The sequence below is a fragment of the Eleutherodactylus coqui genome, chromosome 5 (genome assembly GCF_035609145.1).
Source record: "Eleutherodactylus coqui strain aEleCoq1 chromosome 5, aEleCoq1.hap1, whole genome shotgun sequence".
In the NCBI taxonomy this organism is placed as follows: Eukaryota; Metazoa; Chordata; class Amphibia; order Anura; family Eleutherodactylidae; genus Eleutherodactylus; species Eleutherodactylus coqui.
The window spans coordinates 164,499,313-164,566,414 of NC_089841.1; the positions used below are offsets into that span (position 1 = coordinate 164,499,313).

The following is a 67,102-nucleotide window of genomic DNA, read 5'->3' on the forward strand; positions in this document are numbered from 1 at the left end:
ACCATAAGACTTTATATAATTTTTGAGTTTTTATGTGGCTGAAAGATTTGTTCCAATTTGGCCATTATACCACTGAAGCCCCTCCCACATGCCACAGATTGGAGTTAGGTGCTTGAAAAGGCAACTCTTTCAACTTCCTCTATTTGCATAACTTTACCGCTTTTCTTTCTTGTATATCGTTTTAGACCTAAAGCATCTGTTTTCTTAGTCTTGGACACATTAATAATGGCTTTAGTAACTGAGCACCCCCTGCTTTAAAGGGATTGTCCATCAATAGCAAATCAGGAGGGGGGGGGGGGGGGGGGGGCTGCTGCCCAGAGTCCCTACTAGTTAGCAGTCTTCCTTATTGGTGCACTTGTGTATTATGCTGATTTCAGCAGGAAGCAGACGGCTCTGTTCCTAGTGCAGTGTCCAGGTTTGGTAGCGCAGGTCAAGTTAGCATTCAAGTACATAGGAACTTTTGTCTGTAATACCGAGCTAGGCCACTGCTGTGAGAACATTGGTGTATGCTTCCTGCAGAAATCAGCTCAGTGTTGAAGCAGAGTGGTCCAGAATACACAGTGGAGCCCCACCAAACTACTATTGATGGCCTTTCCTGCAGTTAAGCTGATGAATAGTCTACAGCTGGACAGGCCAGAATCTATGAATCATTTGGACTCCCATTAACACACACATTCAGCTTAACACGGTGCCAAATTTATCTATAGGGAACATGGACTTAAATCGTTTATTTCAAAAAGGAATAAAATATTTATTAAACTTTAATAAAACTATAACAAAACAGAAGATGACCCTTTCTATACTGAAGATACAGCACTTATGCATCTTAAGAGGTTACAACATACATCATAAGATCTCACAGTATCACCATAGGACCTAACTTTTTGTCCCTTTTTTGAATTTTCTGCCATCATAGCCGTGTTTTGTTTTTTTTAGAGTTTTAGAGTTGAAGACCAGAACTTCTCATTGGTCAGCATCCTGATGGACTTAAAAGTTTTCTCCATATATTTTAAAGTAGAGAATACTTAATTTATTCTCATCTTCCATAGAAGAGGGCCAGTCTCCGATGTTAGGACCCACCAGGTTCGAATCTGTGCAATGTCTGCAGTCTAACAAGCAAGGGAAACACTTCTTTACCAGAATGATCAGTGGGTGTCGCATATGGCAATGCTAAGACCTTATGTCCACGGGGAAAATCATCGTAGCGGGTCCCTCCTGCCCCGCGGACATGAGGGCTGAAAATAAGAATAAACTCACCTGCTGCGGGCAGTGCAGGTCTTCCCTTCTTCGCGTCTAGATCTTCTTTCTTCGGCCCGCCGGCTGCGTGCCACGCGCATGCGCTGGGCACATCCACCGGGCCGAAGAAAGAAGTTTCCGGCCGCGAAGAAGGGAAGACCTGCATCGCCCGGAGCAGGTGAGATTAATTCAGGTGCGATTCTCCCTCGGATCCCGAAGGCTTCCATAGAAGCCTACGGTAGACCTGCACCTAAATGGAGCATGTCCAGATTTTTTTCCCTGCAGGGGAAAAATGACATCCGCAGGTATTTAACTACCTGCGGGTGTCTAATACATCCCTATGGGGCGCAGATCCACCTGCAGTAACAACGCTGCGGATTTTTTAATTTGCCCATGGACATGAGGCCTTTGTCTCTCCTGATAGAAGAGAGACTAAGGCTAGCTGTACACAACTGATACGGATTCCACATGCAGGAATCCATCCGGTGACTCCACATACCTACAAAATCTGTATTGCGTACACTTGCCGTTGGTCATGGACAGTACAGATTTAAAAAAAAAAAAAAGTATTTTGCATTCCATCGCTAGGCAATGACTGGAGCACCCCAGCCCATCCACAATGTCAATTGTCGTGCAGGATGAGCTTGCATCGCATGCCATGCAATGTGTGTCCCTGTCCCACTGAAAATAATAGGCGATGTATTCTGGGTCATGGTTTTTTACCTCCTGAAACTCTCTTGCCAGAACCAGGTGAAAACATCTAAGATGATAATTTGAAGTTTGTAGCAAGAAGAAATATACATAACTAGCTACATATGGGTGCAAACACCCTCAGAGTACTCCAGGATAAATAAGTATACAGCCAAGTGGAGGCAGCACTATGCCAAGCATCAAGCTTCAAGTGCTTGTCGGAACTTTTTATTTATTTTTTCTATTGATTACTGATCCCTCCCTGCGGAAAAGCAGATTCTATAGTGACATGTAAAGAGGAGGAAGCACATCGTGCTGACCATAGTACAGCGGCCTGAGTTGGTATTGTAAGAGCAGCTCCCACAATGTAATGGGAGCTGTGCCTGCAATACCAACCTTAGCCACTGCCCTATGTTCAGCACAATGTGCTTCCTGCTTTTTTCATAGTGACAGCAGCACAAGTAGTCAATTGCTCCGTGGGATTCCAAGTGGCAGATAGAATAGATCTAAATCTAAAAATTCCTGGACAAGCTCTTTAAATGGTGTGGACGGGACTCCCGAGAGAGGTTAAGTCAGTCTCGCCTGCAGCACACTCACTCACAGGGAAATTTGTACTTTAGACTGTCCTCTAAAATGCTAGGCTAAGGGCTTATTCCCACAAGCACAACCCCGCGTCTAGTGATGCATTCATTGCAACCCCTATGCTCTGTAGGCAGCGACTGCTTACCAGCTGTGATTGGCACTGAGCATGCCCGCGTATCTGACATCATGGGCGTGCACAGTGTGACTTGTCTGTTTTTCAAATTCCCTGCTCTGTGCAGAGTGGAGCAGTGTACTAAACGCGGTCCCTTCACAGACATTGCAAGGGGCAGCGTTTCAATGCGCAGAGAAATAAAGCATACTGCGATACAGTGTTCACTCGCAGTCCCAACGCAGGTGTGGAGAAATGGAAGTCTATAGAGTTTCATGGTCTCCATTCACCGCCTGTTACGCACAGAAAATCCCTGTGACAATACACCCATGTGAGCGAGCCCCAGGACAGATCTGGAGTGAAGTGTACTGCAGACATAGCAGTCTGACACCAACAGGTCCTAGCCCACACAGGACAGGCAAAAACCACAAGCTGCGCTGAAGGGGGTGTGGTTATTTATTTATTTTTTTAAAGTCTTGCGAGGTGCTGGTGGTCCACGAGTAACGTAATTTGTGGATCGTATTATATACAGTTCTCTTATCTTGACAGGGTTTGGTTTTCTTATAGCCTGTAAGTCAGGGTATGTTCACATGATGGAATTCGACAGCGCCAATTCTGCCTAAAAAACCACAACAAAATCTGTACCTTTCTGCCGCAGTTTTCAGCGTGGATCTGCACATGGAGATTACCTAGTAGACAGGCAAAATTCATATGCAGAATTCTGCCATGGAAACCAACACTTCCCCCGCAAGTAGTGAATGTCCTTGATGTGGAAACTGTTTTCTGAGTCAGAATTCCACGCATGGATTTTTCCAATCGCCACGGCAAATTTCATGCGGAACGCACAAAACCAGCATGGTTTCTAGTGGTGGAAGTTAGTGAAAAATTCTGCAGCGAGAACATACCCTTAAATTAGCACCCGTAATCTATATATTAGTCTGTGGAACAGTTTTAATGTTTCATGGGAACCAGTCAACAGGTTTTTACTGCCCCGGCCACAGGCAGCATGAACCTGGCACAGATATGCCCATTCAGCCAGTGTAGGTTTCCAGTTTCAGAAAACACCTAGAAGTTTGACCCCACTTGCGAGTCAAAGAGGCGGGTCATGCCAGGCTCTCCCTGCCCACAGCACCAAAAGAGACAGCTCAAATGCCTGCTAGCGTACAAGGGGTTCTCAGTCTTGATGACGCAGGCGGGCAGAGTCCAGAGCAGTTGCCACTTTGACTCAGAAGTGTGTCCTGGACTGACCATAAGTCTCATTCTGACATGTCTGGATGATGCTCCCAAGTTTGGGTCCTGATACCCAGTTTTAAAGTCTGTATATAAAAACGGATGGAGCAAAAGACAATGTGGTTAGCCCCTTATACACACACTTGTCTCCCAACAGTACGGCTCCAACACTGTGTTCATATTATATAGACAATCTCTTATAAGTCTGCTATGTGTGAACATACCCTTAAAAAGGCAACACCTGTATATATAGAGAAGATCCGCCATTCACAATAGATGGGCACAGCTCATTTACTCTGCACAAGTCTAGACCATGCCTAGACCAGGCTTCCACAGACCTCTGGCCAGTGTCTAGTACCAGTACGTTCTGCTGTATGGCTGGTTTCACATGGGCGATAAAAACTGCACAAGTTCCACACATAAAAATGCATAATTATGAAACTCATGCTTTCCAATGGTTTAACTCATGTGATGTTACGTGAAAGAAAAAAATGGCAGCATGTCCTATCCTTTTGGCTTTTTAAAAAAAAACAAAAACCTTAAAAACCCTTAAAAAAACAAAACCCAGGTTTCTCAATGAAGCTTTCGTTTTAGAACATTGCACAAACTTTCATGCGATGCATTTTTAACATTAGAAAATCCTAGTTTTTCTTGCGAGGAAAAAAAAACACACACAAGGAGCCAGCAATGTTTTGCGAGAAAAAAAAAGTGCAAAAAAAAAAAAAAAAGGGGTACAATTATTGAACATGCTTCTCCATCTGGTATTAGTAATTAAAGAAAAAAAGTCTAATACACCTACCCTTCAGGCCTGTCATGACTCATGAAAAACATTGGCTCCGCAAAGAAATGCAAGCATCAATTGTGCGCTTAAAGGGATTTTCTGGGACATTTAGAGGTTTGCATGTGGCAGATTTGCAGCATATTTCACTCCTTCAATTCATTTGCAGAGGTGAACTCTGCTGAGGATCCAAACTGCATTTTTCCGCTGAAGCAGAACTGCTCAACATAAATGAAGCGCACCTTCAGGAGATGCAGATCTGCTGCAACAGATACACTCTAATGGTGCAGCTTTGGTCAAGTCTTTAATTGCTGAAATGCTGCTGATTAAGCCTTTCAGCGGTTGAATCCACAGACAGTGTTTTATTGCAGCCTGTAAGACTTTAGGCCTCATGTCCCACAGGGAAATTATATTTAGCAAATCTGTAAGTGAAGAAAAAACCCACAAATCGCATCCCATAGGAAAGCATTGTCCATCCACAGTTAATTAAATAGGTGCAGATAGTATTTAAGTGATTTGCAGATGTTACACGCAGGAAACCGCGAGATGCTCCATTTTAGAGCGGATCACGGATGCGGGAGCTCCCACCTCTATTGATCTCCCACAAAAAAAAAAAAAAAATAATAAATTATAGTGCATCCGCAGCAGAAATTCACGTGGGCCTGATTTTCCGTGGACATGAGGCCTTAGAAATTTCCTCCACATGCCTTGTACAGTAACTGATGCAGAATGTCCACTGCAATTCCAATTCTGTGGCATTACTTCTGTGTTAAAACAGCCTTAGGTGCATTCAGACCGTATATCGGCTCGGTTTTTACACTCAGCCGATATACGGCGTCTCTCTGCAGGGGGAGGAGGCTGGAAGAGCTGGGAGCAGTGCACTGAGCTCCCACCCCCTCTCCACTACTTTCAATTAGGAGAGGCGGGACAGGGTGGAGCTAGTTCCTGGAACTTAGCCCCACCCCTGTCCCACCTCCTCTCATTGCAAATAGTACAGAGGGGCAGAGCTCAGCTCCTGGCTCTTCCAGCCTCCTCCCCCTGCAGAGAGACGCCGTATATCGGCTGGGCGTGAAAACCCAGCACATATATACGGTCGTCTGAATGCACCCTTAGGGTAATCAATAACAGATTGGTGGGAGAAAGGGTTAGTACCAATGAGCTGCCTGTAACTGATCACATCCATTGGTCACATAGCCTTTATGCAGCTCCATCCCACTCACATGAATAGTATGGAGCTACATCAGGCACAGCCACTATACCATCTTCTGCACTGTGGCTGGAACACAATTAAGAGGCCATAACACTCACCTGAACAGCTGATCAATAGGGATGATAAGAGTCAGCCTCCGCTGATCTATAGGATCATGCCAAGATGTTCATGGCAGCAGAAGTCTCCTAACTGGTCCCCTTTAACAAGGTTTGGCATTTACTTACAGAATATCGCACTACATACAGGCCAAGTATACATCCACCTATCACGCAGGCTATATGTCAGTCACTCCCAAGGGGCGGGGTGTTATTTTAGAATTAATGCAATATACTGCCATGTAGGACGTTTGGTATAAGGATTCATGAGCCGTCTTAAGACAAGACACGCTTTGTTAACAGATCAGGTTTTGCATCTATCAGATTCAATGTAGAACAATTGGGGTTAACAGAAGACATTACCAAGCATCAGTCATCAATTCAGCATAAGCTTTGTAAGGATTTGAGGGGGAAAAAAAAAAAAGGAAGAAGCTTTTACAAAATAAATACAGTTTTATTTCTTTTTCCCAAGAGCGCTTTATCACCAGTATGAAAACAGGGCAGTACAAGTAACATTTGAGTCCCAAATGTAAGACAAGGAACACTTAGTTGGGTGGAGAGGGATTGTTCCTTCAAACCTGACTTTACTCCAACAGTCCATTGCTTCATCCGCATACATCTAGCCCGATTTAAACAGAAGGATGGCAACTTGACCCAAATAGAAGTAAATGAAGTGTTTGGTCTCGTGTGTCACATAGCTGCCAAAATTCCTGCCCACAATGCAGTGCCATGTAGGGTTGTACTTCTTGTCAAACTCCTGGAGGAAAAAAAAAATGACATTGAAGAGTCGTGATAACACACATCATACAATACAAACAGTCATCAGCAAGGAAAGTTGTGGAACCTTCTAGAAGCAGGGCACACAAGCTGGTCACCATGCCAGCCGTTATAAGGCAAGGATGGTAAGCTGGGACTATGTGATCAGAGGCACCAGCCTCTACATACAGACGCCCATCGGAGATCCCACTCACCTTCTTGATACACGCTGCTATATCCTTCTCGATGTTGAATTTCTCCAGGGCTTGGGTGGTGATCTCCACGGCGTCCTGCTGCATCTCTTCGGACATGTCAGCATTCTTGATGACCGCTTTCCTCTCAGACATGCTGGCCTAGTAATAATACAGGGGCGGATCAGTAAGGGTGTATAAAGCTCACTCCCATCCCATCCATAAGTCGGTGAACCGAGCCAAATGATTCAGCCCACCAAAGCAAAAACCACTTACTGTGTCAGGTAGTCTCCTCGGCTTCTAATAGCAGCGCTGTCTCACAGGAGAAGAGGCGTGTTTCAGCAGCAGGGTTAGCTCCCACACTGGTGCGCGCCGCACTGCAGCCTCTATTACTTACCACCTTGCTTCCCACGCTGCTTCTGATTGGTCTGATTTTCACCCACTCGTATTTTCATTGGTTGGGTAGTAAATCAGTCCCCGGCTTTTTCTTCGGCGCTGTGTTTCATCCCATAATGCCCCGCGGACTGGCGTCCATCACCATGGAGACACATACAGCAACTGGCGGGACTGTGCTTCAGGCGGCGTCTCCAAGGTAACGCACGCACGGAGGGAATGTGGCTGTACATCTCTGCTGACAGTTGGGATGATTGATGCTTTGGGTGTTACGTCTTCAGCAGTGAGGCTTATGTAATAACAACACTGTAGAATATGGAGTAGACGGAAACGTTCCGAGCAGTGGGACCCATAATTCACAGCATGGAGTATGCGACCTAAGAGCAGGATGAGTGTTATACAGCAGGGAGGCAGAGAGAGGAGCCCACAGCTGCTGGATCTACCTCCCGCCTGTATATGGCCTCCCACGCACTGGCAGGTTTTTCATCCGCGTGTTGTATGTTAAAACAATGGGTGACATGTGGACCCATATGATGCAGCGATGCGGCACACACTATACAGTTTTTTCACGCAGACACAGAATTCATGAAAAAACTCTGGTCTGTATCACAATGAGGATAAGGCCTCATGTCCACTGGATAAATGGGATTTTAAATGCGCAGCGTTTTTCCTGCACGCAGATCCGCGCCCCATAGGGATGCATTGGACACCCGCAGGTAGTTAAATACCTGCGGATGTCATTTTCCCTTCAGGCGCGGATTGCGTGTGCGGGAAAACCCCCACGACATGCTGCTTCTCTATTGAAGCCTATGGAAGCCGTCTGGATCCACAGAACACCCGTACCTGAATTTCTGCTCTCCAGCGCGGGAGAGCAGGAGTTTAAAAAAATGGAGTGCCCGGCGCATGCGCACGACACGCTGCCGGCGTGCCGAGCACATCCACTGGGCCGAAGAAAGAAGATCCGGCCGTGACGGAGGGAAAATCCGCAGTGTCCGGACAGGTAAGTTTAATCTTCTTTTTAGCCTCATGTCCGCGGGGCAGGAGGGACCCGCTGTGGGATTCTGCATGGAGAATCCGCGGCGGGCCTGATTTTCCCTGTTGACATGAGGCCTCAGGCCTCATGTACACGGTAAAAAGATTATTTAAAATCCGCATCGTTTTTCCCACACGCGGATCCGTGCCCCATAGGGATGCATTGGACACCCAAAGGTAGTTAAAAACCTGTGGATATCATTTTTCCCTGAGGCGCGGATTGCGTGTGCGGGAAAAAAATCGCGGCATGCTGCTTCTCTATTGAAGCCTATGGAAGCCGTCCAGATCCACGGTACACCCGCGCCTGAATTTCTGCTCTCCGCACACAGAGAGCAGGAGTTAAAAAAAAGTGGAGTGCCCAGCGCATGCGCGCGGCTCGCTGCCGGCGTGCCGAGCACATCCGCCGGGCCGAAGAAAGAAGATCCGGCCGCGACGGAGGGCAGGTCTGCAGCGTTCGGATAGGTGAGTAAATTCTTCTTTTTAGCCTCAAGTCCCCGGGAAAGGAGAGACCCACTGCGGGATTCTGCATGGAGAATCCGCGGCAGGCCTAATTTTCCGCGTGGACATGAGAAGGTGCCGGCAGCCTGTATCGGACAGCACACGGGTTACACCGAACCTCTCGTGCCGCATGACACTCCATTAAAAGAATAAACAATTGTTTTTTTATCCTCATCTGGGTGGAGCGTGGAATTCATCATGGACCATTTCCGCAGAGCGCCAGGGAACCGCACCCCGCGTGTGGAAGATAGATAAAGGGGAAGGTTCCGTCAATAGTCCCGCTTTGAGTGTATTTACACGTTGCCGATTTGCTGCACGTTTTGTCGCGAATGTTGGTTCAGATACGCAGCTGATTTCACCCCTTCAAATTGAAAGAGTGAAATCTGCTGCAGATCCGCACCAGAATCTGCGACAAAATCCACAGCAACAACTGAACGCACCATAGCTTTTGGTGGAACGCAACATTTTTGCATTACCTTTTATTTATTGGCCCTTGAAAATCAATAGCAGAGCATTTATGTTTTTTTTTCCATTCCAGCATGCCCCGTATTTCTGTATCGGCCATGCAAGGCCGTGGGTCGTTAGTGGATCGCCGTACACATTCGTTGGCTGACTCTTCAGAAATCAGAAGGTTCAGATGTATTTTTCCAGGCTATTTCTTTTTCAGATCCGCAGGCACTTCTATGGATCAGGTGTTCCCCAAGCTCTGTACAGCAGCCTGGAATGGTATTGCAGGCTTCCAATTCTGGCAGTGAGCCTGCTGATTACTGCACCGTGTACTGCAGTGTACTGTGCTAGCTCCAATGTGCAACAGCTCTGAGAAACAGCTGATTGGTGAGGGTGCTGAGTACTGGAACTCCACTGATCTGTGATTTGATATTGATGACCTATCATGAGAGACCCATCATTGGCTGAAAAAATATTCTGACAGTTGTTACCGTACTCATTCCAATGTAGGTGATTATCAACCTGATGCGCCTAATTGTAAATATGATGCATCGGAGAAGAGCACAGTGGGAAACAGTCAAGTGATGTTACTAGGCTCTTCTGAAGCGTGTTTATTATTTGCATAGTTTATATAGAGGATAACTGTGATAACAGTCATACAGTTATAAGTAGCTTAGGTCTCTCTCACACATAGACGCAACTTTGCCGCAATTTTACTTTCGTTTTCGCCCGCAGCTCCCTGTGTTTGACAGCGTGTTGTAGTGCAAGCCATCATTGTGAAGGGCGATGAGGTGCACTTCACGGCCAAAGATAAAGCAGGCCGCTCTCGAAAATCGCGGCACTGGATAGCACCGTCCAGCGCCGTGATGGAACGCATGTCTGCAAGGCCTCATTGATCTCAATGGGAGCGTAATACCCTGATCACCGCTGCGTTCAAAACTTCGCCTTAATTGCTGTAAAAAGCGCCCGTGTGAGAGGCCTTAAGCATTTTGTGTCAAATCACAGTCAAGGTTTTCTATGACATTTGAATACATGACTTCATTTTACACTCCCTAACAAGCTGGTTTTAGCCACCTTGTTCTGCTTTTGAACACTTTTATGAGTCTTTAAGTGAGCTATATTGACCCTGGGGGATCGTGTACAAAAACAATTGATAGGCTAATCTCCATGTACATGAGCACGAAACTCGTGCGACTTTGAACTCCATTCTTTTGAATGTCCTACTTTTTGACATTCTCTCGGAAAATCTCACCCATTAATTTCAATGGGACCTTTAAAGACATCACATGCCGTGCAATGTGGTGTTTCCCATTAAAAACAATGGGAAACATGATCCTCTAATGCTCATGAAACATGTGCCTGAGAATTGCAATTTCACAGAAATGAAAAACTCCTTGCATCCACGTGAGAAACGTACATTGGCAAGCGCAATATTGCACTCACACGTGTGAATGTAGCCTCACTCTTACACTTTAAATATTGCAGGAAGTTGTTATTTGAACTGCAGTGTAAAGTATGGGGAAGGAACAGAGCACAGAAGCCTTTGGTGATAAAGGAAATTAAATTCTGTAATTCCACAGACAGCACACGCTCCCATGAAGCCTGTAAGGGCTCAGTCAGACGGGTGTTCTTTTGCTGCGCATGTTTTTGCACAAAACGCATGCGCACCAAAATTCGCGTGACCGAAGCAGAGGTGTGGGTTGGGTATAAAGTGGGCTCAAAAGCACTGCATATCCAGCGGGTGCCGGCTATTTGAGACAGCTGACACACAACTCAATTGGGGCTAGCTCCAATCAGTTTCATAGCTTATATGCACTGTCAATTCTTACCGCAGTATATAGGATGTGAGCCAGAGGGGGTCCTTCCTCCGACTAACTATTGGGCCCCATGATGTGACTGTGGGGTGCTAATGGTTGCCATGGTAAGCTTAGCCCTAGTGAAGGCTCCCAGGGCTCCCATGTATTTAACCATATTAAATTCTACGTGCGGCTAGTTGAACGTTTAAAAAACCATATACTTCAATACTGAAGTATTGCAGTATACTATAGAAGTGATCACACAATCATAAAATTAGGTCAAATACATTTTCAAAAGTGAAGAAATTAACAATATTAAAAAAATTGTAATTTGTTTCCCCTTTTCCCCCACAAAACAATGTAAACAATATAAGAAAATAAAAATAATTGGTGTTACTGTGTCTGAAAAAGCCCAACTATTTAAGTAAGGCCGTATTTATCCCACATGGTGAAAGCTGTCAAAAGAAATACATAATGCAAGTGTTTGTACCCAAAAATGGTAGCAATCGAAACTACCGTTCGTCCCGCAAATAATGACCCCTCATACCCCCATTCACAGAAGAATAAGAGTTATGGGGCTCAGAATATGGAATAAGCAATTTTTTAAATAATAAAACAGTTTTCAATTTTATAAAAAAGGTATTAAAAACATAGTATAGTCATAATGGTACTGACCCATAGGATATACTTCATATGCCATTTTTACTGCACCATGAACAACGCAAAAGCAACCCCCCCCCCCCCCCCCAAGCCCAAAAAAAAATGATGTATGGAAAAGTACAAGTACAACGGAAAAGTACAAAGTTGTAGCCCTTGAAAGGCTAAGATGAAAAAAATGAGAATGAAAAATATCTGGTAGTTAAAGGGGTATAATAAATATTGGCCATTGTGATGCAGGGATTTGCTTTGATTCCATATCTACTTTGCAGTCAATGCATCTGATGATGGGAAGTGAAGACCGTGGCATGTAGCAATGCTGAAGATGATTTAACACCCTTAACATTCATTAGACGCCTGCCACACCTCAGACTCCTCATTAAACACAGCACACCCTTGTTTCAGGAATACTAGAGACCTACCCTTTGTTGACAACAGTTTTAAATTTGACTTCCTAATGTGTTCATAGATTCTCAGTAAGTATCTACACGTAAACAATAATCATTATGTCTATAGTGATGAAACAATAGCTTTCAAACAATGTCAATTTGAGAACAGAACTTGTTTCTAATTTTTCACGTAATATTCCAGACATAATTGATGTGATCAGTCTAATTGTCATGCTGCTAAAGAGAACCCATCTGGTTGGAAATGCAGTCCAATCTGCAGGCAGCATGTTGTAGAGCACTGGCTCCAGATGGCAACCAAAATGGTTTTCAGAGTGCCCAGAATTTTGCAAATGTCGACAAGATTTTTCAGTCTTGTCGCCATTTGTGACTTGACCCATGTGCCTGTAAGCGTCCTGGTAATGGGGAATGGAGTAATGCTCTGGACATGATTATTATACAACGGGGAGGGACACACACACACGTGATTGTTGAACCACTGGGGGAATATGCTCTGGATGTGTATATCATACCGCTGAGGGGGCTAGCACTCTGGATGTGTATATTACTGCTGGGGGGAATGCTCTGGATGTGTATATCATACCACTGGGGGGGGGGGGGGCTAGCACTCTGGATGTGTATATTACTGCTGGGGGGAATGCTCTGGATGTGTATATCATACCGCTGAGGGGGCTAACACTCTGGGTGTATATATATATCATTTTATTGTGCCATAAACCATAGTACAGTAAGTCTTTTTTATTGTAACATTAATTATATATTTATTTAAATTTGTAGCTAAAAATTGAATTTGGCCCCTAAATTTCTCAGTTTAGAGCCATTGGTTGCTCGGTAATTTTTGAGTTTGAAGCATTGGAGCAGAAGGAAATGTAGAAAGTCCAACATTTGTGACGCCGGGTTTAGTATGATTTCCTCTGCTGCACCGTGCACTTAAAACATTTCATGTACTCAATAGATCCCGGCAGCTCCTGCGCCTTCTCAGATATATAGCCCAAAATGTTTGCGCAAAAATGCTTGGAAATGTTTGTGCAAAAAGTTGTGATTTTGTTTCTTATGCCAGGAAGTGGCGTAAAAGCTTTTATGAATCTGCCACAATGTTTTATGGGGAGACATTCAGCATTATTTGTAATTTATTGATCAAAACCTCAGTTTATTCTGAGCTTAGGCACCCAGTGGGCAGTTCTACTCGATGATCGCCTGGTTTCTCTCAGTGCACACAGGGAAGGCTGTCAGTCACCCTGTAGGACCACCCAAGGGACTCCTAAGCCCATAATGAGCAGAGGTTTAGACTGATACATTTCAAGTTATACTGAATCTTTTCCCACAACTGTATCACTGTGCAACTCCTCCTACTCAATAACGCGCTGCCCCTAGATGTGACTGCATTTGCTTTAGTGGATTTGATATCTCAGTTACAAAGTAAAAGTACTAGTGTGCCCTTCTTTAACCAAAATTATGGGTTTTCCAGGTCATATATGAATCTGCCAAAAGGGTTTACATAAGTCCAGTATATGTCAATAACACCACCCATTACCTTCTCTCAATAAATCACACTGACTTTCTCTCTCATACTGCCCCCCACTGGTCCGCATCAGTGTTTACATGTGTCACTTCCACTGTAAACACTGGTGCCACAGCTCACCTACAACTACCAATTGGCACCAGAGAAACGCTCTTGATGTTCGTTTACAGAAAGACAGCATGCGTAGTTGAAGATGTTGTGACTGCGCATGCTCAGGCATGACAGCTTTATTCGCCAGCCCATCTGTAGTCAGGGCCGGATGATAGAACAGATCTCAGCGCAATGGACTAGACATCAGCGGAAGCGCTGAAAGCTTGTGGGTGCCGAATTCATGTGATGGACCCACATAAGGCATAAGGTGCCAGAAACACATTATGTAAGCTCACTGGGGTCGCTGTGAGATGCCACTATTACCACTGGGGCCACTGTGGGGTGTCACTATTACTACTGGGGCCGTTATGGGGATACTATTACTACCGGGGTATGTTTACACGTGGCGGAAATGCTACAGAATGTCCTCAGCAAAAATTTTCGTGGAAAATTCTACATCCAAAAAGCAGTCAAAATCTGCACCCTGTCAATTTTGAAACAGCTCTTTCCTTTTTATAATGACGGAGGCAAAATCATACGTTGTGATACGCCCCGCCCCCTGACGTGTTGGCACTTTGTGATAAATAAGTGGGTTTTGGGCTGCAGTTTGGGCACTCGGTCTCTAAAAGGTTCGCCATCTCTGACCTAGACCCTCTTATTCATCCTGTACAGCCACTGAGACGCCGATGTGTTTGCATGCATACAACTTCTAGCATGCATAAAGATTAATTACTGGCCAGCACTGTAGCTCCTTCCTCAGATCACAGGTCCTGCACCTTACTAGAACCAACCTCCCTCTCACTGAGAGGGCCGGAGAAAGCTGCTGAAGTAGGCAGATAAAGCCTTTCAGCATTCTGACCTGCACATGAGCAATACAGTGCCATCCTTCTCCTCCTGTCCTCCCATAATGCACTGCTCACAGGATGCTGAGGGCTATGGGCAGTGGAGGAAGTAGCAAAAAGGGATAAGACATAAGAGAGAGTGGAGATATGTTTCAAGCAGAGGGTCACGTGACATAGAAAATGAAGAAAGCTACAGTGATCCAATTACGAAATGACTTATTGTGGTGATGTACATTAGGTATTAAGATCTTAGTCTGTGCCCAGAATACCCCTTATTGGGTATAGCGCCTCAAAAATGCAGCGTGCAATGCAAATTAGTTTGTTTTTCTCATGGAGTCTTAAAGGGGCTCTCCAGGTTTAAAAAAAAACAAAACATAGCTGCTTTCTTCCAAACATAGCATCATCCTTGTCCATGGGGTTGTGTATGGTATTGCAGCTCAGTTCCATTGAAGTGAATTGTAGCTGAGCTGCAATACCAGACATAACCCACGGACCAGGGTGGTGCTGTGTTTGGAAAAAAGCAGCCATGTTTTTCTAAGGCCTCCTTCACACAGGCGTTTTTTCTATTCCATGTTCTATTATTGGCCGTTTTCAGCCCTGTGTCTCCCATTGAAATGAATGGGCAGCGGTTTCAGCTGTGCTGAAAACACGACCCAGCTTTGTACTGCGTTTTTGTAGCGTTAAACGCAAGTTGCTATCCCAGCAAGTCTGAAGAAAAGTTTTCAGCTTCCTTGGCTGCGTTTTTGCAAACGCCTGTGTGAGGGAGGCCTAATTCTGAGCAACCCCTTTAATGACTTTGGAATAAGTAGGGGCCCTTTTACACCAAACAATTCTTAGGCCGGTGTAAACGGCACTGATTAACAAAGCATGTCGACTGGCACGGCTCACAGGCGACAGGATCATTGGTATGGTGACAAGTGAGCGCATATACGATCGTTCGTCAGCATACAGAACACGTTCGTCAGCAGCATATATCCCTGTTTACATGGAGGAACTAACTGCCAACGAGCAAGCGTTGTTGTGTTCGCATAAAAGAGATAATTCAGCTGATCGTGCGCACTTCTACATGCGCCGATGATCGATAAAATAAATATTCGCAAAAAATGTTTGCGCCCTTTCCTCTATCCATGTGGAAGGGCCTTAAAGGGGTTGTCCCACTACAAATATTATTCAAAGTTAAATCCACCCCACAATGATAAACAGTTTTGTATTTAGATTTACTTTGGACTATCAGTGCTTCTACGTAATATTTTTACAGTCATATGTATGTATATATATATATATAGTTTGTTCCCTATACTTTAATGTTACTATTGCATTAAAATACATTTCTGAATGTATTTTAAATTTTTATTACAGGTACATTACACTACGTCACTGGAACTGTGCCTTCATCAGGTAACATAATAAAACCCAACTGTGTTCAGAACTACATCAGAATTTCACACAAATCCTAAAAGTAGATAAAGGGAACCAAATCAAGTGAATCAAAAATATTAGACTTGGTCATTTATTTATTTATTGAGGAAAATGATCCACCATCACGTGTCTGCGAGTGGCAAAAGTATGTGAACCTTTGCTTTCAGTATCTGTTGTGACCACCTTGTGCAGCAATAACTATATAAATGTTTCCGGTAATTGCTGATTAGTCCTGCACATCAGCTTGGAGGAATTGGGTGGGTTTCCGCCCATGAGCTGCCTGCTTTAAGTCCTTCCACAACATTTCTATAGGATTATGGTCAGGACTTTGACATTCCAAAACTTTACCTTTCTTCTTCTTTAACTATTCTTTTGTAGAACGACTTGTGCGCTTTGGGTCGTTGTGTTTCTGCATGACCTACATGCTCTTGAGATTCGGCTCACAGACAGATATCTTGACATTTTCCTTTAGAATTTGCTAGTACAATTCTGAATTCGATGTTCCATCAATGACGGAGAGCCGTCCTGGCATAGAAGAAGCAAAACAGGTCCAAAACATGACATGACCACCACTGTTTTCACAGATGGTATGAGGTTTTTATGCTGTAATGCAGTTTTTTCCCCAAACATAACACTTCACATTTAGGCCAAAAAAGCATCATTTTGGTCTCATCTATCCACAAAACGTTGTTCCAATAGCCTTCTGCAGACGTACAGCAATTTTCTTATTGGAGAGCAGCTGCTTTCTACTTGCAGTCCTGCCATGCATACTGTTGTTGTCCATTATCCTACTGACTATTATACGCCTTGCTCCTGGTGTGATCTTTGTTAGTTGACCACTCCTTGGGAGGGTGATAATGGTCTTGAATTTCCTCCATTTGTACACGAGTCTGTCTGACTGTGGACTGGAGGAGTCTAATACACTTACACAAACATAAGTTCTGAGAATTAGCCCCGCCCCTGTCCCGCCTCTCCCCATTGCAAATAGTGCAGAGAGGCGGAGAGGGGGCGGAAGCTCAGTTCCTGCTCCTGGCTCTTCCATCCTCCCCCCCTGCAGATGAGGACGACGTATATCGGCTTGGCGTGAAAACCGAGCCGATATACATTTGTGTGAATGCAGCCTTAGATGTGAGCTTTTCCCACGCATCTTCTATCTTTGATAGGTGCGAGCTTTCTGCGCGTTTAAAATTCCTTCATCTGAACAGTTCCATAGGAAACCATTGGTTCTATTAGACACAATCTCTTTATGCGCCTATAATGCGCTAAGAAGTACGCTCATCTGAGCAAGGCCTAAGATAGAGTCTTGTTCTTTAAATAAAGCAGGTCGTCTACTCATAACTGATTGTCATCCCATTGATTGAAAACACTTTACTCCAATATCACCTTCAAATTATCTGCTAATTCTAAAGGTTCACATACTTTTGCCACTCATAGACCTATGATATTGAATCATTAAGCCCTGCCTGTGACATTAAGCTGTGTGGCAGGGCTTAATAGGCAACAGTAAAAAGTACTATAAACGTCAATACTGAAGTATTGCCGTATATAGTGCAAGTAATTATAAGTTAAACTCCCCTGTGGGGACTAAAAAAATGCTAAAGAAATATTATAAATTTTTTTAAATATATTTTTTAAACATTAAAAAAATATTAAAAGTTGAAAAAAAATTCCCATTTTTCTAGTAAGAATATCTAAACAATGAAAAAAAACATATTTGGCATGGTTATGTTTGTAAAAGTTTGAATTATTAGAATATTGTGCTATTTATCCCACACAGTGAATGCTGTAAATAAAAGAAAAAGTACAGAATGAAAAGGTTACCGTTTTTATTGTTACCCTATCCTTCAAGAGTGATCAAAAAATGTATGTACCCCAAATTGAATCCTGTTATTAGGGCATGCTGAAAACTGTGGTCATTGGGGATTAGCCTGATTGTTCGGGGTAGGGCATTCCAGAGAATTGGTGTAGCTCAGGAAAAATTTGGAACGCGAGAGTGGTAGGTTAATAATAATAATAATAATAATCTTTATTTGTATAGCGCCAACTTAAGGCCCATTTAAACTGGACGAGTGTCGGGCAAACGATGCTCCTGCACGGGAGCTAGCACAGCTGGCTCGCACACGGAGCGGCCAGCAGGGGCGGAGCAGTGCAGGAGATTTCTCTCCTCTCGCTCCCCCGCCCCTCTCCATTGACATAACACAGGCGCCGTTCGCTATTGAACGGCGGCTGTTTAAACTACGCAATGAGCAATGATCGTCATTGCTCATCTTTTGTGCTGCTAATAGCGAACGGCGCCTTTGTTATGTGAATGGAGAGGGGCGGGGGAGCGAGAGGAGACAAATCTCCTGCACTGCCCCGCCCCCCTGCTGGCCGCTCCGTGTGCGAGTCAGCTGTGCTAGCTCCCATGCAGGAGCGCTGGGATACAGGGACATGTCCAGCAGGCTGAATAGCTCACTATGGAGAGCCACCGCCTGGAGCACGGGAGTTCCCAGATTCGAGGGAACAGAGGAGCTTTTTGCAGCACTGTTTTGTCAAACATTGAACCCTGCAAAGCTATGATGTCTAGCCTATATTGTCTTACAAGGATCAAGGGAGATGTCCAAGGAGCTCTTTACACATTCGGTCTAGAGGGATATTACTTGCTTCTGCCCAGCAAGTTGAGTGTGCTCTGAACTGAAGAGGTGAAGAAAGATTTTCTATATTTCTGAAATCACCAACTTGATCCAACTTGCAAAAGTAGCTCTGCTTTCTTTCTTTCCTTTATTAGGATTGGCATACTAAAGGAAAAGGGCTTACGGTAATCTTTTCTAAATTGTTCCCCCTTTTTATATAAAATAGCACCAGTCTCCTCACAATCAGGAGGTGGAAGTCCTAATGAGAATCCTCAGTCTGTAGTACCAGGAGGAAAATTTATTGGTTAAGGTCATATTTAGACAACCTTGTGCAAATTGCATCTGAGAATCTCGGGTACAACGCGTATCGGACAGCACATTGATAGGGCGCCTGTGTGCTGTCCGATGTGCAGAACAGTGCACACTTGCATGACCTACTCATATTTGTGAAAAGGATCAAAATAGGACATACTGTGGTTTTTTTCACATGGCCCATCGGTGAAACTCACACGAGTGAATAGCCTCATAGGCTACAATGGGTATGTGTTCTGTCTGTGAAATACATGGACAGTACACAAATGGAAAAATCGCCACATGAATGGGCTCTAAGTGAAAAGGCCACTTTTGGTTGACAACATTGAATGGTCCTGAGGACAAGCAATTTGACAGGCCTCTCAAGTGTGAAAGTTTACATGAAAGGATTTAGACCACTCTCACACACCGTGTTAGCAAAACGCTGCAATTTCGATCGCGGTGTTTTGCCGTGATTCTACCGCCATTTTTTGACGAAGTAGCCTGTATCCGACATCGGTTTTTATTGCACCCCATCATTGTGATGGGTGATGAGGTGCGTTAAAAAGTGCAAAAACACTGCAAAATAGAGCAGACAGGGCTTGAAAACGCAGTGTTCGAGCGCATGTCTACGAGGCCCCAATGGAATCAGTGGGGGCATTTTACCATGATTACCGTGGAGCTCAAAACGCCGCAGTAATTGCACTAAAACGTGCATGTGTGAGAGTGGCCTTAGGGTTTACTTATATGCCTAACCGAGGTGATAGTAACCAAGAAGGCAGTTTTCCAGGATAGGTATTTGAGTTCTGTTTCCTCTAGGGTTCAGAGGCAGCACCAGACATTTGAGGACCAGAGCTGGATCCCAGGATGGAACTGGAGAATGCACAGATAATCTCAGCTTTTTAATTGCCATAAAAAAAACAACTTTTAACTAAAGGTTTGCTGGAAAGCTTCAAAGCATTTTGCTGGAATTGGAAGAAAAAAATGGGCTGAATTTTTCTATATATTTTGCGGATAGAAGGTCTTCTAGCTACTACCGTAGAATGGCATTGATAACCATATCCGAAAGCTCTAATTCCTCTGATGATCTCCTCTCAATTTCCAGCTGTTGGACATACTTGCTGCGTCTGGATGGAAGAAACCTTCCTGGATCAAGATGTTTGGTCTGCTAGCAAGTTTCAGATGGTTGTCTCTTAAAAGTTTTAACAATAAATAAAACCCGACCCTGCATGGTGGGAAGGGGAAAATCAATATTGCTGGGGTTTCTGACAGTATCAGTATTGCAAGGAAAAGAGATACAGGAACCTGTGAGTCCAGTTGAACAACATCCCATCTAGAATTTCTGGTAAATCCCATGGAGTGAAGGAGCAAAATCTGGGAAGTTGAGAGTTTTTCCTTGATGTAAAGGCATCTATGAGCAGAGTCCCTAAGTGGATGTAATTAGATGAAAAACATCCCAATTGAGAGACCATTCTCCCAGTTTGAGTGTATTCCGGCTTAGCCAGTGTGCCTTTGTGTTGAGGACTTCCCTTATATGAAGACCTGACCAATTTCTCATGTTCTTCTCCAGTCATGAGAACACTCTCTTGCTAGAAGATAATTTCATGTTCTTTCCTGCTTTGTTTATGCAAAATGAAGCTGACAGATTGTCTGTCTGTACTCACACGTTTTGATTGAAGAGAATGTGTTCAAAATGGAGTAAAGCCAGCCTGATGGCTTTGAGATTCAAGGCTACAGGACTCTCTCTAGGTCTCCATCTGTGCTGAATCCATGTGTCCCTCACATGCGCACCCCATCCCCAATCTGAAGCATCCAAAGTGAGAGTGGAGACTCTTGCCCCAAAAAGTCTTTAGACAGAACCCCAACAACTGAATGTCTGAGTAGAAGGACTGAGGGACATCATTTGACCTAGACTTAATGGATTTTTTACCCGCTGATGCAAAAGGTCTGACTGTAGTTTCTTGAAATTGTTGTTGGCCTATGGTACAGCATTTATGGAAAATGTTAAAATCCCTTGAACTTTCGTAGCCCTTCGTACTGAGAGCCAGCGATGCTGATTCGTATGCCTGACAGTTGCCAGAAGATTTATTGAAGGGGCCTTTATTCACCAATCACTCAGGTAAGGTATATTGCAAGTCTCTGCAATATACCAGAGCTGCCGTCATAAACACCCTAGGTGAATGAGAGGCCGATTGGGACACAGCTGAATTGTTGATGGATCTCTTGGACACATTTACTATGCTGACTCTGAGGAATCTTGTGTGAGATGGTAATATTGCATCTCTTTATAGTAACCATATAATCTTACAACTCTGGGACTGATATAACAGATCTGATATACTCCATCTGGAATCTCTTCTGAAGGAATTGAGGTAGATGAAATCTATCATGTGTCTCCATTTCTTTCCCATCTTGGGTACTAGAAAAACTTGGGAGTAAATCCAGTTTCCCATATGCAAACTGGGTTAAGATTCTGAGGTACCCTTCCCAACAAATTCCTCTACTGTGGGTGTTGAGAAAGAACCTGTCTGGGAGAATAAGTGTCAGTGCGGAAATAATTTTTAAATGCTTGCGGATGCAATTTTTTTTTTCTTCCCCACGCGGATGCCCTGCAAATCGTCCGCATGGAAAAAAATCGCAAACCTAAAGTACCTGCCTTCCTCCCCATCCCCACCTCCCCAGAGCGGTATCTGTGCAGAAATCTACATTGCATCCGTAATTGAATTGTGGATGCATTGCGGATCGCTCGCTTCCATAGAGATCTATGGAGCCCATCCACTGTGTGGAATCTGTGGTAAAATGGAGCATGCTGCGATTCCTTTTCCGTGCGTGGCATCCGCATATCAAATCCGCAGGTGTTAATTGAAGTGCGGACGCCCCATGCTTTCCTATGGGTGGCTTTAACTGCAGATTGTCCGTGCAGGTGTCCCACGCGAATTCCGCAATTCAAATCCGCCCATGGACATTGGGCCTAAGAGTGAGAAAGAGGACACCTCCTCAAATCTTTGCTTCTAATTGAAAGGATGACTGTGCATCACTAAAACAGCATACAGTATGACAGGCTCATAATCAACTGGCAGTGGTTGCTGGCACTGAAGACACTCTCTATGATGGACCTTCCTTGTCCTTTTTCTACTTTCGAAGTGGCTAGACATCTGAGGAAGGCGAGATACATAAATTATAAAGCCAGCATAAAATCATTGTTAGAAGCCTTCAAAATGAACAGACCACCTTAGGGCTCTTTCACACGACCAAATGCGTTCTTACGGTCGCCCATATGCAGTGTAAAATCGCATGAATGAAGAATAGCCTTGATCAAGTCTCGATCTTTAGTCGCGTATTTTCTACCGTTCACATGGGCTGCAGCGAATCGGCAAAAAAATATATGGCAGCTCGGAAATTTCTCGATCGGCAGAAGTCCTTAAAATGATTGTTAATGTTTAAATAGAGTCAGTCGCCTGTCATCTTTTTCCAGCGCTGGATGCAGGTAACTCCCTCCCCCTCCCTTTTATTCTGCGTATCTTGTCCAAAAATAGGGCAAGACGTATCTGTGGACGCAGCAAATAAAATCGCTGACCAAAAACGGCCGCCGATGTGCATTTTATGCCGATGCATTTTTTTTTCACGCAGCTAAAAATCGCTTATTTGAATGAATATATTGGAATCCAATGACTCAGATGGTCGTGATTTTTGCCCAATTTATAGACGCAGCTAAATAATTGTGTATATACGGTCATGTGAATAAGGTCTTTAAATACCCACAAGATGATTTGCATTATGACGTTGACAGGCGGCCTGTAAGTCATGATAGAGCTTTCTGGAGATGACGGTCAGGTGGCACCTGTAGTATCCAGCCAGGTGGAGTGGGATCCCAGCAGAGCACACGGCTCAGAGACAGAAGCAACCTTCTATATCTACAGCATCAGCATTGGCAGACAAGGGCTGGAAATGTGTAGGCCAGTCACCCAACACCCAATCATAGTAGGGCTTATTATCGGGGTAGGTCTTGTTTTTGGAGAAGCACGATAATTTAGGTGAAATTTTAACAAATGGGATCCACATGCTGCAGAAATTTTCCATGCTAAAATTGACCTGTCGGCTTAAATCTACAGCATGTCGATTTACATTGTGAATTTGTTGCGGATTTTCCCCTTTGATTTCAATGGGAAAAAACAAAATCCATAGTAAGTCCACAATGAAATGTATTGTTGCAGATTTTACTGTAGATCCACCACAAAATCCGCAGTTGTGGATTTCAATAACATTTATTTTTTAATTCTTCTTTTGTGCATCTGAAGTAAACTCAGGAGCGGCAAATCCACACCAAATAGCCGCTGTGATTGGCTGCGTGCCATGTGCATTTACCCTTAGGCTAGGGCTCCACGTAGCAGCCTCAATGTGTGTTGGTAAAGAATCTCAAGCAACCATTGCAAATTGCAGGTCTTATATGGTCAAATTGCAGGTACGTGGTCTGATTCCTGGTTCTATAGATGGATTAATCACAGGGTTCATGCCGAGATTCAACTGCTTATGATTACCGATTCCATCTAAAGCACAGACAAAATTGTGCAAATGTGTACAACCTCCTCACCCTGCAGGCAGTCTGATCCTCCAGAAGGCGATTGCTGTGCCTTTTGTCCTGCATTCTAGGCTAGAAGTATTTTTCTGGTATGTTACATATCAGAAAAAGCTACTAATATGAACAACACGCAGAGTCTGGGCCTCACATTGTTCTCCCCCGCTTTTTAGTAGAGCAATGAAGGGGGCGGTAAGCACAAGCACAACATTTAATGAATCAGTGCATTGTCTCCTCACAGTAAAGGTTATATTAGAATAGTTGACTGAATGAGAAAGTTCTGACATATCCGTTTTATGGTTATTATGCCTTAACAGATTTTTAAAATGGAGATGTCTTTTGAGCATCCAGTGTGATAGAAAATACCAATTGTATTAATAGGAATATAAATTGTATAAGTAGCAGGCGTTCTGTGATGACATACTGCTCAGTAGTCAATGTTATTGATGTCTTAGCATTACTTTCTAATTTGTGGATGAGAGGTTTTCAGTTGCTTTTTATTACCTATCCTACTGTTCGGCCTCCTTGGTTATGTCAAGGGGAATCTCCTGTGTGTTTAACCTGTTTTAGTATAAATAAAATCTTGTTATTTGTATAGCGCCAACTTATTCTGCAGCGCTTTCAGGTAATTTATTTATTACCACCCCCCCACCAAGCAGGGTACTCATTTTACCAACCTCGGAAGGATGGAAGGCTGAGTCAACCTCTTGCCGGCTACCCGAACCATGCAGGGATTGAACTTGCAACCTTCAGGTCGTGAGTAAGAGCTTAGGACTGCATTTCTGCTGCCTTAACACTCTGATGAGATGTGGAGGGAGAGCACCAAATAATGTGAGAATATTGTAAGTAGGAGGCCAAACTTTAAGACCGGCTGCACGCAACCAGATTTGGATTGCGGAATCCACCATCGTCATCCACACGGGAGGATACCGTGATTGTGATTTCTGCTCGTGGAAAAAAAAATCACAGCATGTTGTATTTTTTCGCAGATGGTTTGCATTGAAGTAAATAGAAGCCGTCCAACCCGTGGGCCTTCCGCAATTGACATTGCGAAAAGATCGCAGATTCCGCATCATTACCTAGCGACGGCGCAGGACGAAACAAACATTAAACAAAATATCTGTACTGCACATGTCTGACGGCCATTCGCAGTATAAATAAAGAAGACAAGAAGCAGGTATGCGTGGACGCCGGCTGCAGTCAAAGTCGGATTCCGCTGCGGACTCCCGTATGAAGAATCCGACCCGTTAGTGTGCAGCCAGCCTAAATGTAATCAGGTTTTATTAACATTTTTAACAATACAGTAAAACAATACAGCAAATAAAATGTTCGGTGCCGTGAGCAAGCGGCACGTGCTGCTGAATGATTGAAACTATATCGTACAAAGTAAGGCATCATCTGAGCCAGTCAAGCAATTATTGCCCAAGCTAGGCCTAGAAGAACACAGCTGCTATCATTGGCATACATCTAATACAAATCAACCCATATTTAAATATAGAACTAGCTCCCATGCTGGGGCCATATAGGTCTATCATATATAGAGAATAAACCGAACAAATAACCTGTATAGTTACATAGATAGAGAGAGGAAGGGAAAAAGAAAAGGAAAAAGAAGAAGAGACAGGGGAAAAAAAGGGGGATGAGGTCATAATATAGGAAGCATACAAGTATCCATCTGCCAGCACACTAGGGGGAACCCATAAAAATTAGCCCATCAAAGCCAAAAACTCCAGAGTTTCCTCAAAATGTTTCTAAGTGAACCATAATGGGAGAAAAACATCCAAACAATCCTGTCGTTCTGCTATCAATTCCTCCATTTGCATTATTAAGTGAAATTCAGAGAGCTAATCACATGGAGACGGCACTGAACATACATGTTCTCCAGTGTCTAGCTGTAACTAATCTTACCCCTGCAAGAATTTGTCTCAGGACTCCCTTCTTAAGATCTTGAGGGGTTACGTATAAAAACAATTGTTTCGGATTCTGCACATATAAGTGACCGGTTGGATGATCTAAGTAAGAGGTTGAAGTGGGGAGATCTCCAGGAATTTAAGGTCCAGTTGGAATTCCGGTAGTGCTTTTGAGCGATGCCAACAATATTCGTTTGTGTGTAACAGCGCAGGAGTGAGCATCACTGACACTAGTGTCGGGCATCGTTTGTTCGATCTTGTAGGTTGGTTGCCAGGGGTACCAACCTACAGGATCCACCAATTATGGCATTTAGAGACAGTTTGGTGAAGTCTGATGTGTGTAGTAAGCTGAAACAGGACATGCAGATGGTCTTTAGCGCAACTGAAGTGTGGTAACCTCTCCTGCCTTGTATTCACCACAGTAGTATAATCCATGGTAATACGCTTTTTCATCCTAAGGGCGCCTACCCACTTGCGTTGCCGATTTTCGCGAGTGAAAAACGCTACGTTTTCCGCGTTTTTCGTGGCGTTTTTTGCAGCCCTCCATTGATGATCATGGGTGCATTAAGAGAAAAATAAGGAGACATATGCAACTGACAGTTCCTATGTGAAAAAACCCCACAAAACGGAAAAAAACCCCAGATGGACAAGAACACATTCTATACTAATTGCTCTTGAGAAAAAACGCAAAATATCACAGGAAAAAGAAATCGCAAGTGGGTAGGCGCCCTTATAGGGTAGAAAGTACTTGATTGAGGAACGATTTACTTGTAGGTCTGACATTGTTATCTATCTCCTCCAATGCTCCTACAAATTGTTGTCAGTGATCCCTTATGATAGAACTAAGAACATGCTAGAGCTCCATTGAGGGGTCTAAAAGAATAGATGAGCGATCACATTCCAGTCTAAGAAGCCATGGACAGAACACCCCTCGAAGCCAGGAGACCCCCATTGAAATACATGGAGTTTAGTGTTGCGTATTTTACATGTGAGAGTGACCTAAGACTGTGAGAGTTTTATGGTCTCTAAATGGATGTTGGTTCAGAGGCCTGCTGTCCCAATGATCCCCGCTGTCATAAGCCGCCATATATCCTTCAGAGATATCGAAACCTATGTTTGAAGTAGCAGACATTATTATTTGAAGATTGGGGAATACAAATTTTCAAGAATGCGCTGAGCTATTTCATCTGTGCAAATTTCGGTAGAACGCAGTCTGATGTATTCATGAGGCAGGCTCCCCAGCCCTCCATCAGCTTTCTCTCTATTACTGTGCATAGGCAGAGAGCTGTCAATCAGTGTGGGGGAGACTTCATCTTATGAATAGCAAGGACTACAGTGCTGGGTGCAAGGAATGAACGTAACAAATCTACTGCATATTCACAAGGTGTTATTCACATGAGCGTGTCCTATTTCAATACAGACCAATGTTCATACGTGTATATATGTCCATGTGACATCCATATACATTGTGCGTGCCCCTTTTTTACATCCATGCGTGATCTGAGGTGCAATTTTCTTTCTAGAATTCCTTAACACTGATGAGTGTAACATGAAGGACACATGTTGTCCTCCACATGCACTTGTATTCTTTGCATACCTATTGAGTTGAATGGATGGCTGTCGCCCTAGAAGTTGGATCATGATAGGACATACTGCAATTTCTTTTACATTCCATGTAAAAAAAAACAACATGTATAGCCCAATTGACTATAATGGCCCAGTGTGCTGTCCAGTGCAGTCAGCTACAAATACGGATGGCACACAGACGTGAAAATTGCCCCTGTGAATAAGCCCTAATATAGAATCAAAAAAGCACCTGCTTTACACACATCTTTAAATTAGGCTTAGGGATTAACAGGATTACAGTTTATATAAAAATAAGGAAGATGGAACAATACCTCTGCAGCGCCACCTATTGGATGGCAGCATTCCTTTAAATCAATGTATGACTTTAAAACAATTCTATAAAACAATTATTGGGAATAGGAAATCAAGCCAGAAAACCATTTGAAGGAATGCTGCCATCCAATAGGTGGCGCTGCAGAGGTATTGTTCCATCTTCCATATTTGCATAAATTACCCAGAGGAGCGTGCATGGTCTTACGTCTCCTCACTCACTTTTCAGGTGTCTTCTCACACCACTTCTAGGTGCTTTCCTTTGGGAAATATGATGCCATCCCCCAACCCACTCACCACCTAGGTGTCTCCACACACTTTTTGGGTGCTCTCCTTAAGGAAAGACGACGCCCCTCTTGACCCACAGTTTATATAAACGGATGCAAAATTATACTGCTGAAATCATCTCTTTTACTGCTTCATGCTGTCCTCAATGTGAGGTGGTGATAGAGTCCATGAAATCTCGTTGCACATAGAGACTAGTACTACTACTAAAAGCAATGGGTTAAGTATTTATAACTGTGCATGCACTAGTCAAGAGCAGCGTGCACAGTTTGTTTTAAATCCGAAAATGGCTATACAGTATGTCATTTAAAGATAGTACTTGTGGTTTCCATACCTAATTGTTGCTAGACGTTTTTTAGTTCCATCGATGTGTGTTACATTCTGGTATCGGCCATATGGTAAAAAGAAAACCGTTTTGTACTGTGTTTCTACTGGCTAACATGGTGCCAAACTTTTTTCTTTATACTTAATTGTGACACTAGGTGGTGCTATTGCTGTTGAAGGAAGAGCATGGAATATATATGATAGTGAAACCTTAAAAGGAATGTGTAATCAGAAAATGACCTGTTGTATAAATCAAGCCTTTATGTTATGCACTCACCCCCTCCCCCCACAGCCAGTTTTGGTCTATGTGATGGAGCCCAATTTTTCCACTTTATGTGGTAATATTTTGGAATGCTATTACTTATTCAGGTAATTCTGAGTTTCATGACATCTTTTACTTTATATGAATGGTAAAGTTTGACATCACGGGCTGTGTTTGGTTTATCGAGCGTCGGCTGTGATTGGCCGGCGCTCGATCCAATCACAGCGCTGACGGCTGGGATTTTAAAAGCAAGTCAGGGAGAAGACAGCGGGGAGAAGAATGCAGCAGCTGGCCGCACCGCCGGGGACAGCATCGCGCCGGGGACACAGACGCCGGCTGATAGGTGAGTATTGCTTTTTTTTTTTTTATATATCTTTGGTCACTCGACCCCTGTAACGGCCAAAGTCACCACGTAGCCCTAGCCTAAAGGGAACCTGTAATTAACTTCTACCCCTATAAGACATTGATGTATGACCTTGTATGACCTGAAAAGACCTGTCTAAATTTATAGATATTTCTCACCAGTAGGCCTGCATACCTCAGAAAATGAGGATTGAAAAACTTCTGCACTATATGGTAATGTGGACTCAAGTGTCTGCTAAGTGTATCCAAACTCTGCCAGTGTCCCGGTGAATCAGCGCTAAGCCATTCTCTGTTATATCGCTTGATGTGGATGATGACATCCAAAAACCACTCAAGCAGACAAGTGGTTTTTTTTTGGCGGACAGAGGAATCAATTTTTGACCCCTCTGAAGTTGACACACGTCATGAAAATCTGACTTTTTTCAAAGTTCCTTGCATGTGCTCTCCTATACAAGTCTATGAGAGCGCGCGCGTATGGGACTCTGAAAAGAGTCAGATTTTCGTGTTGCGTGCCAACGTCAGACGCCGACACCGCTGGATCAGGGGTGAGTATAAAAACCGTATCACCTGTCTCCCTGTCACGTCCCCTAACAGCACCATAACTTAGTTTATGATGCTGTGGGGACATGACAGGTTCCCTTTAACACCCCTTATTGACCAATCAAAGCTCTTTGGGAGAGAAGGAAATCTCAGGTTGTAATCAACATTAGGGGTACAGGACTGGCTAGACTTGGGAGTGATCATCGCTTGCAGAGCCCACATCCATAACATCTGCTGACATGTCTCAATGCCAGGATTGTCGTTACACCATTTCAGTGGAAAATAAGCTGAATTTTATATGCCTTTCCCACCTAATACGCACATCTCTCTGCATAGAAAGACGTAACGTATACAAAAAGTGCCTCAGGGCGTATACGGGCTCACTAACGATAATTAACACCGTGAGAGGCACTGCATGCTGAGCAGCGCATGGAGATGAAGCTAACGATGCAGGACAGGTCCTTAAGCCAATCACACAGAGTCCCTCCCTCATACACAGCCAATCCCGATGCACCATGATCTACTCAACCCAGTGAATGGCAGTTCTCTCACTTGTCAGTCAAATGGGAGAATCCCGCCCTCATGTTATATAAGAGCTGTCATTGCGGTGGGCGCTCTTCTAGTAACCCCTGAGGACACCACTACGTTGGCAGAACATGTTGAGGGAGGGGTTAAACACACAGACCTGGCGATATTACTCAGTCAGTCTGCAGCAGTGACCTGCTCGGTATCTTATGTAGCATACTACTATGATGCACAATATACCGCAGCATTGAATGATATGTATAATAGATGGCTCAGCGCTCCCAGGTTTGCTAGGCAGGTGTTTGTATTTTTAATTGCTATGCCTCTTAGTATTTTTATTTAGTCCAATACAAGTTAGATTTGAATGAGGGTCTTAAACCGGGGTGTTTCTTACCCTCTGAGTAATTTTAGTGTTAATTATTGCATAGAAAGGCAGAACCTGAACATAGGGAGAACAGTAGATCACCTACTGCCAGTGACTGCTCGGCAGTGAATGGGTTAAACTGAAGACCTTGGTGGATTTCAGTAGGTGAGCCTTCGGTTTCTACGTTTTCTCATATCCCCACAGTACAGAGAGGCATACGAGATTGTAATTTAACAATTGATTTACGAGCACAATCTCCGTGCTGGCATAGCGCTCCGTGGGCACAGATTGTGTGTGGACATAGCAGTTATATGCGCACATTTGCTGTGTGGGACTGTTGGCAACCAGAGCTGGCCATATGGTGATGTGTGTGCCTGCGAGCTAGCCATCAGGTTAGCTATAGACTGTAGATATACACTGCTGCTATCTGCTCATGTGTATATAGTATGTTTTCTGTTTTAATGTTCCTCCTGCCTACATTAAGGCCGCTCGCTCACGAGCGATTCGATTCTGCATATTATGTGTGCAAAATAAGCAGCCTTTTTTTTACATGAAACGTAACAAAAATTGCAGCATATCCTATTCTGGCCCGACCTCTCGGACAGTCACCCACTTAAGTCAATGGCTATGCAAAAAAACAACCATGTACCGCACAGGCATTTCACCGCTTATTGTAAAGTACCGCTAGAAAAAATATTGGATGGCCTTCTGTTTTTGCACGCTAGGAAATGGACATGACACATGGACTTAATATTGGATCCACGCAACCGAGAGGGGGAGAGCTGGAAGGGTCATCGGGTCCACCCCCCCTGCTCCATTAAAATCCAGCAGCTTTTTCACAGACCAAAATCGACTTGTCTGAATAAGCCTTTAGTGTGTTTTTATTGATTTTGGAATTTAGGTTTTATTTGTACATTTCAAAATGTAAGAATTGTCCTGGCGGTCAGAGATGCAGAAAGTCAAGAACTCCTGGCAGCAAAAGGCTTAAAAATGCAGAAGGGAGCCCAGCGCCGTGTGTGGAGGGAGCCCAGCGCCGCGCATGGAGGGAGCACAGAGCACTTCTAGGATCTTACTGACGCGTTTCTATGATGGTTTTTTTCATTCAGAACCAGGAAAACAGCACCCAGTGCCTGAACTGAACCGCCATATGGCAGCACCGACCAGCACTGATGGATGCCACTGACTATAACAGGGTCTGTTTAGTTTCCAGCATTTTACAGGATGACCCTGCGCACCATGTGGCTCCATGCTGTCTTGTTTTTAATGAAATTCAGCGACAGAAGTTCCAAAAGAAACCTCCAATGATGATCTGATCAAGTCCTTACCTGTGGCAGCCAATTGTCTGCTAACCGCATCACAAAACCAGCGGTCAGGGGCAAAAACAGCGCAGCTTTCAGACATTAACATCACATCAGCACTGTAGACCCCATAGGAACATAGAAGCGCCGTGTGAACACAGGCCGCAGAGGAGTGTAGAAGAGATGTGGTCCAAGACGGTCTATTTGTACGCCTTCCATACTTCCATCTGTATTCGCCTTCATATCATCATTGTCTATTTGGCAAATACTGATCCACGGAAAGGACTACAAATACAACAAATAGATCACGCCGCTTTTTAGAAAAATGCCCTATAGATTTACATTAGCTCTGTACTACACCCCCTTAACAGGATCCTAAAATGGAACAAAAATACGTTCTTCTGAAAGTGGCCATAGGGCGGCTTCATACGGGCAAGAAAATCGCGCAATTTTCGCCTGATGCGTCAGTAAACCAGATTATGATACCAATGATTTACAATGGTTTCCTTCCCATCTGCGATGTTTTCACTGATGCGATGTTGCGAGAACCAAAAGTCGCGGCGTGCTTTGTTTCTGCGATGTTTGTAATCTGCCTATGGAGCCTCCTTTTTATCGCAACAAACTTGCATTGTGATGCGGTTTTAACATTAGACAGTCCTGTTGACTTTTGTGATAAAAAATTGCACATTTTTTTTGCGGGCGGCAGCGATGCGATTCAAGGTTATTTAAAAAGAAAAAAAGCATTGCTGACGCCCAACGTTTGCAGGAACAAGGACACAATTTTGCTGCAATTTTCTTGCGGCAAAAATCGCGATTGTCTGTGAGACTAGCCTTAGACGGCATTCACAAGTGCGCCAATATGAACGCCAGTCTTTTGAACGGCGTGATACACACGAGCGACGAGGTTAAAAATGGCTGCCTGTCCTATTTTTCCGTGTGGAGCCCATCACCCATTGTCTTCAATGGGACGGTTGGACATTGCACGCCGTACGAGGTGATATTTCCCAACGGGTAACACGTGCGATCCTCCGACCGCCTGAGGTCCACAAGTTCATAGAAGCATCGCGAGGCGTTTCTGAATGACGGTGCCAAGCATGATGTCGGGCAGCTTCCTGGCCGGTTTTGGCGGCTGCCCATGTGAAGGTAGCCTTCAGGCTCCAGAGGGAAACCTGGGAGAAAAGAAAAAATGTACAAAGATAGGACATGCTGCGACTTTTTTTCTTGCAACATCGCATGAGTGAGGAAACCATTGACACCCATGGGTCCAGAGCTCTGTGTTCTCACGCGCTCTCGCTTCGCTCAAAAAAAGCGCGATTTTCTGGCCAGTGTGAAGGCGCCCTTACTGAGGTGTGACTACTGAGTGTGCAGTGCACGGAGGGACCTCCTCCTTTATGGCATGGGCCCACTGCTGAGGCGGCTGTCGGGAGCCGTGTAGGCTCTGTAGACCGGGCAGAGCCCCCCTGAGAAGGGCCGGCCTTCCAGGCCTCCATCCAATCAGCTGCCGGGGCCGCACTGGCTCCTCTCTGCACTACACGGCTACTTCAGCGGGCCGCCCGCCTGTTCTGGCCGTTCTCTCACTGACAGCCCCTTGCATTACACCGCCGCCGCCCACACATGGGGCTGTTACTGAGGTAACACACACACGAGCATCGCCACTCCGTCCTGGTCACGTGTGCACAGCGCTGACTGATCTGCACTAGGGGACACCGCTTGGCTGCGCGCTCCCGACATGACGTCCCCTTTAAGGCGCGCTCCCGCGGGCATTTCCGCTCCTAGATACTTCCGGTGCTCTCCCGCCGTGCTCCGCGCGGCCGGTCATAGGAAGCGACAGGATGTCTGGCTGGGAGCGGGAGAGCGCACGGGGCTCCGGGGACGGTCGGATCTATGTGGGCAATCTACCAGCCGACGTGCGGGAGAAGGAGCTGGAGGAGCTCTTTCATCGGTACGGGCGGATCCGTACCATCGAGTTGAAAAACCGTGGAGGGAGCGGCGCTGCACCGTTCGCCTTCATCAGCTTCCAGGACCCGAGGTAAGCGGCGCTGCGTGCGCTCTGCGGCTGGAGGCCGGCCGCCATGTAGACGCCCACCGCGTGCTCTGGGAAGGCGGGAGGCTTCCGGGTACTAGGCCTGAGCGCGGCTTTGTTATGGCTCGGCGCCCGCCTCACGCTGCTCTCTTCTCCCCAGGGATGCGGAGGACGCCGTGTTTGGACGCAACGGATACGAGTTCGGTTCTTGCCGGTTGCGTGTGGAGTTTCCCCGATCAAACCGGGGAACAGGGGGCGGATACGGAGGACCTCGTGGGAGGAATGGGCCCCCCTCCCGGCGCTCTGAATACAGAGTCCTCGTCTCAGGTAACGCCGCAGTGCTTATATAGTGCTCAGTGGTCACGTGTTCTGTGAGGCGCCAAGCGCGTGCAGTGAGGGCGAGCGGCTGCGGCTCAGTGTGACTGGAAGGCCGCCGGGTCATAGACTGCTGTGCCTTGCAGAAGGGCAGCTGAGAGGCAGTGTGGTGACCAGGGGCAGTGCGGGCCATGGCAGCATCTCACCCCCTGACTAGTAAGTGTCCGCACTGTGTCCATAAAGCACATGACCGCGTCCATCATCACCTGAGGCCCTCATGAAGCTCCCCAGTTCTCATGCCGCCCCCTGTAGTAATGGCTGACAGGAACGCTAAACTTCTATTTCTTGTCGTCTTGGTGTGTAAACGGGATATACGTAAGACGTGACGGAGTGCTGCGGGTATTGCTGCCTTGCTTCTCAGTGTGTCTCCATTGTACAGATATCCGCCCTTGTATATAGCCCACGTGGTATATGTACCCGATGGGCGGTGCGCGCCTGCCCGTGGCCTCCCTCTCCCTGCCCGTTGCTTCAGAGGCTGCCTCGTCCGAGTAGAAACTTCTCCAGAAGACGCCACACGTTCCACCATCACCGAGCTGATACCGGTATAATGGGAGACACGCTGAGAAGGAATGGAGGTATCCGTATACTCAGCATACCGTCACATGTTTTACAGTATATTCGGGTTATAGCCCAAAACCAGGTGAGACTTCCTGTAAAGGCTGGTTCCCAGGACTGCTGTTACTGCGGTCGGCGCAGGAAGTAGAATACGCTGGTTATAGCACAGCTGTGCACACTGGTATTACAGGCACAGCTCCTATTCAATGGGATATGCTCTGCAGTACCAACTCCAGCCACTGCGCTATGGTCAGCACTGTTTGCTCTCCTCGCTGACCATAGCGGCCCCGGGAATCAGCTGATCATTTGTAGGGGAGTCCCAGAATACCCCTTTATTATTCTACCCTATAGATGGCCCACATATTACAGGTATATACTGCTAGTAACAAAAACAGTACAAAAATACTCCAGTTTGGCTAATGGGACTGGTGAAAGAATACGGTGGGCTCATAATTGTGGGTCTGCGGTATGAGGGGAGCGCTCTCCCATTCTTCACTGGTGTGTATGCACATATATATACCAGCCCATCAGTCACTGCCCTGAGTGGGCAAAGTGCTCCGCTTGTGAACACACCGGACCCATAATTGAGTCCGTTGTATTTGCTGCGGTCACACTGTACTTTTCTTCATTTATTTCTGGTACTCTTCTGACTACTAGGGGTACAGATCTGTCGCTGTAATATGCTGCCCTCATGTAGAACTGCATGTTTAGCTGACAAATCTGCTTTAAAAGGGTTTTCACACAACTTAAAATTGTGGGAAAGCTTAAAGGGTTTTTCCTAAAAAATGCTTCACAGCCACTTTGTACTTCTTATTTACGGCTGATCGGGACATGTGACCGCTGCAGCCAATCGCTGGCCATAGCAGTAACCTTCTGTAGGCAGTGATTGGCTGCAGCAGTCACATGTCCTGGTCAGCAGTAACTTTGAAGTACAAAGTGGCTGTGAAGCAGTTTTAGGGAAACCCCTGTAAGATTTAGTTTTCAGTTTCTGGTATAGGAGGAAGAACTAGAGCCGTTGTCTACAGAAGCTAATAGATCTGCCTCCTGGATATTTAAAGGGGTTCTGTCATTTAAACAAAACCCTGGCCCCTGCCTAAAATAAACAAGGACATGCTTGCCTCTCCGAGGGCCCCAGGACGCAGCTAACAGCCAGCGCTGGCATCAGTGGTGACTTCCAGGTAGATGGGCATGTGACTGCTGCAGCCATTGAGGCCATGGCATCACATCCCCATACTACTGGCATCATGGCAGCCACGATATAAGTGCTGATGACAGTGATGCTGCAGTGGTGCATTCTGGGTAGATGGGCTGGGAGGAAGTCACGTCGCGAAGATCGTCCCGTATAAATGGCCCTTTACTCGAAAGGCTTGGCATACCCATGTTTTTTCATTGTTGCTCATTCATTTCTGCAGTCAGCCACCTACAGCAATTGGCTGGTTGCCAGCAGATCTTTGTTTAGCGGTACCAATAAATACTACAGTTCACTACGCAAAAAGCAAGTCCTCATATGCCCATGTTGGCGGAAAAATAAGTTAGGACTTCTGCAAAGTGGAGATAAATATCCCCCCGAAAATCGTTGCGTCCTTGGGTCCAAAAAAAGTGTTACTAAGGGGTTAAATATGTTAAAGGTATTAAGGTTCAGAATGGTAGTGGTTTTATTAGACCACTAAACACTAGAACAAGGGGGCGCAATATGAGATTAGTAGGTGGAAGCAATGCCTAATCTGTTACTGAAAGAGTAGTAGATGCTTGGAACAAACTTCCAACAGATGTGGTTTAAAAATCCGCAGTTTGGGTGGTTTCACACTTGCGCACTGGATTCCGCTTTCCTGCTTCGTTCGGTGGCAGGAAAGGGTAATCCCCATGGCTGAATGGTTCTGTCTCTGGATGGAACCAAACAGTGCCGGGTGGCCCCATTGACTAAAATAGGGGCTGCCCGGTATTTGCAGCCAGATCTGCAACGGAGGGCGGAGATTGTCACGCAGATGTGAAGCTGGCCTAAGTGAATGAATGTGAGCATGTCTGGGATAATCGAATATCTTGGGGAGACTTCCCATTTTTGTGGTGGAGACCAGATTCAACAGTACCGCTGTTTTGTACCTAAAGGACCAGACACTTTTTAGAGATTTTACCCATGTGGTGGTTTTACTGCCCTATATAGTTACTTTTGCAGCATTTTTTTTCTTCCGTGACACACAGGCCTAATTCTTTATTCTTCTCCCGTATTTTTTGTGCTTTATTGGGGATAAAAAGTTTTTAAAAAAATTAAATTTGTAGTTCATTTTTTTAAATTGGTATATTTACACTGAAATAAAGTATCCGAACAGGTTCCTCATCCTGTTTCAGATGTTTTGATATATAATTTGTATTTTGGATTACAGGGTTGGTCATTTTACAGGGTTGGTTGCTTTTTTAGGCCCCCTGCACACGGGCGGAAATTCCGCGGCGGGATTTCCTGCAGAATTTCCACCCGTGGAAGCTGCCACAGGATTGTGTTAGAAAACGCAATTCTATGCAGAAGGCCGTGGCATTTGTCCGTGCAAAATCTCGCGCGGAAAACAAATTGCCGCATGTTCTGTTTCTGTGCGGGACTCGCAGAGCTCCACACAAATGTCACTCCCCGGCCGCTGGCTCTGCTCTGCGCATGCGCCAGCTGGCACATCAGAGCCGCGGGAGCAGGTGAGTGCCGCACTGGTCCCTGCAGGGGCTCAGGTCGGGTCCCACTCTGAAAATTCTTGCAACGGGAACCGACCTGGACGTCTACAGACGGCCTCATGTATATATTTTTATTCTGTAAAAAAATTTTTGTACTTATTTTTGTAACTTTTTTTTTTACCATCTATGTCCCTCATGACGTCATATAAGACCTCTGGGGGGTCATTCAGTTTTGTTTTTTTTCCTTTAATTTCACACTTTCCCACTGTAGCTGGTGCATCCATAGGAGCCTCACTTGCAGGGAAAAACATCCCCTGTAGTGACAATAGTCACTAACAGAGCTGATTAGGGTCTGCTAGGGCCCTGCTGTAACTGGCCATCTGGGGGTCACATGATCTCCAAGTCGCATAGTGGAAGTAATACTTACACTTTCACTCCTTAGTACATAACGCTCCTTGAACGCTATGTAGCCTGGGAAGGAGGAGGTAGAAGCAGTTAATAAACCGCTTCTCCCTTCTCCTCCAGGTCCTCGGCTGTGTCTGACATCCGAAGACCAAACCTGCTCCTGCTTGATTGCAGGGCCCTTAATCCCGTGCTGCATTTTTGCTATAGGCTGGAATTAAAGCCCAGAACCAAGTGCTGTATGTGTACCGTGCTTGGTCCTTAAAGGGGTTGTCCTGTGAAAGCAAGTGGGGTATACACTGCTGTATGGCCATATTAATGCACTTTGTAATGTACATCGTGCATTAATTATGAGCCATACAGAAGTTATTCACTTACCTGCTCCGTTGCTAGCGTCCTCGTCTCCATGGTGCCGTCTAATCTCCCAAGACCTAAAGTGAGCATTCTTGTCCTTGCATAAGGGCCCTTTTACACTGAATGATCGATGATTTGTTTGTCATTCAGATTCTGCAGGAATGAAAATAAATGGACCTGCATGAACCGGCTATGGATCATCTATGAATGTCCTTCTATTTGTGTGAATGGGGATGGTCGGAATGATCTCTGCTCCGCCTCCATTCACTATGCGATTGGCTCTCCTGTGTGAAAGCAGAGGAGCGATTATCTCTGTAAAAGGACGCAGTCGCCTGTTTATATGTAAATGACCAGCCGTCTTCATGCTGTAAAGCCTTCTGTTGGTAGGAGGGCATCCCCCTGGGGTTCCCCTAGGCTTACTGTGCATGACTGTGATCACATTACAGGAAGCAGATGTAGCGACTGAGGAGTATACATGGAATGCCCCTTTTAGACAAACCGACTCTCGTTTGAATTAACAAGTGACGTCACCGCTAACCCGTTGGCACTCGTGCGGCCTGTCAGATCACCGTTGGGAATTGCTCACATTCTTGTTACACGCTGAGCGGCAGAGTGTAAACGAGAAGTGAGCGAGCCAACAGGGACTTGCTGAAACTGCATACTGCACAAAAAGTGAACGATTCTAGATCAGTGGCTCGTGTTTAAGCTGAGCATTTATCATTCACTTTTGCTTGTTTTAACTATTTTCTTGAATTTCTTTTTTTTTTTTTCTTTAAACGATGATGGTGTCATCTAAATGCACCTTAAGGAATGCAGGAATGAGCCTGCCCGATCGGTGCCCCTAGAGTCTATATGTGGCAGGTGCCCAAAGCGCAACCCAGCACTGTAGAGCAGAGAGCCATGTAGACATTTGACTTCCGTGTCCTGTTACCATGATTCCCATAGAAGCAGGTGGGGGGGGGGGCACCACGCATGCGTGACCATCAATCCGTCTGGCTGTGGTGGCTGCTTTAGTAGGTGGGACGGGGTCATGAGACCTTCATTCTGGAGACAGATGGGATCTGCATTTATCAGACAATGCGTATTATAAATGTCTAAGATGGGAACACACCCTTTAACCGCTGTCTAGAAGCGCCAAGGAGAATCGGACCACATACATAACTGCTGCATAGGAGCTGTAGACACAAAATGATACAATCTCTGCAAAACTCTCTGCACACTTGTATCTTATATAGATGCCCTGGAGAAATAAAGGCTGTTATATGCTTCTGCAGCCATTTTTGTTTTAGTGGACATGGATTTGCCCTCAAACTACATGGATGTGCCAGAGAGCCACATAAGTACAACGTGTGATATCTGATTAAAGGGGTATTCCCATGATTGACCTTTGGATAGGCGATGAGTCTCATCAGTGAGACCCCCACAGATCCTGAGCTTTGAGGGTCTTGTGTCTTCTCTCCTACTGGCTAGGCTCACAGCAGTCCGGGCAGTGAGGAGATTAAATGGAGTGATGGCCAAGGATTGCATGGCGCTGCTCCGCTCATCTTCAGCGGGGGCTGATGGAAATGGCTGAGTACAAGCATGTGTCAGTCGGTCCGGCAGTCTGACTGAGGAACAGAGCAGCGCCATGCATGTTCAACTGCTGCTCCATTCACTGCCTGGAAGAGCTGACTGAATGGCATCAGAGAAGAGGTGACACTGGACCCTAGTTCTCTGGATCAGTGGGGGTCTCTGCTATGAAGCCCCTACCAATCAGACTTTTATCACTTATCATTTGGATAGGTGCTAAAGACTAATCTTGGGAATACCAAGACTGTTCTGGTACCATCAATTAGAGTGGCTGTGTTGTGTAGACATCTTTTATTGCTCTATTTGCACATTGGATGCTGACCGTTTATACAGGCAGATAAATAGTTGTACATTTTGCTCAGTTGTGTTAGCCAATTGTTCAGTTGTTCACACTGTAACAAGTCAATGCGAACAATTAAATGATGGATGATTTTTATGCCAGCATAAAATGATCGAACGATTCTCGTTCGCCTCTGAATCATTGACCGTGTTTAGACCGGATGCAAACTCTCACAATCCTGCCATTTTAAAATTAATTTTAGATGGTTGTATAAGAGGGCTCACCCTGCTTTTATTTTCTGCTGCCTTCGCTATCGGAGCAACACGACTTGAAGTTTAACTGTACAAAGCAAAATATTGTTTTGCCATAACTTTTCAGTATCTGATGTATCCCCCTCCATGTGAACAATGGGAAGAATTTATTAAGCAGTTTAGCACTTTTTTTCCTTAGTGTTAAACAAATTATGGTAAACATGTTCTTTGCACAAAAACTTGTTTTTTTTACATCTTGCCACTTTTGAAAATTAGGATAGACAAAGGGCTTTTTCACACAAGTGGTTTTCTTTTTTTTTTTTTCTCGTTCTGTCATGGGATCAGCAAAACTGGAAAAAAGTTTCCATTTTCAAGACCAGAGAAATGTATTAAAGCGGAAGGAAGTCTTTTTTTTAAATATATATATATATATATATATATATAATATATATATATATTATATATTTATTTTCGCTCTTTTCAGTTTTTTACACTGGATCAAAAGTGCGGAGTGCAGAGCTTCTGTTTCCCATTTCAGAAACAGAATACACTGTATTGGACCTTTCTTTTATTATTTGTATTGTATTCAATACGTGGCAGAGGGACTAGAATTCAGTTCATTTTCAGTTATGTGGTGGTGCCTCTTTAAATGCACGTGGCTCAGTGGTTAGTACTGTTGCCTTATAATGCTGGCTCCTAGGTTCAAATTTCATCAGGGGCAACATCAACTTTGAAAATCTCCAGCCCTCACTGTTGGGTGCTCTTGCACACTTGTTTTTGCGTATTTTTTTTTTCACATGATATCGCTGCTTTTTTCACACAAATGTCAATGGGACTTTTTAATGTTAAAACGCAATGCACAAAAATTGCAAGTTTGTGCATTACATTTTTTTTTGTTTTGCGATGAGTTTTTAACATTAGAAAGTCCCATTAAAATTCAAATTTAAAAAATGCAGCGATATCGCATTAAGAAAGACGCACGTGTGCAAGAGCCCTTGGTCAGACTTGAACCTACAACTCAAGAACTGTAAGGCAGCAGTGCTAACAATGGAGCCACCATACCTGTTTTTGATAGAGAACTAGAAGAGCAGAACACATACAAAACATAAATACCAATACAGACATAACCTTCGGTCAGATGTGAACCTACAATTCCAGCACTGCAAGGCAACAGGGCTAAGGACTGAGCCACCATGTCTGTTCTTCCTTCCTTCCTTATCTGGAGCAGAGGAAAAAAAAAAACAAGGGAGAACATACAAAGTCTATGCAGGTGTTGTCTTTGGGCAAATTGGAACCTAGAACCCCAGTCCAGCAAGGCAACAGTAGTAATGGCTAAGCCACCAGGTCACTTCTTTCTTCTCCTTATTCCTTTCTCCCTCCTCCTCCAGAGCAGAATAAAGTGAAGTTGAGGAAGAAGCTTGGTGGCTCAGTGGCTAGCACTGTTGCAGTATAACAGTGGGGTTCTAGGTTCATGTCTGACTGGACAAAATCTGCATGGAGGTTGTTCTTTGTGTTTTATTCTTCTCAAACATGGCACCTCAAAAATTAAGAATGCTGAAATTGTAGTTTCAAATCTGACCAAGGGTGACATTTGTATTAGCTTTTTATGTTCTGAGTTTATTCTTCTTGCTCTTCTGTTTTTGTGGCAATGACAGAAGAGGTGTGGGGGCTCAGTTAGCACTGCTGCCTTGCAGTGCTGGAGTTGGTTCAAATCTGACCAAGGGTGATGGATGTGTGGAGTTTTTTTAAGCTGCTGTGGCCCTTGATGAGATTTGAACCTAGGACCCCAACAACACAAGAAAACAGTGCTAACCACAGAGCCACATTCACTGAAGAGCCACCACCACATTTTAAATGCTGAAAAACAAATGTAAGTGGAAAGCTTATAGATGCTTTCTTTCCTTTTCATTTCTGTTTTTAATAAAACTGGGGATCCGGGGGTCAGCAAGTTTACTGAATATTGGAATGTAAGGCTATGGCTACCGGTGATTTTGGCAATGATACAGATTGTGCTGCAGCCTGTGATCTGCTAGACTAGCAGAAGTCAGTGCAGGCCGTGTTGTGACTCGCAAGTAACATCAACCACAGAAATCAGCAAAATCCTAGTTTTGCAATTTGTAGGTCGCAGCTACTTGAGGCGCAATGTGGCCCACATAGACATCTGTTTGGGTTGTAGGGCTACAATGTGAACCTTGATTGCATGACCAAAGATACCATGTACCCCTAACCTAAGGGACAGAAAATGGTGCAAATTGTAGCAGATATACCATTCTTTTACTGCGCACAGTTCAGCAAAACTGGAAAAAAAGATTGCATTTTCAGGAACATAGAAATGTATTCAAGCGGAAGGTAGTCAGTTTAGTCAGAGCGTCACAAGATTATTAAGCAGACTCCTTAACGTGGCATATTGCACTGGAGGAAATTAATTAAGATTGATAAATTTCAGTTTTCACTGGTGTATGAAATACCAAAGTGTTTTTATCCTAAGGCAGCCAGGAAATCTAGTCTTACAGTCTGATGTATTGTTGATTGGAGTGACACTAAAGCGAGTCTTACAGTAACTAGTATATGCAGGCGCTGCTGCTCTATCCCTTGCTGAACCTGAGGACCACATGTATGCTTGATTCATACAAGGTATTTTGTGGTGGTTTTTTAAGCCAAAGCCAGAAGTGGATTCAGCAAGAGGTCCTTCCTTTACATTTAGGCCGAATGCACACGGGCGTATTTACATTGCGGAATCCGGAGCGGGCGTCTGTCTCCGGGTTCCACAGCAAATACTGCCCATTGATGTGCTATTGTAAAGCGATTTCTCCATAGCATAAATCCTGACAGCACACAAAGTATGTGCTGTCATGTTGGACTCGTGGAAAAGGAATTATCTGTAAAAAAAAAATAATTCCTGTGTTTTCCCTGTCCACGAGTGGAAATCAATTGCGGGTTTTGTTTTTTTTTTTTCCACTCACAGAAGGAAAATCACAGCATGTTCTATTTCAGCGCAGACTGCTTCCATTGAAGTCAATGGAAGCCGTGCGATCTGCGCCCCTTCTGCAATGACATTGCGGAAAGGCCACGGGATCCGCATCATTGCCTAGCCACTGTGCGGCATTATCTGTACTGCGTATGTGCGCCGGCCGGCACATCCGCAGCACAGATAACAAGAATCCAGACAGGTACACAGAGGTCACTGGCCGGGTACCTGGTTGGATTCCGCTGCGGCATCCCACATGCGGAATCCGACCCGGCCGTGTGTATTTGGCCTTACATTTATTATTGAATCCACTTCTTGCTTTGTCTCAAAATGGTATTGAGCTGCCATAAAAACTTGCCGGTAGCATAGAGGCTAATGTTCTGACACCACTGTACTAATAGTTGCTTAGAGCCCACTGGGCAGTGTTTTGTTTTATAGCTCCCTTGTGCTGAATTACTGGCCATGAGAGCTTCCAAGACCTAAGGCCTGATTCAGATGGGTGTACTGATCAGTGTTATAACTGTCTATTACCCGAACAAGGCACCCCTCTCTGTCCCTTCCTACAGGCATAAAGGCATTTTATTTTCAATGTTACGTTGTATTTTTCAGGACTTCCCCCATCGGGGAGCTGGCAGGATCTGAAGGATCATATGCGGGAAGCTGGAGATGTCTGTTATGCTGATGTACACAAAGATGGAATGGGAATTGTGGAGTTTATTCGGAAGGAGGACATGGAGTATGCTTTGAGGAAGCTGGATGACACGAAGTTTCGCTCACATGAAGTAAGGCGGTGCCTCTAATAAGTTACATTGTGAGTCATTGTACACCCCGAAGTACATAGATAAAGCCAACTTCTTTTTTTATCCCTAGGGTGAAACCTCTTACATCCGTGTCTGCGCAGAAAGAAACGCCAGCTATTCACGATCCAGATCCCGCTCTAGAGGCCGTGATTCTCCCTATCAAAGTCGTCGTTCTCCCCGTTATGCCTCCCCCTTCCGACAGTACTGAGCTGCCACGCAGGGACACTTTCTGAGTTTAATTCTGAAGACCATCTGCTCTTACATTCCACGACTGATGGATTTCATCAACTGTCTTTTATACCATTATTTTCTGCCCGTATTACTTTTTTTATTTTAGAAGATGTGTGCTCTTTGCATCAGATGTTTCTGGTTTCTTTCAATTTCAGTCATCTTTTAAGAAGGCAACAGACAGTATTGTGCCTGATCTGATGTTTGAATAAGTGTGCAGTGAGTGATAGGTATACGGGATATAACAAGGTGGAATGCTGTGGCGCCGAGACAAACATAAGGGAATGTTCATGTTTGTCTTCTCTCTAGACCTGCTCCCACAAAATTGTTAGAACAATATTATTTGAAATGACTTTTAATCCCCAATCAAGTTTGTATGTGTTTCCTTTTATTATGAAAGTGTTTCAGTTAAGTAAAATAAACATCTGTAGCTGTCCTAATAAACAGTGAGATTTCCTAGTGCTGCATTCTTTGTTTTCACCAGTCCAAGAAGTCACAGATCCTCAGTGCTGGGAGAGATTTTCCTGATGTGGTGGCAAAGGAATGTTTCCTGTTGGTATATATTAATGTTACATTAGTTATTACATTGGCTGCATAGCTAAATATGGCCAGTATATACTAGACTTACCTGGCGGTGCTACAAAATATTCTTCAACAACAGTCTTTGCATTTGCAAGTATAAGTTCTGTACATTTTCCATCTGCAACGCTGTCACCTCTCATGTAGAGCGCCCTAGGAGAGAAGCGGGATTAAGAGCCTCCTTCCACGACCGTAAGCACAATTGTGCTAAAAAAATGAGGCAGATTTGTATGTGTGTATTGGCGCATTTTGCGCACGCAGGGACAGGGGTTTTTTGCACACGGGACACTATCATGCTCCAATTTAAAAGGCTATTAAGCCTAATGAGGTCCAGATGTGTTTGTTTTTATTCTTACAGAATTGCGCACCTCTGATAGACTTCTATGGGGATCCTTGGTGTGCAAATGTACTCAAAATAAAGCATGATTGATTTTTTTTACATTTTTTTTTTTTTTTTGTACGTGCAAAAAAAAAAAAAGTGATCCCATTGAAATAAAGGGTTCCATTCTCTGCGTATTGCGCAGGCAAATAAAGCTGTCCCTATAGTTGTATATCGCCAGCTACCAAAAAAAGTGATATTTAATTATAAAGCCGAAGCCATACCTATCCTCTAGTACTGATGCCAACGGCTGGACCCCTTCAGTGTTAACATTGTGCAGCTGACTGGCAAATTGAATTGCTCTTGCCAAACGCTCTACCCCCTCTTGGTTGCGAAAGTCAACTAATGCCAAACGCTCCAAGTGATCAATTACCTCGGCAGACACACCACCTTCCTAAAAGAAAAAAAAAACCATTAATGGCACAAGGTAGCTCCAATACAGCCTGAAATTTGCATAGTGTGGCCATTTAAATACAACAATTCTATATAGATGGAACATGTGAGACGGCAGCAGGGTTGGGGCTTGTTCACGGCTATATGAGTACAACACTGACAGTCTCGCAGCGTTGTACTCATCGCAGCTCCTATGCTGTGTCGGCAGAGATTGCGTAGGACTGCAATAAGGATTAGGATGTCACGGACATGCGCAGTGTAAATTTTTTTATTTAATTTTTTCCCCCCAAATCCCCCTGCTCTGTACAAAACAGTGCCCTGCCACAGCATTTCAATGTGTAGCCCTTCAAGGGCTCTGTATGAAACGCAGGGAAATAGAGCATGCTGCGATCTTATTTCTCCTGCATCTTATACTCTGTGTCCCCTCGCAGGTGTGAATGGAAGAATGAAAGCCCGCGGAGTTTCAATACCTTTATTCACAGCGTGTTCTGCACAGGAAACACATGATAGCAATACGGCAGTGTAAGTGCGCAAATAAGGTTTGTACGGTGGTGACAGGAAATGATCAGGCAGATACATTTTACTTTCCTTTTGGGAAATGATTAATAAACCACTAAAGATAAAGGGGAGATTATCTCCCCCTTTATACAGGATATCAACCACCCTGTGTGCCATGACTACTGTGACTGGTATCGGAGGCCTCGCCATCAGAATAATGGCGCAGTGACAAACATCCATCCACTAGGAAGGACAGGCTCGCTTTATACATGGTCTAGAGGAATAATGGTGGCCCGTAGCAACCAAACAATACAGAATATGGTATATAGGCTATGCTGGGATTGGTTGCTATAGGCAACAGACTTTCTTTGATGTAGTTTTATAAATCTCCCCCATGTTTTGAGGTGGTAGCTGAGGTAGAATCCCGCGCTCTGCCTGTAGCAGCTGATCGGCATGAGTTTTCAGGGTACACGGGGGCGGTTCATGGTAAATCAGGGGGGTTTCTGGCAGCATTTTTGATGTGTTATTACTATGGTGGAATAAAAAAAGCCTGCAGCCTGTTGTATTCTGGTCCGTATTACATGCCATGCCTGCGCCTCCGGCATACGTACATGCACCTGGGCCCGTGCCCTCTGCAATACGAAGAGCGCAGCTTGCATGCATCATTAGAAAATACTATAGAAAAACAATGTGAAAGAGGAGCAGAGCCCTGAGCATTAACAGCTCTGCTACATCTGTGCTTGGTCATTAGACCCTCCTCGTGTGTACCAGAGCAGTACCCAGCGAGCTGGATGCGTCACCTGCGGGTCTGCGTCAGCGTCAATGCTCCAGGTCGGACTCTGCGGCACCTGAAAGGTAAACGTCACGTGGTCACCACAGACGTCTGCTCCGCCCGCAATGTCCACATAATTACAGAGTGTCTGTTACCTTGCTCTGTGATGACAAGAGCCGCCTCACTTCTGCCCTCCGCCAGCAGCGGGTAACCGCCTTTTGCACCCACATGCCGATCTGATTTTTTGGCTGTGACGTCAGAATCCGCGCGACCATCATTACGCCATGTGACCTTGTAAGCGCAGCGGCGGCCATGTTTACTAAGGGCGCCTCACTAATTGCGTTCCTCGCCTTGCCCTGAAGTGAGATGGCGGTTACAGTGTTGCCCCGGCCTAGGTGAGGGTGCCTGTAAGGGACGGTGGAAGTGCTACTTTGGAGTTTGATTCTTCTCCCGACGTTATGAACAGTGTGGGGGAGGAATGCACTGAAATGAAGCGCGAGTACGACCAGTGCTTCAACCGGTGGTTCGCGGAGAAGTTCCTCAAAGGGGAAGGCAGTGGGGACCCGTGCAACGAGCTGTTCCAGCAGTACCGGCTGTGTGTGCAGGTGAGGGGCGGGGCTGCGGGAATGGCGGCTGCTGGTTGTGCTGTAGTTCACGTAACTCTTGTGTGTTACAGAAAGCCATCAAGGACAAGGAGATCCCGGTGGACGAGATAGAGTTCATGGGCCCCAGCAAGGAGAAGCCGGAGTGCAAGGACGGGTCGTGAGGGCGGCCTACCCGCTGCTGTGTCCGTACTGCTGCTCGCTGGGCCCCTGGCGCCCCCTACTGGCTGGTGTGTGAGGTCTCCGCGGGGCCGGAGGTTACAGGCTGCTGGGAATGTTAGATGCTGGGGCGAGTTATTCCTTCAGGTGCTGCAACTGTGTACTGCTGCCTGTATATACGAATAAATGACTTTTATAGCCCTAGCGCTCGTGTCACTGGGTGCTTCTGGGACTACAGCCGCGCCACGTGCCGCCTCCCCTGCGCAGCTCTGCTCGCCGCACTCCCCCGTGCCACCTCCCCTGCGCAGCTCTGCTCGCCGCACTCCCCCGTGCCACCTCCCCTGCGCAGCTCTGCTCGCCGCACTCCCCCGTGCCACCTCCCCTGCGCAGCTCTGCTCGCCGCACTCCCCCGTGCCACCTCCCCTGCGCAGCTCTGCTCGCCGCACTCCCCCGTGCCACCTCCCCTGCGCAGCTCTGCTCGCCGCACTCCCCCGTGCCACCTCCCCTGCGCAGCTCTGCTCGCCGCACTCCCCCGTGCCACCTCCCCTGCGCAGCTCTGCTCGCCGCACTCCCCCGTGCCACCTCCCCTGCGCAGCTCTGCTCGCCGCACTCCCCCGTGCCACCTCCCCTGCGCAGCTCTGCTCGCCACACTCCCCCGTGCCACCTCCCCTGCGCAGCTCTGCTCGCCACACTCCCCCGTGCCACCTCCCCTGCGCAGCTCTGCTCGCCACACTCCCCCGTGCCACCTCCCCTGCGCAGCTCTGCTCGCCACACTCCCCCGTGCCACCTCCCCTGCGCAGCTCTGCTCGCCACACTCCCCCGTGCCACCTCCCCTGCACAGCTCTGCTCGCCACACTCCCCCGTGCCACCTCCCCTGCACAGCTCTGCTCGCCACACTCCCCCGTGCCACCTCCCCTGCACAGCTCTGCTCGCCACACTCCCCCGTGCCACCTCCCCTGCACAGCTCTGCTCGCCACACTCCCCCGTGCCACCTCCCCTGCACAGCTCTGCTCGCCACACTCCCCCGTGCCACCTCCCCTGCACAGCTCTGCTCGCCACACTCCCCCGTGCCACCTCCCCTGCACAGCTCTGCTCGCCACACTCCCCCGTGCCACCTCCCCTGCACAGCTCTGCTCGCCACACTCCCCCGTGCCACCTCCCCTGCACAGCTCTGCTCGCCACACTCCCCCGTGCCACCTCCCCTGCACAGCTCTGCTCACCACACTCCCCCGTGCCACCTCCCCTGCACAGCTCTGCTCACAACACTCCCCCGTGCCACCTCCTCTACGCAGCTCTGCTTGCCGCACTCCCCCGTGCCACCTCCCCTGCGCAGCTCTGCTCGCCGCACTCCCCCGTGCCACCTCCCCTGCGCAGCTCTGCTCGCCGCACTCCCCCGTGCCACCTCCCCTGCGCAGCTCTGCTCGCCGCACTCCCCCGTGCCACCTCCCCTGCGCAGCTCTGCTTGCCGCACTCCCCCGTGCCACCTCCCCTGCGCAGCTCTGCTTGCCGCACTCCCCCGTGCACTCAACCCTGCCGCCTCCCCTCGCACAGCTCTGCTTGCCGCACTTAACACGCCGCCTCCCCTTGCGCAGCTCTACTTGCCACACTCAACATGCCGCCTCCCCCGTGTTGTGGAATATAAAGATATATGGCCATATCTGCGCCAGAGCCTCCGACACAGATGTGAAACTAACCTGAAATTCATTTCCTTTTCCATCCATGTTTTAGGGCTATTTAAACAGGATGATTATCTTGCAAAGTTCAAACAAAACAACAACACACAATAGCAGCTACTTTTAAATGCAAAGTCATTTGCTATGTTTACTTTTCATTATCGCTCACTTTTAACCTTAATAAAAATTAGCGCTCGCTGTGTGTAAGCGCTCCCCACTCAGGGATGATCTGCCTGCCCAAACACTCTGAGCGCTAACTAGCGGTGACATCGCCGCTCGTGAAGTCATTTTAGATGGAATGATTTGCCTGAGCATGAGGCTAACGTCATACTGGTGAGCGTGTCATGGGGCCGTGAATCCCGCCCCCATATCGCGCTCCGCACCATGTGAATTCCCTGCGGATGTGAGGCGTTTTCATGTCAAAACTGCCTCGCATCACTGAGTACTGTAAAACCAATTTATACCATAGGGCAAATGTTTAAAAAAAATGCTGATTTTGCTCATCCAGCTTCACAAAATCTATGCACCGCCCAACGGTACAAATGAAAGTCAACTCGTCCTGCAGAAATCAAAACCTCAGAGTGCCGTGGATGGAAAAATAAAAAAATGACTTAATGAAAAATGCTTTTATTATCCCAAAGTAGTACAATCTAAAAATAAAAATTATATAATTAGGTATCACCTAAATTGTAATGACCTAAAGAATAAGGATAACATTTATTCCAGTCTACAGCATCTGGGAATAAATACATTAAAGGGTCAGAATTTCAGGGTTTTTGTACAATCAGCTCCCAAAACACACAATATATAAAACACACACCCTGTGAGTATGAAGATGATTGCTACACTTGTCATTCATGGCTGATACAACTTAAAGGGCTTCTTCACATGACAGTGTTTGCGTGGGTTGTGGCGCATGCAAAATCTGTGCGCTACACAGAGGATAGAACCCGATGATATCAGCGTGTTTGTTCTCATGAGGACGTTTTGTGAGGGAAAACAAGGGTCTGTTCCAATTTTCCTGCACTTTGAGCTGTAAAGGCCCCTTATGTCTATGGGAGGGGCACAAATGTGCAAGGGGAAGCCTGAAACACTGCGCAAAACAGGGAAAAGAACACAGCTGGACCTGTTTAGGTTAATTAGCCTTTTAATTCATGGAAAGGGCAAGTCGTGCGAGTGTGTAAACTGGTGCTGCATGTGGAAAAAGTGCAGTAATACGTGCAGACACGCTCACAAATGTACCTCATTTATGCACTAATACATTGCGCTGCAGCAAGCGTTTTTGTGCATACGCTCATGTCAAAGAGTCCCAAGTCTGAAGTTTTTAAAGCAGCAGAGACCTGACTGAGCTATTCTTGGTAGTGGGGGATTTGGCCATTGTGTCCGCATTCCTTTATTAGGATGGTGCGCGTAACGAGTTCTACAATTATTCATTAAACTTAGTAAGTTCAGGAAGCTGGTCCACCACGATAGCCTACTAAGATCTCCTTGTCTGCTTGCACTATAAATAAAAGTTAAACCTGGGCTGGGCTCTGATGTCTCTTGTTCTTGCTCATTACCAAATGTAAATTTAAAGGGTTATGGGCCAATTAGCGTGCAGAATTTGTTCAAAACAAGAAATTAGCGCAATACTCGTCTAAATGCGGAGCCATTCTGCACTAGTCCTATACAGTTCATCAGTCACTCCCTTTTAACCAGCATGAAAATGATCGCTGCGTGTAAGACCACATGTCTACTGCACGCGTGGATTTTTCATGCAGATCTCTGCAGCGAATGCACTGCGAGTCAAAGTTGTTGTTTTTTTATTGCATGCGGGAGGATCGTGGATTGTTGTTTTTTTTCCACACAGATGCACTGCGGCTCATCCACACGGGGAAAAAAAAATCTGCAACCCCACCTCCCTAATAGATTTTAACCTTTAAATCTGCAGATCTTAAGCTCCCATAGAGATGAATGGAGCACATCCACGCGGGATCCATTGTAAAATGAAGCATGCTGCGATTTATTATCTGCGCGTGGCATCCGCAAATCACACAAATCCGCAGGTGTTCAATGAAGTGCAGACGCCCAATGCTTCCCTATGGGTGACTTAATTTGCAGATCTCACGTGTGGGTGCCGCAAATCAAACCTGCCCGTGGACATTGGGCCTAAATGCTCCCCACTTCATAAAATGGGATGCGCTCCGCGAGAAGCCAGGGATGATCTCTGCCTGCCCTGCACCAGCGCTAACAACCCAGCGGTGACGTCAGCACTTCTGCAGTCGTTTAGGCATCTAAATGGGACATTATTTTAACAGTTTGGGGTGGAGAATACAGACAAAGAAATTTAGTGAATTGCCGAGTACAGGCAGAGGCCAAGAACAAGTTAAAAGCTGCGGTAAACTTTTGTTACAGCTACCTACTGCTGTGCCATGACATTTAGCTTCTGTCATGGCACAATTCACGGATTCTGTCTAATTGATCTCTCATACATGAATTGAATATCTCGTTTGTGTTCTGAGTGTATAGGTTTTATCCCTTGTAGAATTGTGTGTCTATAACATACCATCTGTTAGAGGATTCATAGGACAAGGGTGCACGTCTTAAAATGGGGTCAATTATGGTGGTTTCAAATATATAGACCTCTGAACTGAATTCGTCCCTTAAATAGATTTTGGATATTTTCATCAAAATCATACACATTGCCCCTATACTAAGGCCAGATTCACACAAGTGGATTTGTGCTGGGTATTATGCACTCAAAACAGTGAATAAGGGAAAAAACATTAAACTAAATTACACAGTTACATGTTCTTTGTACATGCAAAAAGTACGGTAAAACATCCATTGCACAAATATGTGGTGCAAATGCACTACACCGGCCTTACACGCTTTGTACACCAGGCCAGCCTCACAGGAGCATGAGATTACCATCATATATGCAAAAAAAACCCTTATCTTATGGGTCCATAATCAATGCCATTCATATGTAATTGTATTGCATATGGGCAGTGTGTATACGTGCCTTTGTGAAGCGACTGATATATATATATATATCCCGCACTAACACGTGAACTGCACATGACATCGTGCATGAGATATGCGGTCATTCGCAGTACAGTACCCCTGCATGACTGACTATTTCTAATGATAGGTAATTATTAGATCTGCGCTTCACAACCTCCAACAGATCATGTTTTCAAGATTTCCTCAGTGTTGCACAGGTGATGTAATTATCAATGCCTCAGACATTGCCATTGCTGTTCTTACCATAGGAAATCCTGAAAACATGACCTGTTGGGGGTGAGGACTGGAGTTGAGAAAAGAGAATTCAAAAAGGATCTAGACAAGCTTGAACAGTGAGTGGCAACTAATAGAATCCAATTCTCCTTGTCCTTAAATACCAAAGTCCTACATCTGAGCAAGAAAAATGGAAAACAAAAAGTACATACAAAAATGGGAGAAACTTGGCTAAATTTATTAACAATCAGACTGAACATGAGTCAACAGTGTGATGCAGCAACAAAAATGGCAAACAATTCTGGGATGTATTAAGAGAAGCATAGTGTCTAAATCATGGTTAATAATTATTCCTCTCTACTCTTCCTCAGGCATCCCTCACACAGGCATTTTTTCTGCAATTAACACTGCGTTTTCAGTGATGTGCTAATTGCGGTATAACGCTCACATTGTTTTCAATAGAGCCTCTTAGACAGCCGCTCAATCGCAGCGCTTTCCGGCACCAAGATTTGAGTGGAGTCTTTTTTTTTTCCCCCCGGCATTTACCACACCTCATCAATGACGAGGTATGCTAAACCCAGCTTTCAGCCACAGAGAACTGCGGCCAAAAGAGCAATCGCTGCATAGCATTGCGGCGCTTTGGTGAATGCTTGTGTGAGGGAGGCCTCAGTCAGACCCTTTTTGGTATACTGTGTCCAGTTCTGTGCACTCCAATTACAAAAAAAAAAAAAAGACAAAACGGGAACAAGTTCAGAGAAGAGCTACCAGGATGAGGAACGGTTAAGGGATCTGTTAAGGAAATGTTTAGCTTGCAAAAAAAAAAAAAAAAAAGGCGGCTGACAGGAGACTTAATAGCGGTCTACAAATATCTGAAGGGCTGTCACACTGCAGAGGGATCAGCCCTATTCTCATTTGCACAAGGAAAGACTAGAACCAATGGGATGAAACTGAAAGGGAGGGGAGACAGATTAGATATTAGAAAGAAAAAGAAAAAATCTTCGACAGGGTGATCAATGAGTGGAACAGGTTACCACGGGAGGTGGCGAGTTCTACTTCAATGGAAGTGTTCAAACAAAGGCTGGACAAACATCTGTCTGGGATGATTTAGTGAATCCTGCACTGAGCAGGGGGTTGGATCTGATGACCCTGGAGGTCCCTTCCAACTCTACCATTCTATGATTCAAGGGGGAAAGAATACAGAGTGCTCTGTACACTGAGGTGCCTGCGTGAGAGGTCGACAGACTCCCAGGAGTGCCTCCACTTAAGGGGTGGGAGTTCTGATAGTGAGCCAATACACTTATCAGACTGCACCTTACCTCAGCCACCAAGGTAGTCATTTTATGGTCTGCCTCAAGCCCCCTTTCTGAATCAATCCCTCTGTTGGGCTCACCGGTGTTTGGCTTAAAAAAAAAAAAGCAAATAAATGATCTTTTCAGCCTCATTTTAAAATAAAAATGCGAGTTAAGAACTTTCAAGGCACAAAATCCATTTTTAGGCGGTAACTGAATTTTCTAGATATACATGTCCCAAACTTGCTCCAACCCACTATAGTCTAGTGCAGGCCAGTTGTACTTGTACCCACTTGACAATTAGAAGCCACTGAAACTACCTGACAGTGTCACATAGTTATAGCACAAGATCCTAGGCAAGCATGAAGTTCACCTTGGTTAAAGTATCAGTCAACTCATAGAAGGTCAAACCATAAACTTTATTTAGGCAACTTCTACTGCAGCAGTAGTGTTGTGGCATGTACAGCATTAAATACAATAGTGCGATCCCCGATCATGTGTGCCCATACAACGAACTGGTCCAGATAAAGCTGCCCGAAGTTTAATGATGCGCGGAGTCCTCACACTCTTCATATCCGTCGGGGAGAGCATTCATATGAGAGTTGTGGAAAAGGGTCTTGTTTCCATCTCCCCAAGGGAATTTCTAGAAGAACACAAAGACCCAGTAAAAGCTCAAGTAAAAAGGCATCATACAAACATGGATTACACTTCATAGTACTAGGAATAACCTAGAAACATTTTATACTCTCTGTATACAGGGCACATTTATAACACCAGCCAATAGCTGCAAAGTCAAATACACCAAGTACTTAAAGGGAAACTGACAGACCGCATTACAACTAGAGGTTTACATAATGATTTTCTATGCAGCATTCCATGAAATTCTCTTTGCTGGTCTTCGATTCCCCATTACAGACATCCCTCCAAGCCCTGTACTAGGTATAAGGCCTCATGTCCACGGGCGGATTGGATTCCACATGCAGGAGCCCACAGCTGAATCCGACGCTGCCCGTGGCCGAGGACACCAGGAGACTTCTACTTACCCGTCCGTGTCTTCTCTTTACTGTGGATGTGTGCGCAAGCGCCGGCCGCCGCGCATACGCAGTGGAATTTAGCTTTTTTAATGCCCGCTTTCTCATAGAATCTACTGCCCGTGGATTGAATTGCAGATGGGCCGCGGATCAGACTGCTTCCACTGACTTCAATGAAAGCCATGCTGGATCTGCAGTGAAATGGAGTATGCTGCAATTTTTTTCCGGACCAAAAGGTGCGCAAATCAAATCCGCTTGCTTTATTTCACTTGCGGATGCCCATGTATCCCTCTGGGTCACTTGATTTGCGACTTTTCCTCAAATCAGATCGCCTGTGGACATTGGGCCTAAAGCAGTATCAGCTATGCTCCAATGTCAGGTCTGAACACTCAGCATAGACCTCCAATGACAATATACCTACAAGATTGCTAGCAGCATTACTCTAACTGCATGCAGTGCTCCTTTCACCCGAAGTGCTAAAAAAGGTGTCACACAGGCCTCAGATGGAGCGATAGTCAAACGAACAAAAGTGAAAGAATCATTTAGTCTAAGCGCACAACAACGACCGTACGATAACATTCGTTTTTCGTTCACCCATTTTGTGCAGGTATAAAAATCATCATTGGCTCGTTCACCAATACAGCGAATGTCAACGACTCAATGATTTCTCATTTGAATGAGCCCACAATGCATCTGCCTGTATAAACGGACACCATTCGATTATTCAAACAATCGTCGTTTGGTGTAAATGGGCCCGTAGTGTGGTGACCGCTGCAAGCAATACAGGGTGTTCAGTCATCTGCATAGGAATGATGTGCCCATTATAAAACTAATTAGTATTCTAGAAGAATTAGGGCTGCGTCCCACTGGCGGTAAAATCCTGCGAGATTTGTGTTGGGAGATGCACAAATATGAAACCCATTCTTTTGAATTGGTTCATTCACATTTGTGATGTTTCCCTGCAGAGCGACGCAGAAAACAAATCGCAGCATGTTCTATCTTTTGGCAAAATCTCCTACGGTTTTCAACGGGCGGCAGCAATGGGAGAACATCACGATCCCTTGCTACGGCTGTGACAGCTGCAGCAGGGGATTCCTGCAGCGATCTTCTCCCACTGATCTCAATAGGGCTGCTGCCGACCCCATCAAACTCAATGGGAGAACATAGTGATCTGCTGCGGCTGTGACAGCCGTGGTGGGGATGAAGGGAACGCCCGCTGGGATACAAGGTGGTTCTTAAATGAGAACACCTCACATCCATTGGTTACCACATGCTTTTAACAGGCTGGCGACTGACAATGGGAGAAGATCACCACCGTGACAGCCAAGGCAGGAGATTCCTTTAGCCTGGCTGTGATGCGAGGGGGATTCCCTGTAAAAACACCTTGCATTCAGGGCTTTTCAGAAGGATTGCGAGGGCAGTATCGGGCTGTGAATGACATCCTGATATCGCCCTCGCCAGTGGGCAGGAGCTCTAAGGCCTCATATCTACGGGCAAAAGAAGAATTAAAATCCGCAGCGGATTTTAACACTTCTCCTGCCCGCCAATCCGCATCCCATAGGGATGCATTGACCACCCGCGGGTAGATAAATACCCGCGGGTGGTCAATAAAAGTGATTTAAAAAAAAAATGGAACATGAAAAAATCTGGACCATGCTCCATTTTCGTGCGGGTCTCCCATTGAAGCCTATGGAAGCCGTCCGGATCTGCGGGAGACCAAAATCAGAATTTACTCACCTGCTCCGGATCTTTTCCCTTCGCCACGGCTTCATCTTCTCTCCGTCGCGGACGGATCTTCTTTCTTCGGGCCGGCGCATGCGTGAGGCACGCAACTGACGTGCCCTGCGCATCCGCCAGGCCGAAGAAAGAGATCTGTCCGCGGCGAAGGGAAGATCCGGAGCGGGCGAGAGGTAAGTTAATTCTTATTTTAAGCGCTCATGTCCGTGGGGCAGGAGGGACCTGCTACGAATTCTCCATGGAGAATCCGTAGCGGGCCTGATTTTCCCCGTGGACATGAGGCCTTATTCTCGTTACAACTACACTTCTCCGAACTGCAGCTTGCCAACCCAGACAGAAGTTTGACACGTGAACGTATCTCTGGAGGAGCATTCCCTTATTGGACATTTATGGCATATCAACAGATATACTATACACAGCGGACAAACCATCCCCCGCAGGGGCACAACTAAAGGCAACGGCAAAGCAAAAAAAACACAGCTTATCTAATCTCATTTTAACTAGTTTAAGCTGTAATTGGGCAGCATTATCACTCGTGCCCATAAAGAGGTGCCAGCAGTTGGCAAGAAGAAAATAAAATCGCGGTTACAGAGTTCGGCTCCTCCCAATGACCAGGTGAATTCTGACACAATCTGTGTTATAGCCCACCTCAAAATCCACAGTGCGAGTTTTGAGGCAGGCTTTCGTCTGCGAACACCAAACCTGCCCGCTGTGCGCCCCGTTTACATGTAGTAGAACTGCTGCGGAACTTCAGCAGCCGAAAAGTCTGCTGCACATTCCACATTCAAGATTTGCAGTACTGGGGCAGATCTGTGACTCGGAATCAGCTGCATATCCACAGCAGCCTTGGCGCCATCAGCGCTCTGTGGCGGCCTCTAGTGGGCGCAGCAGGCACATCGGGTGAGGCAGATTTTGACTTTTGTAAACATATCCTTAACAGTGAAACTGCCATAAAGCATCACTTAATCATTCATCTATGGAAAGGATAAGGTCATAGCAGCTTACTAACAAAGGAAAGCTAACACCCTGCCTGCAGCCCAACAGCTTGACCTTTGCCTCCTGCCCAGCTGTGCAGGCTGGTCATCAGCTTCTACAGGGAACCCCCGCCCCGTATATGTACGCGTCTACTAGTCGCCCCCTGCCGGCGGGTTACCTTGCTGCGGATCCGCAGGTGCTCGTAGGGAATGAACTCCGGCCTCTCCTCGTGGTGGTTGAGCTCCTTCAGGTAGGAGTTCAGCATCGCCACGGCCACGCTGGGGAATGCCACCAGGAATGTCAGGACCTTCCAGGTGCGAGCTGCGGGGAGAGAGAGCAGAGACTAAGGACCGCTGCTGGGTGACCTTCACTGGCCAGAAGGTGACCGGACGTCTAGGAACCCCCCAGCACCGCAGTCACCGGATACCTGAGCCGCCTTCAGAATGAGCCTCCGCGGAGAACAGGCGTCCACGGGCAGCAACAGACCGGCTGAGAACGCCAGCTAATCTGCCCAACGCCGCCATGATGTCCCTCACTGAGGGAGGACGTGAGGAGCTACACTACAGCAGAGCGGAAGGGGCGGGAACCAGTGTGCTGCGCATGCGCCCCAGGTCACGGCTGCAGAACAAGCACAAATGTCATTCAGCAGTGCGCATGCGTAGAGCAAAGTTTAATTACGTGTGTAAAACGGAGTTTTTCTTGCAATAAAGACAGTTGGGAGACCTTCTGTAACACGTGGGCTACTTTATATCGGTGCCGGGGTTATGGTTCATGCTCAGGGAAAAAGCCACCCATTTATATAGGCATTTATATGGGTCCTTCTTATGACAGAACTGAACAGCATCTATCGCAGCCCGTTGACATGCCCCCCTCACACAGACGTAGCACTGGCTCCCGTTGTATTCAATGGAGCCTCTCAGTCGAAACCGTCACCATTTTTGAGCGGAGTCTGTTCCATTTTAGGGCGTGATGAGGAATGCCAAAAGCCCGCCTCAGCCGCAGCGTCAAAGCGCCATAATTTAAATTGCGGTGCATTCCACAACACCTGTGTGAGGGAGACCTAAGGTCACCATCACTCACGTGCTTGTAAAAACGCCGCGTTTACTGCGTTTTTAGCTGTGTTGATGTGTGTTTTTGACTGCGTTCTCAGCATGGTTATAAAAGCAGCCAAGCAGGCTGAAAATGGCAGAACTAAAAAAACCACAGCTGAAAACGTAGCCAAAAACGTGGTAACCGTATTCTACCGCATTCTCAGCAGCGCTGAAAGCGCACCCCATTCATTTTAATGGGCAAAGCATTGCATTTTAAAACAAGAAACACATGAAAATAGAAGAGACAGCGCTTGAAAAACGCAACGTTAAAAATGCTGCATTTTAACGCTTGTCTGGGAAAACCCATTGAAATCAACAGTAGTGATTGACAGCTTTTAGCGCTGGACTGAAACCGCGGCATTAAACGCAGAAAGAACCGCTTGTGTGAGGGTGGCCTACGGCTGGGTTCACACGGGGCGGATTTGCTGCGGAAATTCCGTCCGGAATTTCACCGCAGCAAATCCGCATGCGGCCGCTAATCCCGGGATTAGCCAGCCATGTAAACGAGATTTCTCAGAAATCTCGTCCACCCAGGACGGCAAATCCGCTGCGGCAAAGCTGACAGAAGCCACCTCTGCGGCGTGGATTTGCCGGCTGCAGCATGTTCATTTTTTTTCCCTTCCGCTGTGGCCGCGCTTTCCTCTATGGAAGCGCCGGCCGCAGCGGAAGAGCAAGCGGGTTTTGAAGCAGCGGTTCTCCCGGCGGAAATCTTGCGGTTTTTCGCTGCGGCCAATCCGTGAGATTTCCGTCGAGAATCCGCCCCGTGTGAACCCAGCCTAATAGTTTGTGCTTGTCCTGACGGCATTTTAAGCGCATGTTTACACGATGCTGCCTTGCTGTGTATTTTGCTGCAGATTTTGATGCAGATCTGCAGCAGATTTCACCCTTTCAATTTAAATTCAGTCACCAAAATCCATAAGGTATGTTTACACATGGCGGAATGCCCACAGCTGAAAACTCCACAGCACCAGTGGTGCAGATTTTGACTTGAACTCAGCTGTGTGTTCGCAGCTGATTTCAGAGGATACGTCGCTCCCTCTCACCTCCGAAGGATTTGCGTCCTCGACGCTTTCCTTCCCCGGGCATCCAGTGGCCTCTAGTGAGGGCAGCGTCGCTGGTCAAGTGGTGCTGAAGTGACCAGCAGCATCGCGCTCACTAGCGGCTGTTAGGTACCCGATGAAGGAGGCGCCGAGAGCGCAAAGACATCGGAAGTGAGAGGGAGCGCCGTATCCTCTGAAATCAGCTGAGGAAGCACAGCTGAACTCGGCACAAAATCCGCATCGGTGCTGCAGATTTTGAATCTCTTTTGCAAAAATGCTGCTGATTTTGCAAAAGAATTCTCAGCTGCTGGAGTTTTGCCAAGATAGAAAGTTATCCTCCATCCACAGGATAGTAAACAGCTTTCGTATCAGTGGGGGTCTGACTGCTGGGACCCCTACCGATTACAAGAATTGGTGTCCTGAAGCTCCATGAATGAATGCAGCCTCAGTCGAGTATGATTGAACTTGGTTATCCCTGGCAGTCTCACTGAAATGAATGGGGCAGCAACGCACATGCTCAACCAGCATTCCATTTAGGCCACATGCACGCGGCACGCACGGATTCCGCATGTCAATTTCTGCCACTGTTGACCTGCGCGTCATTGTGTAAATGAATTTTAAATGCTTGCAGGAGATCATGGATTCAATGGTTTTCTAGGCGGATGTATGCGGATGCACAGCGGATCCTCCGCGCAGAAAAAAAATCATAAGCCTTGTGGTGCCTTCCCCAACTTCCCTGCCCGGCCTCCAAGCAACCTGAGAAGTATCCGCCTACAAATCTGCAATGCATTGCAGCTCAAACGCTTCCATGGAGCTCAATGAAGCCCGTCCACGCGGAATCTGCACTAAAATGGAGCATGCTGCGATTTATTTTCCGCTCGCGGAATTCACAAATGAAATCCGAATGTGTGCATGGAGCTAAGGAGACTGCATGCTTTCCTATTGGTGACTTAAGCCTCCTGCACACGGGCAAGTTGGATTTTGCATGCAGGATTCTTGCAGCAGAGTTTGACCCAATGCCCGGCCTGTGACCCCTGCATACTTGTCTGGCGTCTTCTGTGGATGTGCCCGCCGGCACTCTGTCACGCATACGCAGTAGGCACTGACGCTCTGCAATGACATTTAATACTTCCGCAGTGCTCATTGCGGAAGTGCCACGGGACGGACAGCTTTCACTGACTTCAATGGAAGCCGGCTGTGCGTATCCCGCACAAAACCACAGCATGCTGCGATTTCTCACCCACAGCAGAAAATCGCATTCAATTGCCACTCGCGTTTTGCCATAGCATGCTATGGGCTGGATTTGCTGCAGAATCCACAGGCGGACCCCTGCTATGGATTTCACAATGCAAATCTGCCTGTGTGCAGGAGGTCTTAAACAGAAGAACTCCCGCACGGGTGCTGACATTATCCAGTGACATGTCTTCTTTAAGAAAACCATCTTGCGAGCCACATGCAGAAGAATATAAAATCACTGGACCACAATACATGGAAATCGAAAAAAGGAAGAAAAAAATACAGATATCCCATAATATTAGGTATATGAATATTATAGAGGAGCGGTCATGTCCTAACGCCAGCATAGCCCTGCTACCTCCAACAACATCTTTCTTTTGTGTACAACCTCCCCCTTCCCCCCCACCACCACTGACTCTTCTTAGATTTGGCTCTGTGAATTGTCAAATGTGCAGTCCCCACCATTCACTAGCAATCAAGTCTGGCGTCACCCATCAACAGTGAGTCGTTGAGACTGCACCTTGATACATTCCGCCTGGGCTCACACGAGACGGATTTACCATGGAAATTCCGTGCAGAATTTCTGTGCGGCAAATCCGCCCGCGACTCCTAATCCCAGGATTAGCCAGCCATGTGGACGAGATTTTGCAAAAATCTTGCCCACACGGGGCGGCCAATCCGTCGCGGCAAAGACAGGTGGAACTGGCGCAGAATTGACAGCCACAGCATATGAATTTTTTTTTTTCTGTTGCGGCCTCTCTCCTCTTTATGGGGAGAGAAAGCTGCAATGGAATGTTGGCAGCTGAACCGCTCCAAAACCTGTGTCGAAATGCCGCGGGTTTTGAAGCTGCGGCTCTTCCGCAGAAATCTTGCGGCTTTTCGGTGTGGCCAAGCCGCAAGATTTCTGTGGGATTTCTGTCCCATGGGAACCCAGCTTTACAGTACCAGCCGATGAACCTGAGAACAGTCTGTATGGGGAAACAAAGGTGAATATGAACAAAGGAAGGATATTATTGAGTCAGCAGGCCAGCAGCTGCGTGGCAGGGAACATGTCATTACCTATAAGCATTATAAACTAATATTATGTAATATAAGGTCACAGCAGCTGCTAAATTCAGTATCAAGAAACCCTTATTTCTAATGTGTAAAGCGTTCCTGCATTTTCATGTGGTTTTTCAAAATAAGCTGTCTCGTGTGTTTTTAAGGGGTAGCACCATTTTGACCATTCTAAGACTTGTGTCATGAATTTTTCACCAGTATTCCTCTCTGCAGGCTGTATCTGTAGTTTTCAGTTTTCTCAGGCTGCACATCTGTGTGACCCATTCTCCCCACTGGTCTCTATAGACCTCAGTGAGCAGCATGAGTTATCACCCTTCCTAAGGCCGTTCTCACACAACTGGATTTGAATTGCGGATTACGCAATCGGCATCCAAGCGGATGATCTGCGGTAATCGCGGGCATTGAAAGGCACACGTTTTCGAAATTTCCTTTGCACTCGCGAGTACGAATTGTGTATTCCGCGGATGGAATTGCAGCATGCTCTATTTTACCACAGAGTCTGCCTGGATGACCTCTATTGATGTCAATGAGGCGTGCGACCTGCAGCCCATACACAACTAACACTGCATATGAGCTGCAAGTACCTGTGTCATCGCTAAGCGACAGCGCGGGAATTACAGACAAACAACAAAAGCCTGTACTGTGCATGACCGCCTGTGTGTTTCCACGGTCATACCCAATATAGTTAAGTGCCGTACACAGGGTCACTGGCCGGGCTCACAGTTGGAATCCACTGTGGGCCTCCCACATGCCCAATCCGACCCGCTTGTGTGAGCCCGGCCTAACTCCCTGTGTTTCATCCAGTTTCACTTGACAACAAAAGTGTACAAAAAATTTGGAGGAGGTGATATTCACATAAGTTGCCTGAAAATTCAATGACCATTTAAGAACTCTATAGTGACAGGGTCTGTTCCTAAGCTTATGGGCTGAAAGTAGCTGACCTACTGAGTCCAGGGTAATGTAAGTGATATAGAGGCATTCATTGTGGCGACACTTTGTTTGAGAGTAACTGATATGGGTTGCCACTCAATCCTTGGATAGATATCTGTCCCCTTATAGGGACTAATATCATGCAGCACGTTATTAATAGATTTAATATATAGTGTGACACTCCTCCATACATCTGACAGGCATATACACAGTTTTGGACTTAATTAAAGAGATTTTTTTGTCCAGGATATACCTCAGGAAGACAACACTTGGGCTCAGGAATAGAAGGGGTGGTAGAAACATGCACTAACTCCGCCTGCTCCTGGGCCACCATAGGACTGGACAGGTCTTGGATCACGACCACTAAATCCTGCAACTGACTTGCCCGGGTACTCATGGCCTCCATTGGAGAACAATTTTAATGGGCAGTTATGTTACGGTATACTACCCTTGATACGCCAGCCCGGGTGCCCTAGATCTCACCCACAACCCCTGTCCCTGCCTGCTTGCCTCCACTCCTGGCTAACCCCAGGCGGGCAACTGGGTGGCGGTCCCTACTCTCACTAGGGACCGAAAAGGGATGCTGGCGTACCTGGATGGAAAGGGTAGAATACTGACAGGAAAGGCAGATGTAAATAACCAACACGAACAATACCAAGCAGAACTGAGGCAGATGGAAAAACCTCACGGACAATAGCAAGATATAGCAGACAAGGACAGAGGCAGGAGACCAACAGAGGCAGACTAGCTGGCACACTGAGGGAAAAAAATGACTGGCAGTGATTGCAAGTCTCTGCCCGACCTTTAAACAAAAGCCTCCACCCAGGGGCGGAGTGAGGGAGACAGCCAACTCCCAACAGAACATAATAAAAGGGAGCTCCTGCACGGTAGCTGCACTCACAGGTGCGCGCGCACACGACTCCGCATGCCACCAGCACCACGCCGGCCAGGCACCCACGCCCCCGGCAGCCGGACAACAAGGTGGGGGGACGCACCTCGACCATGGGACCCTGCACACCGCTGCCCCAGGAGGACCAGCAACCGCATGGTAACATATGTGAGTTTTCTAAAACATAACAGGATCTCCTTATCTATTCATTTGCTGCTGTTTGCACCCTGTTTCATTTCTGCAAGTCCTGATTTTCAGGTGGTTTTCCCCATTTATCTGTTGCCCAGTTTGCAATCAACTTGCATGCTGGTGGTGTGTAAAAAGCCTACCATTCTGCCAGTAGTTTACTGCCCTGTCTTCCTTGCCCTTCCTCCCCAAGCTGCTTTGCACAGTCTTTGGTCCAATCAGCAGGCAAGCAGTATCTAAATGCCTGCCCCTCTTCTGTCCCAAGACGATTCAGGCATTTTGGCCAAATGGTGAGTAAACCCAATACAGTATGTGTACACACCACACACAACCAGGAGAGGCAGAGATTGTGGAGATTGTTATCACAGTGTCTGCAGATCTGTCAGCTTGCAGCCTCTGAGTGCATGGGAGCGTCCGTGTGAGGGTAGCTCCTCCCACTGTTGCTAAGGAAATGTCCCTGTCTTCTTGTTATTACAGAAGCTCTGTACCTAAGTAAAGACAGTGAATTGCAGTGAAGCTGGAAAAGAGACCCGTAGTGCCAGCCACTTCAAATGTGATTTACAGTGGTAAAGCAACAACCTTTTTTAATGTGAGTATATTATGGAAATAATGAGACTAGGGATCATCCATTTTGCCAAAAATTAAAGTCTCGATTTTAACCTCAATATATAGATGAGTCTTTCACAGCATCTACTGTGACTCAAATAGCAGGTAAGCCATGGTACAAATACAGAACTAATGAAAGGTTCCCCAGTTGTATATGTCACCAGGGTTTGACTGCTATCTCAGTCATATAACATGCTGTGAAAGGCTCATCTACGACTGGATAAATGTGCCCAGAGGCTGTTGCATCAGTTGATTTCTTACACATAAATGCTCAGTTAATGTAAGAAATGAGCTAATGAGACTGCCACTGCATATCTACCCATCTCTTGTATGTGAGAGTGCGGGTCAGGGTGGCTACAGTAACAACTCCTTTCCTGCTGTACCCTGCTGAGCTGATGCCGTTCCCCCATCTCCCTATCTTGCCAGTCCACATCCCCACTCCAGATTCTGGATCTTGCCTTGCGATGGCCAGAGGAAAATCATACTGAAAGGAGGCTTTCTGCTTTGCCCAGTCACATGGAGCAGGGCAGTAAGCTGAGTGTCCAATGAAGTTTCAGCAGAAGCAGCGTCCTATGCAGAGGCGTAACTTGAAGCTCCCGGGCCCCAATGCAAATCTTGTAACGGGGCCCTTAACTATAATGCTTTACTCATAGTACTGGGCTCCCTATATGGAGAAGAGAGGCCTTATGGGCCCCCTAAGGCTCCTGGGCCCGGGTGCAACCGCATCCCCTGCATCCTCTATAGTTACGCCCCGGTCCTATGGCTGTTGGGGCTAAGCTGGAACTCTATGGGGATGTTGTAGGTTACCTTCTTCACCTGACATAGTGCAGCACTTGCAGTATAATCAAATTTAGTGATTCTACACAAAAACATAATCGAAAGGCTCCTAATAGGCAAATTAATCAAATTAATTTGAATAATCACCAAGCCCTGGATAAGGCTAAGACCCCATTTACACTGACAGATGATCGCTCAAAAGTCACTCAAACAATAGTTTGAGTGACAGTTTTGAGCGATCATCTTTGCATAGTCTATAGTAGCTAAGTAGCTACTTAAGAGCTATGCAGGTGGAGCGGGACACGGCTCCTATCACTCGGTGAACAATACAGCTGTTCTGTATAAGCAAACAGCTGTATTGTTCTCCGCGCTTAAGGCTCGTGTCCAGCTGTGAACCACCAGCAGGATAGAAGTTGAAAGAATCTTATCAGCGCTGCCGACTGTGATAACAGCCTGCACCGCTGATAAGAGTTCATCACCTAATTCAAGAAAGCTAGGATTGAACGATGAACGACTCGTGCACGAAAACTGCAAGATGTCCGTGCATTCAGACGCAACAGTTATTGCTCAAAAGACGTCTTTGAGCGAATTTAGAACGAGAATCATTGTGTCTAACTGGGCCTTTACACAAGCTAGTAGATGAGCCTAAAGGGCCATTTACACGGGACAATTATCGCACAAAATTTGTTTAAATGAAAAAATTATCATGACAATCATTGTGTCTGAATGCATGGCTACATATGGTCAATTTTTGGCGGTCCTATGTATTTACGTGCCATATATTCGCCCGTGTGAACAAATGCATTGGAAACCAATGCCTGAGATGGTCGCGTATATCGGTTTGCCATAAAAACATCGCTGTTAATACGCTCGAGTGAATAAAAGCTGATAATGAAAAAAAAACATTGTACTTGCATGCAAATCGCACTGCATGAGAGTGTGATGCACTTTTTTCATGAACCCATAGGGAAAATGGGCAATTCTTGAAAACATAGGACAAGCTGTGATTTTTTGATCTCACACTTTTCCTGCAAGCGAAAAATCGCTCATGTAAATTAACCTATTGGAAATAATGGGTTCTTTTAATGTGCGATTTCTGTGCATCTCGCTATGCACAGAAATTGTATCTAAAAATTGACAGTGTAAGTAGAACCTGTTATATTTATAACCACTTAATAGATTTTTCCCATCTGTTCCAAAGCCTTTTCATTTTTATGCTGGATGAAAGTAAGTGATAACGAAAAGTAAACGAATAGTAAAGAATGTTTTTGTATTTAGATGTAGCGATTATCGCGCATTTTCGTTCATCTGAATTGTCCCATGTAAATGGCCCTTAAGGTCTAAAGAGAGATGACTCTGCTTAGAGTTAGGTCCCAATCTGAAGTGTCATCTGGATGTGGCAGATGGGCCCACATGTTTTAATCACAATATGCACTAAGAACCTTACATGTTTATGTTATTAGTTAGTATAACAGTTCCGTAATTTTATTAAATGTGCAGAAGTGCTTAGGGTTGCATTATTGATACTGTATTTCTTGCAGCCATGCTTATGTGCACCTGTGCATTTGATTCATGTGTAGGAAGTGCTGATTGAATTTGTTTCTTGGTAAAACTATGTAGCACAACTAGATGGGTCATGTAGTTTCTAGGGCAAGCTGTTTCTTCTTTCATAACTCAATTTGCCCTGTTCCTGCCATTTTTATTATTACAGTTCCTTTTCTTTCCACAAGGTGTCAGAATTTAGTTCCAAATGTAGGCATGAGTTCATGGAGAAAGATACAATCAAGGGGTGCACCCAGAAATTTAACTTGGGGGTGTGGGTTGTCCCTGAGCTGCTTGCTGCCCTCCTGCAACAGCCGCCAGATTTCTAGTTTCTGTTTAACTCGGCGGCCAACGCCTGTAGGCGCTGTCTATCCTCCTCTACTGTTAATAACATATGGAGGCTGAGAAGGATAGAGGAGGGTGCAAGCATGGGATTCACATTTATAGCAGGCTCCATACTTGGAATATAAAGATATACATGCAGAGTAGTCGGAATTTAGTGCGTTGTGAAACACTGTTCCTATTTTTATAACCAAATAAGTTAATTATATTATTCCAAAACCCCACATATTAATGTGGACACTAAATAAATATTATGTATCTAACAAACATTTCTTATACGGTATTCAAACTGTTGTGCAACCTTCTTATAGTGTAGCAGAGGGGTACACAATCTCCAGTGCAGGGCCACAAGCGGCCAGTGGGGGGCTTTCTGTGCGTCTTCCTACTATCTAGACACAGAAATGCTTGTATG

General features: G+C 45.9%; 5 protein-coding genes across 7 annotated transcripts; 2 read left to right on the forward strand and 3 right to left on the reverse strand.

Moving 5' to 3' along the window:
• Window positions 1-6,363: 6,363 nt before the first annotated feature.
• Window positions 6,364-7,303, reverse strand: DYNLL1 (dynein light chain LC8-type 1). The gene is made up of 3 exons (XM_066603640.1): window positions 7,154-7,303; window positions 6,902-7,039; window positions 6,364-6,687 (listed from the first exon to the last, which is right to left on the reverse strand). The coding sequence occupies exons 2-3, from the start codon at window positions 7,031-7,033 to the stop codon at window positions 6,550-6,552; spliced, it is 270 nt and encodes an 89-aa protein (XP_066459737.1). The 5' UTR covers window positions 7,034-7,039; window positions 7,154-7,303; the 3' UTR covers window positions 6,364-6,549.
• A 25,682-nt stretch (window positions 7,304-32,985) lies between these two features.
• Window positions 32,986-44,145, forward strand: SRSF9 (serine and arginine rich splicing factor 9). Its single transcript, XM_066603641.1, has 4 exons — window positions 32,986-33,255; window positions 33,410-33,576; window positions 43,268-43,440; window positions 43,529-44,145. The coding sequence occupies exons 1-4, from the start codon at window positions 33,059-33,061 to the stop codon at window positions 43,664-43,666; spliced, it is 675 nt and encodes a 224-aa protein (XP_066459738.1). The 5' UTR covers window positions 32,986-33,058; the 3' UTR covers window positions 43,667-44,145.
• Window positions 44,053-46,621, reverse strand: GATC (glutamyl-tRNA amidotransferase subunit C). 3 transcript variants are annotated; one of them, XM_066603643.1, is made up of 5 exons: window positions 46,463-46,621; window positions 46,336-46,383; window positions 44,869-45,038; window positions 44,315-44,418; window positions 44,053-44,236 (listed from the first exon to the last, which is right to left on the reverse strand). In XM_066603643.1, the coding sequence occupies exons 1-5, from the start codon at window positions 46,619-46,621 to the stop codon at window positions 44,190-44,192; spliced, it is 528 nt and encodes a 175-aa protein (XP_066459740.1). In that variant the 3' UTR covers window positions 44,053-44,189. The 3 variants fall into 3 exon arrangements, with proteins under 3 accessions (XP_066459740.1, XP_066459739.1, XP_066459741.1); XM_066603642.1 differs by having other exon boundaries at window positions 46,315-46,383; XM_066603644.1 differs by lacking the exon at window positions 46,336-46,383.
• A 144-nt stretch (window positions 46,622-46,765) lies between these two features.
• Window positions 46,766-47,272, forward strand: TRIAP1 (TP53 regulated inhibitor of apoptosis 1). The gene is made up of 2 exons (XM_066603645.1): window positions 46,766-46,912; window positions 46,984-47,272. Exons 1-2 carry the CDS (start codon window positions 46,766-46,768, stop codon window positions 47,071-47,073), a joined length of 237 nt encoding a protein of 78 aa, XP_066459742.1. The 3' UTR covers window positions 47,074-47,272.
• Window positions 47,273-53,649: 6,377 nt separating this feature from the next.
• COX6A1 (cytochrome c oxidase subunit 6A1) lies at window positions 53,650-57,579 on the reverse strand. The gene is made up of 3 exons (XM_066603646.1): window positions 57,420-57,579; window positions 57,171-57,313; window positions 53,650-53,892 (listed from the first exon to the last, which is right to left on the reverse strand). The coding sequence occupies exons 1-3, from the start codon at window positions 57,514-57,516 to the stop codon at window positions 53,791-53,793; spliced, it is 342 nt and encodes a 113-aa protein (XP_066459743.1). The 5' UTR covers window positions 57,517-57,579; the 3' UTR covers window positions 53,650-53,790.
• Between the last annotated feature and the right edge of the window lie 9,523 nt (window positions 57,580-67,102).

Coding starts and splice junctions, on each gene's coding strand:
- DYNLL1 (XM_066603640.1), bottom strand. CDS start 7,033: ATGTCTGAGAGGAAAGCGGTCATCAAGAATGCTGACATGTCCGAAGAG. Junction 6,688..6,901: donor TAGCAGCGTGTATCAAGAAG/GTGAGTGGGATC, acceptor TTTTTCCTCCAG/GAGTTTGACAAGAAGTACAA.
- SRSF9 (XM_066603641.1), top strand. CDS start 33,059: ATGTCTGGCTGGGAGCGGGAGAGCGCACGGGGCTCCGGGGACGGTCGG. Junction 33,256..33,409: donor ATCAGCTTCCAGGACCCGAG/GTAAGCGGCGCT, acceptor TCTTCTCCCCAG/GGATGCGGAGGACGCCGTGT. Junction 33,577..43,267: donor ATACAGAGTCCTCGTCTCAG/GTAACGCCGCAG, acceptor TGTATTTTTCAG/GACTTCCCCCATCGGGGAGC.
- GATC (XM_066603642.1), bottom strand. CDS start 46,621: ATGGCCGCCGCTGCGCTTACAAGGTCACATGGCGTAATGATGGTCGCG. Junction 46,384..46,462: donor TCTTGTCATCACAGAGCAAG/GTAACAGACACT, acceptor TTTACCTTTCAG/GTGCCGCAGAGTCCGACCTG. Junction 45,039..46,314: donor TGACGCATCCAGCTCGCTGG/GTACTGCTCTGG, acceptor TTTTTCTTTTAG/GAAGGTGGTGTGTCTGCCGA.
- TRIAP1 (XM_066603645.1), top strand. CDS start 46,766: ATGAACAGTGTGGGGGAGGAATGCACTGAAATGAAGCGCGAGTACGAC. Junction 46,913..46,983: donor AGTACCGGCTGTGTGTGCAG/GTGAGGGGCGGG, acceptor TGTGTGTTACAG/AAAGCCATCAAGGACAAGGA.
- COX6A1 (XM_066603646.1), bottom strand. CDS start 57,516: ATGGCGGCGTTGGGCAGATTAGCTGGCGTTCTCAGCCGGTCTGTTGCT. Junction 57,314..57,419: donor TCATTCTGAAGGCGGCTCAG/GTATCCGGTGAC, acceptor CTCTCCCCGCAG/CTCGCACCTGGAAGGTCCTG. Junction 53,893..57,170: donor ACCTGCGGATCCGCAGCAAG/GTAACCCGCCGG, acceptor GTGTTCTTCTAG/AAATTCCCTTGGGGAGATGG.